Source organism: Sapajus apella, unplaced genomic scaffold (assembly GCF_009761245.1).
Source record: "Sapajus apella isolate SASKATOON/1434 unplaced genomic scaffold, GSC_monkey_1.0 scaffold2, whole genome shotgun sequence".
In the NCBI taxonomy this organism is placed as follows: domain Eukaryota; kingdom Metazoa; phylum Chordata; class Mammalia; order Primates; family Cebidae; genus Sapajus; species Sapajus apella.
Window position 1 is genome coordinate 30,538,543 of NW_022436942.1, and position 72,089 is coordinate 30,610,631.

Sequence of the window (72,089 nt, forward strand, 5' to 3'; positions counted from 1 at the left end):
ATTCTAAGAAAGTTGAGCAAAGTTGCTGAGGAGTCCCTGAGCCAAAGTCTCCCACCAGAGGAATCCTTTGTCTCACACGAATGGCCTTGCCTTAGTATTTCTACCATGTTCAGTCACAGATTTGCAGTAGTCCATGGTAAGTGTGGCTTCTGTATGAATATACTGATGGATTCAGAGTGTAGCAGGTGGAACCATCAGTTAATTATGCCCTCTGGAACAGTCTGCCGTAAAGAGGCTCTTTTTCATGGCTGCCACAGGCATTAATATTTAACTACATTCAGAACTGAGAATCTCATTTTACAATAGAGAAACGATTTCAATGTTTGCTCAAAGTAGTCACTATTATTTTGATGGAATTCTTTGTTTTCTTAAAACCTTAAGATGCATCTGTCTCTTCTCAGCAATGTAGAACACCATACAAGGTGAACATCTCATGACAATATCACAGATAATAACTAGAAAAGTTATATTTCAATTGTTTGACAGTGAAACTGAGGCATAGATAAGCTAAAGGAATTATCAAAGTTAACAATAAGTAAACGAGAGCAGAACCCAAATCACTGTTGTTTCTGTATAAGAAAGCTCCTTCTCAGAGGAGGGATCCAAGACAGCCAACTAGGAATAGCTCTGGAGTGCAGTTCCCAGTGAGAGCAACACAGAGGGTGAGTGGTAACTGCATTTCTAAATGAGGTACAAGGTGCATCTTAATGGGACTGTTTGCACAGCGGGTGTAGCCCAAGAAGGGTGAGCCAAGGCAGGGTAGGGTGCTGCCTCCCCCAGGAAGTGCAATGCCCAGAGGACCCCCTCCCTACCCAGCGGAGGCCATCAGGGGCTTTCCATCCACTCCAGCACTTGAGTTCAGATACTGAACTTCTGCAGTTTTTACTGCCCACAGACCAGGAGATTCTCAGACTGAAAAGTGCCATGAGTTTCCAGCATGGCTGTTTCAGCAGGCACCACAGGTTTCAGCACAAAAACTACACAAATCTGGGCATCTCCATTTGAACTGGCACCTGGAACACCTGGGAGACAGAGCTGCCTATTCAACTGAAAAAGAGGGGGCTGAAAGCAGGGAGCCCAGGTGATCTGGCTCGGTGGGTCTCACCCTCACAAAGACCAGCAATCTGAAATGCTCTGGATTAAGAGATTTGCAGCAAGCTCGGCTGGACCTGGGAGAGTCCAGATCCTGTAAGGGGAAGAGCATCTTCCATTACCAAGGCAGTCCATCACTACCAAGGCAGTCTGCCATTACCGAGGCAGTCCGCCATTACCAAGGAAGTCCACCATTACTGAGGCAGCCCACCATTACCGAGGCAGTTCTAACTGTACCTCTGTAAACAAAACCACAAGGAAGTTTACACAGCAGCTGGGGAGAGCCTGCAGCAGCTCAACAATACCTCTGCTGGCAGACTGTGACTAGACTACCTCTTTGGTGGGCAGGACATCTCTGAAAAAAGCCAGCAGCACATCAGGGACTTTATATAAAGCCACATCTACCAAGGATAGAGCACCTGGAAAAAGAGGTTGTTATGAGTTCCACTGCAGCAGACTAAAACGTACCTGCCCAGCAGCTCTGAATCAAACAATGGAGCTCCCAGCACAGCACTTGAGCTCTGATAAAGGACAGACTGTCTCCTCAACTCCCATATATCCAAAGAGGCACTTCAGAAAGGAGAGCTGTTGCTGACATCTGGAGGGTACTCTTCTGGGATGAAGATAATAGAAGAAGCAACTGGTAGCAACCTACACTGTTCTGCAGCCCTCGTGCATAATTCCCAGACAAGCAGGGTCTAGAATGGACTTCCAGCAGTCCTACAGCAGAGGGGCCTACAGTTAGAAGGAAAACTGAAAAACAGAAACAAATAACTTCAACATCAACAAAAAGGACATCCACTCAGAGACCCCATCCAAAAGTCACCAACTACGAAGACCACAGATTGATAAATCCATGAAGATAAATCCATGAAGATGGGAAGAAACCAGTGCAAAAAGGATGAAAACACCAAAAACCAGAACACTTCAACTCCTCCAAGGGATCGCAACTCCTTACCAGCAAGGGAACAAAGCTGGATGGAGAATGAATCTGATGAATTGATAGAAGGAGGCATCAGAAGGTGGGCAATAAACTCAGAGCTAAAAGAATATATGCTAACCCAATGCAAAGAAACTAAGAACCTTGATAAAAGGTTAGACGAAATGCTAACTAGAATAACCAGCTTAGAGAAGAACGTAAACAACTTGATGGAGCTGAAAAACACACCACGGCAACTTCGCAAAGCATACGCAAACTTCAATAGCTGAATCAATCAAGCAGTAGAAAGGATATCAGATTGAAGATCAAGTCAATGAAATAAAACAAGAAGGCAAAATTAGAGAAAACAGAGTGAAAAGAAATGAACAAAGCCTCCAAGAAATATGGGATTATGTGAAAAGCCCTAATCTATGTTTGATAGGTGTACTATAATGTGACAGGGAGAATGAATCCAATCTGGAAAACACTCTTCAGGATATTATCCAGGAGAACTTCCCCAACCTAGCAAGCCAGGCCAATATTCAAGTCCAGGAAATACAGAGAACACCACAAAGATATTCTTCAAGAAGAGCAACCCAAAGGCACATAATTGTCAGATTCACCAGGGTTGAAATGAAGGAAAAAATGTTAAGGGAGCCAGAGAGAAAGGTCAGGTTTCCACAAAGGGAAGCCCATCAGACTCACAAACTCACAGCGGATCTCTCAGCAGAACCCCAGAAGAGAGTTGGGCCAGTAGTCAATATCTTTAAAGAAAAGAACTTTCAACCCAGAATTTGATATCCAGCCAAACTAAGCTTCATAAGCAAAGGAGAAATAAAGTCCTTTACAGACAAGCAATTGCTGAGAGATTTTGTCACCACCAGGCCTGCCTTACAAGAGCTCCTTAAGCAGTAAACATGGAAAGGAACAACCAGTACCAGCTACTCCAAAAACATACCAAATAGTAAAGAACCATTGACACAATGAAGAAACTGCATCAGCTAACAAACAAAACAACCAATTAGCATCAAAATGGCAGGATCAAATTCACACATAACAATATTAACCTTAAATGTAAATAGACTAAATGCCCCAATCAAAAGACAAAGACTGGCAAATTGGATAAAAAGTCAAGACCCATTGGTATGCTGTATTCAGGAAACCTATCTCATGTGCAAGGACACACATAGGCTCAAAATAAAGGGATGGAGGAAGATTTACCAAGCAAATGGAGAGAAAAAAAAAGCAGGAGTTGCAATCCTAGTCTCTGATAAAATAGACTTTACACCAACAGAGATCAAAAGAGACAAAGAAGGGCATTACATGATGGTAAAGGGAACAATGCAACAAAAACAGCTAACAATCCTAAATATATACACACTCAATACAGAAACACTCAGATACATAAAGCAAGTTCTTAATGACCTACAAAGAGACTTAGACTCCCACACAATAATAATGGGAGTCTTTAACACTCCCCTGTCAACACAGATACACGAGACAGAAAATTTACAAGGATATCCAGGACTTGAACTTGGATCGGAACCCAGTAAACCTAGTAGACATTTACAGAACTCTCCACCCCAAATCCATAGAATATACATTTTTTTCAGCACCACACTGCACCTACTCTAAAATTGATCACATAATTGGAAGTAAATCACTCTTCAGCAAATGCAAAGAATGGAAATCATAACAAACAGTCTCTCAGATGACAGTGCAATCATATTAGAACTCAGGATCAAGAAACTAACTCAGAACCACACAACTTCATGGAAACTGAACAAGTGGCTCCTGAATGTCCCCTGGATAAGCAATGAAATGAAGGCAGAAACAAAGATGTTCTTCAAAACCAATGAGAATGAAGATACAATGTACCAGAATCTCTGGGACACATTTAAAGCAGTGTCTAGCGGGAAATTTATAGCAATAAATGCCCACATGAGAGGGAAGGAAAGATCTAAAAATTGATGCCCTATCATAAAAATTGAAAGAGCTAGAGGAACAAGATCAAAAAAACTCAAAAGCTAGCAGAAGACATGAAATAACTAAGATCAGAACAGAACTGAAGGAGAGAGAGACACAAAAAACCCTTCAAAAAATCAATAAATCCAGGAGCTGGTTTTTTGAAAAGATCAACCTAATAGAGTGCTAGCCAGATTAATATAAAAGAAAAGAGTATAATCAAATATATGCAATAAAAAATGATAAACGGGATATCACCACTGATTCCATGGAAATACAAACTACTATCAGAGATTACTACAAACAACTCTATGCACATAAACCAGTAAACTTGGAAGAAATGGGTAAATTCCTGGACACTTGCACCCTCCCAAGCCTAAACCAGGAAGATGCTGAAACCCTGAATAGACCAATAAAAACTACTGAAGTTGTGGCAACAAATTAACAGCCTACCAACCAAAAAAAGCCTAGGTCCAGATGGGTCACAGCCAAATTTTACCAGACATACAAAGAGGAGCTGGTACCACTCCTTCTGAAACTATTCCAAACAATGCAAAAGAGGGAATCCTTCCCAAATCATTTTATGAGACCAACATCATCTTGATACCAAAACCCAGCAGAGACTCGAAAAAAAAAAAAAAAAAAAAAAGGAAAAGAAAACTTCAGGCCAATATCCATGATGAACATAGATGCAAAAATCTTCAATAAAATACTGGCAAACAAATAGCAACAGCACATCAAAAGGCTTATCCATCATGATCAAGTAGTCTTCATCCTGGTTATGCAAGGCTGGTTCAACATACACAAGTCTATAAATGTAATCCACCACATCAAGAGAACCAAAGACAAAAATCACGATTATCTCAACAGATGCAGAGAAGGCCTTTGACAAAATTCAATAGCACTTTATGCTAAAAACTCTCAATAAACTAGGTATTGATGGAACGTATCTCAAAATAATAAAAGCTATTTACGACAAACCCACAGCCAATATCATACTGAATGGGCAAAAACAGGAAGCATTCCCTTTGAAATCTGGCACTAGACAAGGATGCCCTCTCTCATCACTCCTATTCAATATAGTATTGGAAGTTCTACCCAGAGCAATCAGGCAAGAAAAAGAAACAAAGGGAATTCAATTAGGAAAGGAGGAAGTCAAAATGTCTCTATCTGCAGAAGACATGATTGTATATTGAGAAGACATCATAGTCTCAGCCCAAAATCTTTTTAAACTCATAAGCAACTTTAGCAAAGTCTCAGGGTACAAAATAAATGTCCAGAAATCACAAGCATTCCTATACACCAATAACAGACTAAAAGAGAGCCAAATCAAGAGCAAACTCCCATTCACAATTGCTACAAAGAGAATAAAATACCTAGGAATACAACAAACAAATGATGTAAAGGACCTCTTTAAGGAGAACTATGAACCACTGCTCAAGGAAATAAGAGAGGACACAAACAGATGGAGAAACATTCCATGCTCATGGTTAGAAAGAATCAATATCGTGAAAATGGCCATACTGCCCAAAGTAATTTATAGATTCAATGCTATCCCATAAAGCTACCAATGACCCTTTTCACAGAACTGGAAAAAATCACCTTAAACTTCCTATGGAACCAAAAGAGAGCCCGCATAGCCAAGACAATCCTAAGCAAAAAGAACAAAACTGGAGGAACCATGCTACCCAACTTCAAACAATACTACAAGGCTACAATAATCAAAACAGCATGGTACTGATACCAAAACAGAGATATAGACCAATGAAACAGAACAGAGGCCTCAGAGGCATGCTACACATCTACAACCATCTGATCTTTGATAAACCTGAAAAAAACAAGCAATGGGGAAATTATTCCTTGTTTAATAAATGATTCTGGGAAAACTGGCTAGCCATGTGCAGAAAGCAGAAACTGGACCCTTTGTGATATCTTACACTAAAATTAACTCCAGATGGATTAAAGACTTAAACATAAGACCTAACACCATAAAAACCCTAGAAGAAAAAATAGGCAAAATCATTTAGGGCATAGGCATAGGCAAGGACTTCATGACTTAAGCGTCAAAAGCATTGTCAACAAAGGCCAAAATAGACAAATAGGATCTAATTAAACTCCAGAGATTCTGTACAGCAAAAGATACAATCATTAGAGTGAACCAGCAACCAACAGAATGGGAAAACATTTTGCAATCTGCCCAACTGACAAAGGGCTAATATCCAGAATCTACAAAGAACTAAAACAGATTTACAAGAAAAAAAAACAAACAAGCCCATTCGAAAGTGGGTGAAGGATATGAACAGGCAATTTTCAAAAGAATTCATATATAAGGCCAACAAACACATGAAAAAAATGCTCATCATCACTGGTTATTAGAGAAATGCAAATCCCAACCACATTGAGATACCATCTCATGCCAGTTAGAATGGCAATCATTAAAAATCTGGAGACAACAGATGCTGGAGAGGATGTGGAGAAATAGGAACACTTTTATACTTTTGGTGGGAGTGTAAATTAGTTCAACCATTGTGGAAGACAGTGTGGTGATTCCTCAAGGACCTAGAAATAGAAATTCCATTTGACCCAACAATCCCATTACTGGGCATATACACAAAGCATTATAAATCATTCTATTATAGACACATACACATGCATGTTCATTGCAGCACTGTTTACAATAACAAAGACCTGGAACCAACCCAAATGCCCATTGATGATAGACTGGACAAGGAAAATGTGGCAAATACATACCATGAAATACCATGTAGCCATAAAAAATGATGAGTTTGTGTCCTTTATAGGGACATGGATGAATCTGGAAACCATCATTCTCAGCAAACCGACACAAGAACAGAAAATCAAACACTGCATGTTCTTACTCATAGGCAGGTGTTGAACAATGAGAACACATGGACACAGGGAGGGGAGTGTCACACAGTGGGGTCTGTTGGGGTGTGCGAGGAGGGACAGCAGGGCTGGGGAGGTTGGGAAGGGATAACATGGGGAGAAATGGCAGATATAGGTGAAGGAGAGATGGAGGCAGCAAACTACCTTGCCATGTATGAACCTATGTAACAATCCTGCATGATCTGCACATGCAACCTACAACCTAAAGTGCAATAAAAAAAAAAGAAAGAAAGTTCCTTCTCTTTTATATTCATATATATAGAAATATTTGAGAAATTTCAGGATGTTAGCATAGAGAGCACGCAAACAGCCAAAACCAAATGGTTATCTAGATCACTGTTATACATTACAAGAAAGAAGGCTACACAGTTAAATGCATATTTCAGAATGAGATTAAAAGACACAGCTGTCTAGTCATAAATTTTTCTGTGAGACCTTGGAATTTTCATTAATTATTTCATTTTCTGCCCCAGAAAATTAGAGAGAAATATTAAAGTTTTCCTCAACAAGCCTTGAGAATATATGCTGAATTTTGCATTCAACCAAGGTATAGAAACCTAACATTCTTCTGGCCAGTAGCTACAAAGAGGTTAATTGATGCCTTTAAAAGAATTCTTAGCTTCAAATATTCTGACCCCCATAGAAAACAATTTCCTCCATGTAATTCTATACAAGGAATTGTGTGTGTGTGTTTTAAATAATTTACATCTTAAAAAAGCTTTTTCACTGGCCAACTGTCATGAGAATGGTTCCTTGAACTTTATTAAGTCAAATGTTGAAGCAAGCAAATTGATGACATTGAATTAAGTTATTAATGCAAAATTACTATAACTTTCTTCATGATGATCTATTGGCCTAAAATAACTTGTTTCTGCTCAGAGAGTAGTTGGTAGTTATAAGATGCTTATATACTTTGAAATACATCTTGTATAAAACGTTAAGAAAGAATTTTATTTTCCAAAGATCGAGCGAATGTCTATCTCAGAACCAACTGTAATTTTACTATCTCTTCTAGTGGCTGCTCTTAGTTCCAGATTTCTGGATTTGAAAATTTCTCAGGATCCTGTGAATACTATATAGCAAAATTTGAAGGATGGAGGGAAGGATGTGGATATTTAACTTAGGAAGGATGTGGATATTCTCAATGCACCCCCAGAATGATGTACAAGGTTAATTTGTCTTGGATTTTAAAAAATTATCTTGAACAATCCATGAATTTTGTTAGCCAGCTACATGTATTCAAAATGATGAGATACATTGGTCATACTCACTCAGGTAGATTATATTTCTAAAAAAAAAAAGAAAGAAAGAAAATTTATTGCCGTAGAAAGTTGCTGTTTTCTCAGACTTAGAAAAGTGAAATCCCCTGTTTATTTGTAACAACATTTATAGCAGTCCAAGTTTTAGAGACCATCATTGCCAGATTTTAAATTGAGCATGAAACAGTCTACCTCAAAGACTTCTCTTTGTGGCTTAGTAATTTTATTTTTTCTACTCAGGACATCTATATAATTAAGTAGAATAAATTCACATCTTTTTTTTTTTTTTTTTGCACATTTGACTTCACTCCTTTGGGGCAAATTTATTCCTTGAATAAAACAGAATTGCAAGTCTAAGATACTTGATCATTAAAAGGAAACAAAATGTACACCCCATGTTCAACAAGCATTAGGTCACTGGCATTTTTGTATAATGATTTCATAAAAATATAGTCATGTGCATGACTGAAAATAAATTTATTTAAGTTTCACTCAGTAAAAAATAATTCAAGGAAGTGATTCAAAGAGTTTAAAACAATGATTTTCATTTTCCAGTCAAAATTACTCAAACGTATTTTAATTCAAAATCAAGTAAGGGTAAAACAACCAGGGAATCTTGAGGTTTGAAAGAGCCTAAGAGGCTGTCTTATTTCAGATACAGTTTTAGATGTATGTAATAAGGACTCAAATTAACATTGCTTTAAGCAAGAAGAATGATAAGTTTTCTCTTGTGCAATACTGCAGAAGAAGGCAAACTTTGCTAACAAGGATATTGCCCTCCATTCAGTCATCCAGGGACCCAGGATCCTTTCATATCAATCTGCATCACTAGTCCATAAAATCCAAGATTGCTTATCATCTCATTCCCATATCAGGCACACTCTAAATATCGAACGTTATCACTTTAGCTCATATCCCACAGTTGAAGGGATATAATGCAAAGGATGCAAAGTAGGCTGTGAGTTGTATTGTTTATTACAAACAGTTATGTGGCTATGAAAGAAGGGCATAAGATGACTTAGAGGATAAGTAAAAATCTGTGCCCTAGAGATTGTTTTAGATCTTAATACATAAAACAAATAAAAAGTAAAAATAAAAAACTATCCATAGTTTCTTCATTCCCCATGAGGTTTCTCTAATGACTAGAACTCTATAAAACACATTTAGAAACACTATTCAAGACGAGGTTAGGAAAATGTCTTAAAGGGTCAGGCAGGTAAAGTGAATAAATGCAGCAAGTTGGGTGGGACCTGTGACTGGCAGCAGGACAATCTAAAGAGAACATTCCCAGGTAGGTCTAACAGGGTCTGCTGCACTCTATATTGTTACATTGCTGCTTTGCAGAATTCTGAGTTCTGAGTTACAAGATATTCCCATTTTTCAAGAGAAGTCAGAAATCTATATTTTAGTGAAATCTCCTGATTTTTCAAATTGGTAACTAGTTAAAACATCTTAAAATATTGTAAAGGACAAAAACACATATACAAACCAGATTTACTCAAGGGTCACTCAATACAATATATAATCTTCTGGACCAATCATTTTATTTTCTAGACAAGGAAACAGAGAGCTAGAGTGGTCAAATGACTAGCTCACAGTCACATAGCTAGCCACACCTGGTTAGATATTTTGTCTTTCAGTTCAATATTTCTTATATTATACAATCATGAAATGTCACTATGAAGTTCAGAATACGCAAATAAGAAAAAAAATATTTAAAAGTAATCTAATTCTACGCTGTAATTTAGTGTTCAGCTTTGAAATGAAATATTTGACAACAGATCAAGTGTGTGTTCCATGTCCAATTCCCTCTGAATCCCATAACTGAGAGTGAGATCTGTTCTATTTTCTACCCTCCTGATTTGTATTTGCCAGAGCCCCAGCTGCCTGATCAGTAACACATGAGGCCGGGAAGCGTCAAAGGATATCACTGGCTATGACCCAGAAGCCAATCTTTCCTTTCTCCAGCATGGCCCATTTAATTGCATGCTCATATCATATCAGTGGCAGATTCATTGCAAAAACACATTTTTCATTTTATGTGTATTTTTTCTGTGTGTTGTAAAGTTACATGGTTAAAATATTTTTGGCTGAAAATGGATAACATTTATCTTATAAATGCCTGAGTTGAACTAAATTGTTCTGGATGAGTTATTCATATATGGTACTTACATATGCTGTTTTGTCAGTATTTCTATTCTTTAGAGGCTTCTTGCAGAATAATCTTATGCTAAAGTTTTTTAGTCCATCATGGAAAAATACCTCATACCTCTTTTCTACCTTATGGTGGAATATTTTGAGCGTAAACATCAACAAAAAAGCTGGGCTTATTTTCTAATTGTTAAAAAATTTTTTTGCTTTGAGAAATCTTTCCAACACTTAAGTAGATTTTGTTTTGGTCTACTGAATGTTAACCTAAACATATAATAAGAGGAAAGGCTGAAAATACTAGTCTATACTCATAATTCAAAAAGATCGTTTTCAAATTTGAATTTGCATTAATTTAAAACATTTAGATCTCTCTCTCCTTTTCTCTCTCTTTTTGTCTTTAAACCAGAGGTTTTGGTGATTCCTGTGACACTAGCAGTGGCCAAAATTAATGCGTATAGGGGGTCAACCTCAAAATGAGTTAAAAAGTGGATTTGATTTGGCTGGAAAAATATAAAATGTTTCCACTCTCTATATCTGATGTCTTAAATCATTATATTTAATTAATAGAATGAATTAGATCACATGGAACAATACTAATTTTACCATTAGAAAAACACATGTACAAATGAACATGTAAAACTGCTGTTTCCTGATCACTTTCTGAAGTCTTTTTTTCTCTTCTTTCTCTATCCTTCATTCTCTTTCTCTCTTGTTTCCATCACAACTCTTTTTTTAATCTTTTAATTTCCCCTTAACATTCCCTCTAGTCCTCCTTCACTACCATTAGTGCATTCCTAAAAAGATTGGTGTAAATCATTTATAAATTATATTTTATTACAAATTTAACAAATCTGTGAATGTGTGTCCCTTTAGAAAAAAATTGACATATTGTTTAATAATTACATTGAAGACAGAAACAATACTTTGTAAGTTTAACTGAAAGCTACCTTCTAATATATTACCCCTAATACCCAATATATGAGATGTGGTATTGATAAAAAGTTTCACACTTATTAATATATTTGAGAAGATATTTTACATCCATGTTAATTCATTTACAGTTTCTTTTCTTCAGTTGTTTATCCATAAAGTGAAAAGGTCAGAGTAGAAAATATTTTTTAAAGTCCTCTAACTCTAAAATTCTGATTCTGTTTGTCTTTCTGATGACACAGTTAAGTGCTGCTTTTGAACACCACCCTCTCAAACAAAGGAAAAAGGAGATGCATTAAAATATACTAAACTTTTGCAAATGCTGATCTTTTTCCAGGTGCCTTTATCTTCTTTATATTGATACATAATATTTGTACATATTTATGGGTCATATGTGATATTTTATTATATACATAAAATATGCAATAATAAAGTAAATCAGGTTATTTGGGATATCCATCACCTTGAGTAGTTAACATTTCTATACGTTGGGAATATTTCAAATTCTCTCTTCTAGCCATTTTGAAATATACCATACTTTTTTGTTAACTATAGTCATCCTACTCTGCTATCAAACATAGCAGAATATTTTAATTTATTTCTTGTATCTAACTTATTTTAACCTATTTCTTATATCTAACTGCATGTTTGTACCCATTAATCAAATTCTCTTTATCTCCAACCCCCACCTTCACATCCCTTCTAGTCTCTGGTATCTACCATCTACTACTCTATGCCTTTATAAGATAAACCTTTTTAAGCTTCAACATATAAGTGAGAAAACTCAATATTTGTTTTTCTGCAGGTACCTTCATCTTTAACCTAAGTAAAAAGCATTCTATTTCCACTACATTTACGGTAAAGGCTTTTGTCTTCTTAAAAAAATGGACTCTTTTCCTTCCTCTGCTAAAGAGAACAGCCTGGCTTGGCTAAGGAACAGGTGGTCATTTTGCTTACATTAAACAGGGAGCAAAGATAGAAATATAATAGAAAGATAAAACCTTAAGCAACAGGAGTCAGAGAAGAAAGTTTACCTAGCATTACGGAAAGAAACAAGCTTTCATCAAGCACAGCCAAGGGCAAATGTGCCTTCAGCCTGATCCCTGTGAATCATTTCACACACACAATGTTGAATCACGGTCTGGATTTAAATAAATAATTAAACCAAATAAAGGACAGACCACCCAAATGAACAGGATCTTTACTTACACTGCCTCATTTTCACCCACCACCTTCCTCAATGACAAGATGGATGCCAAAGCCCAAGAGTAAAAGGAATAAAAAGTAGTTATCAATTCAGTGAAAACAGATTTGGTGTTATGGTTTAATTTTCTGGTTGGATCTGATTTTTCTTACTGCAGCATTCTTCCTTTTTTAAGAATTCAGTTAAACTGAGGTAGTTCAATTTACCAATTATGTGAAAAGTAAATATGTGAAGAAAGCAATAGAAAAAAAATATTGAGAGCACTGACATGTGTCACTTCACCATAGGGACACATTCTGAGAAACGTATTGTTAGGCGAGCTCCTCATCATGTGAACATGGCAGACTGCACTTTCACAAACCTAGGTGGCATAGCCTACCACACACCTAAGCTATATGGTATAGCCTATTGCTACCAAGCTACAAACATGTACAGCATGTTATTGTAGCAAATACTATAGGTTACCGTAACACATAAGTATTTGTGTATCTAAACATACCTAAACATAGAAAAAGGTACAGTGAAATACAGTATTAATGATTTTTTAGATGGCATACCTGTATAAGGCACTTATCATGAACGGAGCCTGCAGAACTGAAAGTTGCTCTGGGTGAGTTAGTGAATGAGGGGAGTGAATGTGAAGGCCTGGGACACTACTACACATTACTATAGACTTATAAACACTGTACACTGAAGTTATGCCATATTTATTTTTTAGTTGTATTTCTTCAATAACAAATTAACCTTAGCTTACTATAACTTTTTTACTTTAAAAGCTTTTTAATTTCTAAAAACTTTTTGACTCTTTAATAACACTTAGCTTAAAACACACATATTATATAGCCATGCAAAAATAGTTTCTTTCTTTATATCTGTATAAGTTGTTTTCTATTTTTAATTTTTTTTTGTTTGTTTTTTAAACTTTTCTTGTTAAAAAGTAAAATGCAAATACATACATGAGCCTAGGCCTATACTATCTTCCAGCACCACATCTTATCTCACTGGAAGGTCTGAAGGGACAGTAATGTGCGTGAAGCTGTTGTCTTCTCTGATAAAAATGCCTTCTTCTGGAATATCTCCTAACATGACTGGTGCTGTTTTACAGTTAACTTTTTAATTTTACTTATGTTTAATCCCCTGAGTTTATGAAACATTAATCTCAGCACATTTTCTTTTGAAGCATCTTCTCATATGTGTTACTCTTATTCATTTCTACCGCAACCACCCTGGTTCATGTTTTCATTATTTAAGTTTACACAGCCAGTTTATGGAGCTGTCTTAATCCAATTAGATACAAAGAGAAAAAAAATATCCTTTAGTTTTTATCTGCTACTTACTTCCTTAAACACACTCTTTTGGCTTTCCTTCCTTCGATTCTTTCTTTTTAAATTAAATTTATTTTATTTTAAGTTATGGGATACATGTGCAGGATGTGCTGGTTTGTTACATAGGAAAACATGTGACATGGTGTTTTGCTGCGCCTATCAACTGATCACCTAGGTATTAAGCCTTGCATGCATTAGCTATTTATCCTAATACTCTCTCTCCTCCCAGACCTTCAACAGGCCATTTGACCTAGCAATCCCAACACTGGGTATCTACCCAAAGGAACATAAATCATACTATTACAAATCTATAGGTATGCATATGTTCATTGCAGCACTATTCACAATAGCAAAGCCATGGAATCAACCCAAGTGCCCACCATTGATAGACTGGATAAAGAAAATGTGGTACATATATACCATGGAATACTATGCAGCCATAAAAAGTAACGAGATGATGTCTTTTGCAGGGACACGGATGGAGCTAGAAGCCATTATCCCCAGAAAACCAACACAGGAAGAGAAAATCAAATACAATATGTTCTCACTTATAAATGGGAGCTGAACAATGAGAACACATGGACACAGGGAAGGGAAGAGCTTCTTTTATAAGTATGAGAAGTACCCTCTAAAATAATGAAAATAGTATAGTAAACACATAAACCAATAACAGAGTCATTTATTATCATTATGAAGTACTATGAGGTGTACATAACTGCATCTGCTGCACTTTTATATGACTGGCAGTACAGTAAGTTTGTTTACACTAGCATCACCACAAACACATGGGTGATGTGTTGCACTATGACATTGCAATGGCCACAAGGTCATTCAATAATAGGACTTTCTCAGGTGCATTATAATTTTATGGGACCATCATTGTATATGCAGTCCATCTTTGACCAAAACATTGTTATGTGTCACATAGCTGTACTTTCAGGGGGCAGAGAGTTAAGCAAGAGAAAGAAATAAAAGAAAAAATAACACAATAATGGGCAGTAAGTGCCTTTGTTCATTTCATGCTGCTACACCAGAATACCAAAGATGGGTAATTTACAAATAACATAAATTTATTTCATACACTTCTGGAAGCTGGGAAGTCCAAGATCATGGCACCAGCAGATTTAGTATCTCTAAGGGCCCAGTCTCTGTTTCTAAGTTGGTACCTTGAACTCTATATCCTCTGGAGGGAAGGAACACTGTTTCTCACATAGCAAAAACAGAAGTGTAAAGAGAAAGAACCCACTCCTGAAATTCTTTTTTTTTTTTTTTTTTTGCCAAATATGTCCAGAACCCTCATGGACAGGTTTAATGCATTAAAAAAAAGAATTTCAGAAGTGGGTGCTTTCTCTTTATACTTCTTAAAGATCTCACCTCTTAATACTGTTATAATAGTAACTAGATTTCATCATGAGGTTTGGAAGGAACTAACATTCAACTCATAGCGATAAACAAGGAAAGGGATTCTCTCTCTCTCTCTCTTACCCCCCCATAATTCCCCATTTCCCCCTTTCTTTCACCCTCCTTCTCTCCTTTTCTATCTCCTTGACTTTGCAGCTTCCAGCCTTTCTCTCCGCTACTTAGGAACCTATTTCTTGAAGAGCCATTCTTGTTCTTCCACTCTTTACTTAGTACTCTTCGTGTTGTGTGAGTTAGGAAGGGAAGTGGGGTAGATTTGCAAAGTAGTATATTCTCCATTAAATTTCTCTAATTCTCAACTGATTTCTCTGCCACGAACTTGGCCCCTCACCAATCTGTCCTTCACATCATTGCCAGAAAAAAAAAATCATTCTAAAATGCAAAAATAATCACCCCATGACCATGCTAGAAATCTTTTGAAATTACTCCTTAAGATGTATGGATGCTGTTATCTAAATTAGCTGAGCTCGAAGATCATCACTCCAACTACCCCAAAATACTTATAATTTCCCAAATATATCATACAGGGTTCATACTTAGTGCCTTTGCACAGATTCCTCTGCAACTGACTATTTTCTGACCATCCTTAAAAACTGACTTTGAGCCATCGTCCTCTAGGAAGCTTTCTCTTACCCATATGATTTAGTTATCTCTGCTCTACATGTATCACAGCAACTCTTACATGTAATTATTAGATTTATTTGTCTGTCTTCTATTCACGTACAAGACTGTAAGCAGGACAGCAAAGTGTCAGCAATAGGGAAGGCATTAGCTGTTGGGAGATGCTAACACATAGCATTAAAATGTAGATGCTCCACCTTCATTACATACCAATTGTATATGGTATGTGCCTAACAATCACATCACTTCACATCCTACGCCTCAGTTTCCTCATCTGTCAAATTGAAAAAGCCTGGCATACAGAAAACTCTCAAGATATATTATCTAGTATCACCCACTCAGTATCTTTTTAGTATCTCTAACCTATCTATGTCTATATCTACAGCAGTATCTACATCTATATCTTTGTACTTATCTAGAGAATAATAGAACCTAGACCCTGTTGTCACTCTTAATGTAGTCATATCTAAAGGCTACTCCCTCAGTAGGGCTCTACTCTCTCAGAAATGTGCTCCAGAAGCCAGTTGTAGATAAATATACCAATACTCTTTAAATTAAATATGTTCAATAGGCACATTAGGGTGTCACAGAATCAAAAAAAGACTTCAAGCCAAATTTTTTATTTTATTCAACCAGTACACACGTTATACTCTTTCCTTGAGATGGTCTCAGTTTATGCCTTTACTTCTTGCATAATTATTAGTAATATTCCTTTTCACTTTCAAATATGTCCTGATTTGGACAATCAATTATATAACCATTCCATTTATGGTTCATGCTGATTCTGATTGGTCATAGGTCATAACATTTTCTTCTAATTGGTCAGTGTCTGTGCAATACCAGTTGTTAAATATTTTTAAATAATTTATATGCCTATGAGATAACTGAGGAATCGAAAGGTGACATGATTTTTTTGTAAAATGATTCATCCTATAAAATGAATTGAATTCAAATTCATTAAGTCCTTAGAATAAGAAAAGTGAAAAAGACAAAACAAAAGAAAACCTCTAAGGACTGACCTGAAAACAGAAGGAAGACATGGACAATTTTGACTCTCACTGGTAATAACTTCTTCAGTCCCACCATTTCCCCCTGGACTCTCTCTTCTTTCTCTTAGGTTCAGTCACTGTTGAGAATCTTTATTACCTCCATAACCTCATAGGAACTTAAGGTGCTAACCTAGACACTCAGTTTTTCCATCTGTTCAAAATGGAAACTCCAGGTATTGCCTCCTCTTTATATGAGCATTCCCATTGATTTGCAGATGATTTAGATAGAAATGTCTTCTACTTGATTAGCCAAAGAATTCCTTCAAAGAGTATATATCCTTGAAAGGCAGGGCAAGAACATCAAGTTCTGTAGTTAGGAAAGCATTAAGCTTGCCATATCCATAAGGCTATCCTTCTTAGACTGAAAGGTTAATGAGAATTGTACCATACAATCATTTAAGGAAGAGAAAATGTTTCCACCAAAGAGCCTTTAATGTGAATTAAATTTTCATGGTAAGAAAAGCTATGCAACATATTCAGGATAAAGTGCTTCCCAAGAAGAATATGATCTTGAGGAGAAAACTTTTTTACTTTCCCAGGAGGCTTAAGGAGTTAAGATCTAAGATCTAAAGCAGTAAATTATGGTGTTTATTCCATGATTTCCTACAGATAGAGACAGAGTTGTAGTGGTTCAGGTTGTAGCTTAACGAAGTAATTTTAGTCCCAATAAAGCTTTCTCTAAGGGTCTACTTATCTTCTGTCTATTTATTGCCACCCATATGAAACATCTTCCAAAAAACATAGTGAGATGCATAGGAAGTTGAATAGTGATGAATAAACCCAATTAAAAATCATAATAATAATCCTTTAGAAGCAACCACCGTTCTTGATTTCTTTTACCATCATAGTTTTTTGTTCTAGACTTTAATATTAATATAATTATGCAACATGTATTCTTTTAGGCCAAAAAGTGCCACAGAGCTCCTTATGTTTGGGGTTTTTTGAGGGGGCGGTTCCAATTAACCTATCAACTTAGACCTACCTAGAGTAGGTTTTTGCCTGTCATTTATTGACCTACTGCTACTTCAACATAAACAGACACAAAATGTTCATGAGCGAAAAGCAAGCCTTTTGCTCATGTGTACCTAACACAGCAACATATTTTTGTTATCAGAAAAGAATTTCTCAGATTATTTAGTACATCAAAGATTGATATTTCAAAAAGAAAAAATGATATAGCTTCAACAGAAACTCTAAATCATAAACTCTAAATGTAACTGCCTGGGCCTAAATCTTGGGCCCATCTCTTACTCACCTTAAGGTAAGTTACTTCTTCTCTGCCTGTTACTCATCTGTAAAGTGATGAATTTATAGAACCATCCTTATAGAGCTGCTATGAGGATTAGATCAGCTCATATATAGAAAGTATTTACCATGGTGTCTAGCACATAGCAAGCACCCAATATACTGTAGGTAATATTACAGATATATAAATAATATGTGAATTTGAACATATTTAATAAACATATTTTATTTTTGTATTACATGAAAGTTAAGGCTCCCATGTGACATAAAAATACAACAAAAACTTAAGAGAAAAGAATACAAAATTTATCTACTATGATTTATTATCTTATGCTAAGTCAGCCCTAGAAAATTGTTTTTCATTGTTAAAAATAGAAAAATTGAAATATAAGGATGCTTAAACTTTCTATGACCTGCTGGGCCAATGTACATTAGGATAGCAGATAAGAATTGACTCATGATTCTAACACCACCTTGCAGGTTTTCTAAAGCCCTTGCTCTGGGAATTCTGGCCCCAGCCAGAGTGCTTCTCCCAGGGCTTCACTCTTGTTTTCATTGTGCTTTTCTGAGCATAGTTATGGTGTCCATTTTCTTTGTTATTTCTCTTTTTTTTTTTTTTTTTTGAGACAGACTTGCTCTGTTGCCCAGGCTGAAATGCAGTGGTACAATCTCAGCGTACTATAGCCTCCACATCCCAGGTTCAAGCGATTTATCCTGCCTCAGCCTTCCAAGCAGCTGAGATTACAGGCACATGCACCATGCCCAGCCATTTTTTGTATTTTTAGTAGTGGTGGGGTTTCACCATGTTGGTCAGCCTGGTCTTAAACTCCTGACCTCAGACTCCACCCACCTCGGCCTCCCAAAGTGCTGGGATTACAGGTGACAGCTACTGGCCTGGCCTTTCTCTTCTTTTCATATTTTATCTTACTTTTATGGATTTTTGCCCTTGCTGTATAAAATTCTTAAAATCCATGTCCCAAAATAATGTCACCATCAGAATTGAGTTCTGGAAATATCCCTTTAGTTCTCCTAGTAGCTAAAAACAACATTTAAATTTAAAAGCATGTTAAAACAGGTGGTACCTTCTAGAAGGTTTGTGGTTACAAAATAAGAATCAGATTGATATCGTATACATACTTGAAAACCTTTTTTCATACCTTTTGTTCTTCAATCCTTCTGAATAATTGTTCCCTCTTTAATTAATAAAAACATTTCCTTTTTCCCTTTAAGAAACTGTTAATCTGCTTCTGCAAAACACAGGCAGGATAAAATTTGTTTATCTCTAATTTTTTATTTTCTCTTTGTTTAATGTTTTCTATTTAAATATGTAAAAAGCCTAAATAAATATGTTCTCTCTTAAATTAACATTTTTGTCCCTGAAGTAAAGCAATTTATTCTGATCATGTGAGCACAAGTTAACAAATTCCATAAGATTCACAAATTCACTTATCAGGGCAGGTTCACAGTGATTTCATTTTTCAGTATTAACTTCTATCCACTCCCAGAAAAGAATTTTTTACATCTGGTTTTTCTAGCTCTATTTTGTATGCCTCATATTCATATTTCCATTGCCATATTCTATTTTATTTAAGCAGCTTAAAACATCACAATGTTTCTTTACCCATGCAACATTGTCTTTTCATTTCTATAATATGCACTTTTTTCTTTTAATAAGATTTTGGACTGCTTAGTTGTATTCCTAGAACATCAAGCCAGAAGTTCTTGTTACTTTTTCCAGTTATTTCTTCCAAAATAGATCACGTTGCTTTACTCTTCAAGCTTACATCATTCTCTTTCATCCCTAGCAAAGAATGACTACAACTATGCCACTTGGAGTAATTCTTAGTTATTTGATAATCAAGATTCTCATCGCATATTCCCCAGGCATCCCATACTGATTTATTTTTTTAATCTTTTTCTGGCAAAAAAAGAAAATTGCTTAAAACAATTCTATGATGTCTGATTCATGGCTTCAAATAGGCTTTCCCTTTCCCATTTTGACCTTTCCTTTCTTGACTTAGATCTCAGAAAGTATGAAGAGGCACCTAAAGGAAAATAAGCCCTCATGTCCCGTTAGCAGATAAACCTTAAGTAGTTCTCTTTGACATGATTCTTTGCTCTCCTTTTTAAGCATTAATTCCCCCTTCCCTTGATTACTTTAGGTGATGTAAAATTTTTCCATACTAATGCCACCATGGGCCACCCCTGTTAAGAAGTCCTTTAGTATGTACACTTAAAATATGGAACATATTACTGTACATCTGCTATAATAATATTGCCAGATATGTGTATGCGCAGGTAATTGTTTTGACTCATCAAATAAAGGATTGTTTCTTTTGTATCTTGCTTACTACTTATACAAATGGTGAGAAGGCAACTATTACTAAATAAATACTTGAGGTATTCTATTAAATTGATCATTTATTCATTTATTCAACATTTATTGATCACCTATTCTGTGTCACTCATTGCACTAGCTGCTGTGTGTACAGAGATCAATCAAATGGTCTTATCTCCCAACAGTTCATGGTCTGGAGAAAAAAAAATGAAAAACTAAAAAATAGGTAGTTGCACTACAGAACACAAAATCTGCAAAAAGCATGGAATTAAAAAGAAGAACCCCTGAGTAAGTGTAAAATGAGGGTGGAGGAAGGAGAGAGTGGGAAAGAGGAGGACCAGCAGAACTTAATGAGGCAAAAGACATGAGGGACAAAGTGCTCCAGGCAGAAGGCAAAGCACAGAAGGAGGTACTAAGGTTGTTATGGAATGCTTGGGTGATTTGCATGTTTCCACAAAGCTACAGAGAAAAATCTTGAGAAATGGTGAAAGATGAAGCTAAGAAGATGGCCAGAGCCAGATTATAAGAGACCTTGAATGACATGTTGATCTCATACTTAGATCTCAGAAAGTATGAGACGGACCTGAAGGAAAATATGCCCTCATGTCCCACTAACAGATCAACCTTAAATAGTTCTCTTTGATATTATTATTTTCTTTGTTCTCTATTTTAAGCATTAAATTCCCCTCTCCTAGATTGTTTTAGCTAATGTGAATGAAGCCTTTCCTGACTAAGGCCACCATGGGCCATCCCTCTGTTTTGAAGTGCTTTAGCACTTACATTTAAAATATGGAACACATTGCAGTATACCTACTGTAACAGCGTTGCTAGTATGTGTGTGCCTGCACTTTGCCCTGCTCACTGCTAGTCTGTGACTAGTCATTTGACTTCTGACGAGGACCAGGAAAGTGACTTCAGGCTCTGTCTGCTTCTCAGGTTTCTGCTTTCCAATACTTGAAATTTTTTTCATTTCAGGCTGTACTCTCAGTCTCACACTCCATGCCAAATACCACTGTTCGATTATCTATATTTTTGTATTTTGTCTCTCACATGTGTTTTTAAGTCTCCAGTGTTTAATTACCTACCAAATACAGCAGAAATCCTGTACAATATGACCTCAAATGCATCTCCACTATCATTTCCCATTTCCCCCTAAACGCACTGTTTATGAATGGGAGCTATGGTTTCTCAACTCCATGTCCTGGCTCAGGCAGTTCCTTTCACAATGTCCTCTCCATTTTCTGTCTGCTAAAACCTTTTCAGTCTTCCAGTCATGTCTCCCACATTACTTTGTCTTCTTAGAATCAACAATGTATTTCATTTCTATTCTTTCAGCATTTATTGTCCTCTGCTCTGTCTTTGTATTTATTTATTTTATTCATCTGACAAAAATGACTGCTCCCTGATGGTCAGAACAAAGTCTTGGCTGAGTTTTTTATTTTCCCTAGTGCATCACACCATTTCTTGAGCAGGTTAACATCAAATTAGAACATAATAAATTCATGAATATTATTAATGAAGCTTAATCTACTCTTTTCCTCCTAAATGGTCATAGTAGTTACTTTATTACCTCAAATTACTTTACTATGTTATGTACAAGGAAGGTAGAGGCTGATGTTTTAGCTCTATTTTATAGAAGTAAACATTTGAGTAATAAGGAGTTAAGAAATTTACTTAAGAGATTTGGGATTGGCATCTAAGCTCCTGATACCAATTCAGTATTTATTTAGTCTATGCTAGATCTAAGATACTTTCCCTTGAAGGTATTAAAAGGTAAGCTTTAAGAAAACATTAAGAATTGTTTTGACCACTATTCATCACCAATACTGGAGGAAATATAATGAAAAAGTCGTTAAATGTCCATAAAAAAATAAGTTATGGTTTCTAATTTTATAACTTAGAGATGTAAAGATTTCAGTTAAAGGGATTAAAAAGTGAAGACATAGTTTAGAGTGGTCTAAGTTAATTTGAACTATTTTGGGTTTTAATGTACTGAAAAATCAATTTATTCAAAGTCATTTCACTACATGGCAAACCTACCCAAAGACCATTTGGAGGAAAATGTCAGATCAATATCCTAAGTCTGTAAGAACCTTTGTTGAAACCATTCAAAGGCAGATTCAGGTATGAATACAAGCCCACCAATATACAGAAGGCTATAAACTGTTTTTAAGTAAAATACCACCCATTCACAAATAATACATAAAGATAGGAGGACTACTGGTCATCCAAATTTTAAAACTTGCATGAGATTAGCAGCCAGCTAAATTAAATCAGTAAGAGCTTAGGAAAATGGCTGAAGTGAAAAGACTACAGTGAAATTAAAACTTGGAAAAAATCTTCTATCTATAACTCATCAATGTCAGCAAATTGACTTTTTGGAAACCAATTTTCAGTAAATTGTCTTGATTCCAGTTTGGAAAAATGTCTGGCCTCTGTTACTTACACTTACTTCTCCTATTAAGGCTCTAGGTTTGTATATAGACACTGCAGCTGATCTCCAATCCAGGGCCTTAATCTGAACCTTGACTCTATTACAACTAATATTGCTTTTCTTACTTATGTCCTTCTTTAAGATTTTAACTCCTATGAAGATCAAGACCACATACTACATCTTATGACTCTATGTGCCAATATCTTGCACACTGTTTTATATTTGGTAGCTAGTACTATTAACTATCGATTGAGAGTAGGGCATCAACCTAATTACCTTACCTTTGAGGGGGCATTTTGGGGGAATGTTTTAAAGATATTTCCACCTTATGGTGATTTAATAGTTTCATCTTTATATATGAAAAATATGGTAATTTTGTAACTAAATTGAATTTATTCTTGAGCCGAATAGAGTTTAGCTGCCCTATTATAAGCTCATTCAACTTGACTGAATATTTTTCTTGATTGGCAATTGAAAAAAGAACCATATATTATCCTTCCAAGCCCTACAATTATTGAATAATTCTTATATGAAAAACTTTGAATTACAAGATATTTCTGTCATTAATAATGATTACTTTCAATAGGAATTTGAATTACTTTAATTACTTGTCCTTTCTGTTTTGCAATAAAGCAAAGCCCAACAAAAAAGCAAATCCTCTCAAGCTGTAAGTCAGGACTTCTGACTATTTTATTATTTTAGAAATACCTCTCTCCAAGTATATTGATCCTGAGACAGCCTGCTTTATTCCTGATCACAGGGAGGAAGGCCATATCGTATCATATCTGATATCTGAGATTTCTCTCCTACATTTCAGAGGTCCTGAGCTCTTCTGTAATTACTTCCTAGAGTCTCCTTGATTCTCAGCCCTGAAAGTCTCTAATTTGATCTAGCTTGTGTTGTGTTGTTTCTGAACTATTGATTAGCTTATTAATGCCTCTTGTGAAATCTGATTAATGCTCATTATTCTAAGCTGTAGTTTGCTTATATGCTATCATATATTATCATAGTATTTTCTATCTTATATTTTAGCTATACCCACACCAGACTTTCCAATTTGATTCTGAACATTCTTTTTGCCCTTTGTCCTTAAACAGACAGTTGTCCTTCATAATATATTCTTTAATACTAGGAAGATTCCCCTTTTATACATGCGAAAGAATTAGTTGTCCAAATACCCTAAAATATAGTCTACTCAAATTTTAACACTACCAGAACATGAACTCCATAAAAGCAAGGAGCTTCCTTGTCATGTCCATCATTGAATCCTAGTTCACAGATCATGCCTGGCAATAGCGCTAGTCTCAATAATGTTTGTGGTACAAAAGAAAACAATCAGTTCTTTGTACCTATGGGTTCTGCATCCATATATCAACCAACCATAGATCGCAAATATTCCAAAAAGTTGCATTTGTCCTAACTAGAACAGACTTTCTTCTTGTTGATATTTTCTGAACAATACAGTGTAATAACTATTTACATAGCATTTGCATTATATTAGATATTATAAATAATCCAGAGATGATTTGGATTATACAAGAGAATGTATGCAGGTTATATGCAAATGATAGGGCATTTTACATCAGAGACTTGAGCATCTTCAGGTTTTGGTATCTGAGGAGAGTACTGAAACAAATCCCCCCTGGATATTGAAATATAACTGCACTTTGTTAATATGCAACATTATGAAAGGAACAGTTTTTAGTTGGTCTTTTTAGATATTTATAAATCATAAAGACTGCAACATTATTTTCAAACCTTAGAGACAGAACAGCATTTTAGTATAGCAGTTATTCTTATAATTTTCATTACTGATATATTTCATTCATAGTGGTTTCACAGGAAATACTTATATTTAAATATGCCTAGCAGCCTTTTCAATGAAAGTGTAGACTCTGTAAAAAGAAAAACAATATGTATCTGAAAGGGTTTTTTTGTTGTTGTTGTCCTTACAAGAGAAGGTGGAGGGATGCAGATAGCCTAGCCACAATTGGAAACAGAAGTCTAGTACCCCTTAAGCCATGCCAGGAAGATGTGCTTACCCTCAGTGGGGGGTATGGTGGGAGAAGAACATGCAATATTTCAGGTTATTCAGCACGAGTGTTTCAAAGAAATACCACTAAAAGGAGTTACTTATCAGTTCACTAGTACCTTGACAAGAAGTGGTGTATTTCAGTTCCGAGATTGTAGAGATGTCTGGGTCCAGAAGGCATGAGGTCTGGAGCAACAAGCACACGGGACCTGAAATAGCAACAACTGCTTACTACTTGCTGGGTATGTTCTATGTTCTTTACATCTACTTTATTTACTTATTCATTTAATCCTCAAAACAACTCTATGAGATATATATATACACACAGACACACACACACATATATGTACACACACACACAATACCTATGATATAGGGATTATTATTATACCCAATTTTATAAAGAGGGGAATTGAGGCACAGAAAGGCTGAGTAATTTATTCAAAGTCACACAGTTGTTGAGCAGCAGAGTTGAAATTCAAACCCAGATAGTCAGGCTCCCCAGTCTGTACTCCTAACCCTAGTGCTTTCATGACTCTGTGATGACACTTCTTTAGCACTTATACTGTGCCAGGTTCCCTTCCAAGCACTAGGTTAACACATTTGAGGTATGAAGTAAATATAAGGATAGTGGAAGATAAAATTTACCTAGGGCTTCTTCTTTTCTGAAGTAATTTTTAAAAATTGAGATTCTCTAATCTCCACTACTGAAGAATACAACTTGACAAGGAAATTAACTAATATAAAGAAAGGCATGGATACAATAAGAATTCTGCTTTTAAAATCATGAGGGTTTTTTTCCTTTAATTGCTATTTTTGATTCAGGAGTACATGTGCAGGCTTGTTACATAGGTAAATTCATGTCACTGGGGTTTGGTGTACAGATTATTTCATCACCCAGGTACTAAGCATAGTACCCAGTAGGTATTTTTTCTGATCCTCTCATTTTTCCTGCCCTCTACCCTCAAGTAGGCCCCAGTGTCTGTTGTTTCCCTCTGAAAATCACAGAATTCTAATGTTAAAAAAAAAAATAAGTATGCTTACATCACTAAATCATAGAATACTACAGAATAAAAGAGAATTAAAAAGAAAGAGCTAAATGTATCAACCTGAGTAGATCCTCAGAAAAGTAAAAATGTTGAGTGAAAAAAATCAAGTTGCAAAATAGTACATGCAGTGTGATACCATTTATATAAAGTTTAAGACATGCAGGATAGTTCTATATACTTTCTGGGTAGGGAAAGATATGTAGTAACATCCTAAAAACATGAATGAGAATGATAACCATCAGATTCCAAATGCCAGCTACCTCTGCACAGGAGGGAGGAAATATGAATGGGGAGAATATCTAAGGGAATCAATCTGTTTTTCATAATAGTACATGACTGTTCTATTGACAGTACATGATAGTACATGATAGTACATGACTGTTCTCTCTCTACAAACCTTCTTATATATCTGAAAACTTCTTAAAATGAAGAAATCATTAAGTAGTTTCAGGCTAGATGGTAATCTAATCGATCAATAGATAGATAGATAGATAGATAGATGATAGATAGTTCACACATATATACACACTTCCATTCAAATAAATACCCTATGTCTCTCTTCTCATGTCTGTCTTTTAGAAATTCTTTTCTCCACTAGATCAAAAGGAAATCTCTTGAAAAGAAAGTTGTAGCTGTACATAATACATGTGCTGGGTATCTTCCATTCTACTTGTCATACGGTTTCATTCCACTTGCCATGCTCTGTGCCTTAGGAGGCTAACCTGAATCAACTGCATCAACAGGACATCCATACCTTCTGAGTTCTGGTTGGATTCAGCCAATTGTAAGCCCCCCCAGGGTCAGAGGAAAAGGGGAGAGTGAGATTATGGTATTTATTCCCTTGTCCTCCTTCTGGCAGGCTGTCTTGACTTGGCAGGCTCCTTCACCAAAAACATTGCTCCTCTCAAAAAAATTCAATACAATTCTCTCTACAGTCTGGTCTCTTCTAGTTCCAGTAACTACTATTTGCGTCAGTTCTTTGTGTCTGTGAGTGGTAAACAGTTGAGGTGTTATTATTAGTACCTGGTTCCTGCACTATCCTTGAAAATAATCCATTTAAAAATAAACTCTTTCATGTGAACAGACACTTTTCAAAAGAAGACACATAAGAAACCAAAAAACATGAAAAAATGCTCATCATCACTGGTCATTAAAGAAATGCAAATCAAAACCACACGAGATATCATCTCACGCCAGTTAGAATGGTGATCATTACAAAATCTGGAGATAACAGATGCTGGAGAGGATGTGGAAAAATAGGAATACTCTTACACAGTTGATGGGAGTGTAAATTGGTTCAACCATTGTGGAAGACAGTGTGGCGATTTCTCAAGGAGCTAGACATAGAAATTCTGTTTGACCCAGCAAACCCATTACTGGGTATATATCCAGAAGAACTATAAATCGTTCTACTATAAAGACACATGCACAACTGTGTTCATTGCAGCCCTGTGTACAATAGCAAACACCTGGAACCAACCCAAATGCCCATCAATGATAGACTGGACAAAGAAAATGTGGTACATATACACATGGAAACCATCATTCTCAGCAAACTGACACAAGAACAGAAAGCCAAACACCATATGTTCTCACTCATAGGTGGGTGTTGAACAAGAAGAACACGTGGACTCAGGGAGAGGAGCATCACACACTGGGGGCAGTTGCGGAGTAGGGTAGAGGAGAGACAGCAGGGGGTGTGGAGGCAGGGGAGGGTGGGGAGGAATAACATGGGGAGAAATTCCAGATAGAGCATGTACCTAAAGTAAAATAAATAAATTAAAAAATAAAAATAAATTTTAAACAATAAACTCTTTTTGAGTTGCCACTTATATGTCACCAGTTTTATTATCTTATCTTCAGATATTTTATGTCTTAATTAGCTTTTCATTCCCTAAAAACTAAAAATATGTACATTAATGGTTCTACTTTTAATTTTTTGAGGAACCTCCATACTGCTTTCCATAGCAGCTGCACCATTTTACATTCCCACCAACAGTATTCAAAAGTTTCCATTTCTCCACATTCTTACTAACCCTTATCTCTTTCTATATAAAATAGTCATTTTGACAGGTGTGAGATAGTATTGTAGTTTTGATTTGCATTTCTATGATGATTAGTGATGTTGAGCATCTTTTCATATACCTATTGGCCATTTGTATGTAACCTTTGGAGAAATGTCTATTATTGTGTTGTATTAAATATTTTACCAATATTTGAAGGTTTAATCTAAGAATATATGGACAGGAGTGCAGCACTGTCATACATATGAGAATATAGTGAGGACATTCTGCTTCTTTTCACTCTAGTTTTAGAGTCACCTGACTTAGCTTGTCCATAAATATCCATAAATATCTCCATTACCACAAAAATGTGATGCCTTGACTAGTGTCTATCATTATCTTAAAGAAAATAGGCTTTAGTTCATGGACCAGAGAAGAAATTCCATAATACATCAGTCAGCATTCAGTCAGGATAACAGAAACAACTCTAGGCACTTCAAACGCTGGGAATTTAAAATAAGAAACTCTTTTAAAGGATGTTAGAAGAGCTACATGAGCCAAAGAAATGATAAGTTCATCCAGAGATCAATATCCACAGAGAGTCTTTGCCATGTCTAAGGCAAGAGGAAAGAAAAGGAAAATAGGAGTACCCAGAACTGTGGGGCTACTGAGCTCCCTCTTACTGCAAGCACTACTGTTAGAGCCTCTGCCACCAGGGCCTACTCAAACATCTACAGCCACTGTTCTGGGGCCACACTGAGTGAGCAACAATACAGAAGTCCAACAAGCCAGCGGACTCAGATGCCAGAAGCACCTGCCAGAATGCAGGAGAAAACTCACGGCTCTGCCCTCTCTCCAAATCACAATTACCTACCGTGACTCCTGTTGGCAAACCCGTCAGAAAGGCAACTGATGAGAGAGTTCAGGGAAAATCGTTCACAAAGATAGAGAGACTGATAGTTCCATGATTGGGTAGAAAATAGAAGAAAGAATAACATCTAGTTATCAAACAAACAATATGTTAAATGCCGATCAGAAAACAAATATAGTTTTTGAACAATTTTTTCTTTGTTTCAAAGAAGGTAAATGAACTCCTTCTGAAATTGCAAAATATCCCTTAATTAGTTGCTGGGGGTGTATTAGTCTGTTCCCACACTGCTATAAAGAAATACTTGAGAATGAGTAATTTATAAAGAAAAGAGGTTTAATTGGCTCATGGTTCCATAGGCTGTACAGAAAGTATGATGCTGGCATCTCCTCAGCTTCTGGGAAGGCCTCAGGAAACTTACAATAACAGATGAAGGTAAAGAGGAAGCTCACACTTCACAAGGACACAGCAGGAAGAAAGGAGAGCGAGGCAGGAGGTGCTGCATTTTTAAAAGCCAGATCTCAGATGAATTCACTCACTTGCTACCATAAGAACAGCACCAGGAAATAGTGCTAACCCATTCATGAAGAACCATCTCCATGATCCAACCTCCTCCACTAGGCCCCACCTCTAACACTGGGGATTACAATTAGATGTGAGATTTGGATGGGAATACAAATCCAAACGGTATCAGGTTTCAGCACCAAAAGTGCTGAAATATAGAAAAAGGCAGGGGTAGAACTGAGACATCATTCACCCCCAGCAATTAGTTAAGGGATATTGTGCACTTTCAGAAGGAGTTCATTTGCCTTCTTCGAAACGAAGAAAAAAAAACATTTGTTTAAAAACTATAGTTATTTTTTAATTAGGATTTAACATACTGTTTGTTTGATAACTAGATGTTATTCTTTCCCCTATCTTCCACCCAATCATGGAACTATCAGTCTCTATATTTACCAATATAATTTAATGGTACAAATAAGATAAGTATCAATAAATGCTATGTTTATTCACAAATTCATTTTTATCTGTTGAAATTAAATTAGAGTCAGTGATAGTGATTTATTATCCTACCTGTTACTTTGAATTCTCAAGGCCAGAACAAAAAGTTTACTGTTACAAAGAATTATTTCTTAGTTAATCATATAAACAACAAAGTATACATATTTAAGAATGTGCTAGAATATTTCCTTTAATTAAATAAATCAGATAAATGGTATATTTTCAAATTTTTCAACCCTTAACTTTAGTAGGGACTTAAAATTTTTCTATTATTATTAAATGGTAGAACATTTTATAAGATTTCTTGATGACTCTTTAATCTTTCATTCGAGGGTCTTTTTATCAACTCTAAACTAATACGTATTACATGACAATTTTCTTTCTAAATGATTTGTGAAATGACATGTTTCTTTTCTTGTCTTTCACTTTTATTGAAGACCTAAAAAAATAGCCATAATGAGGGGCAATTTAGAAATGGTTCTTCAAAGATACTTTTTGAACTGAATGTAGCTAGGAGGTTAAAAAAGATGAAGACAAGACTTGAAAGTGTTTGGATTTGGAAACAAAGAGGACATCTGTGACCTGCCTAGCTTCAGTGGAACATCAGACTGTGACAGCAAAAAATGCAGGGTTTGAAATCAGTCTCTCAGAGTTTGAATCATTGCAATTTTTTGATATCTTTCAAGTTATTTATTTTTCTGTGTCTCATTTTTCTAATGTTTATAGTAGAAATAATAGGACCATATCTTAGGACCCATATCATAGGACCAACAAAATGCAATGAGGCATTTCAAACTCTTAGAACAATGTTTGCCAAACAGTAAGCCCTCATTAAATGTTTATTCTTCTCATCAATATAAAGCAAAGGGTTAAAGAATAGTCATACGCTGCCATTAGAAGTCCAAAAATGTAACACACAATGGAGGTCAGCTTGGTATTCACTTGTAACTCAGTAATCCTGTGTCTGGGAATTTGTCCCACAAATAAATCTGTTTATGCACAACATAGTACGGATCATATTGATAATTGCACCATTGTATGAAATAGATGAAGATTGGAAACAACACAGAGGACAAATATATACTCTAGTGTTGTATTAGTTCTCATGCTATTAATAAAAACATACCTGATACTGGATAATTTATAAAGGAAGAAGCTTAAATGGACTCACAGTTCCATGTAGCTGGGAGGCCTCACAATTACGGAGGAAAGTGAAGGAAGAGCAAAGGCACATCTTGCATGGAGGCAGGGAAGGGGCATGTGCAAGTTAATTCCTCTTTATAAAACCATCAGATCTTGTGAGACTTATTTACTATCAAGAGAACAGCATGGGAAAAACCTGCCCCGATGATTCAATTACCTCCCACTGGGTCTCTCCCACAACACACGGGGATTCTCACAATCCAAGGTAATATTTGAGCTGGAAGACAGAGCCAAATCATATCACTCTGCCCCTGGCCCCTCCCAAATCTCATGTCCTCACATTTCAAAACCAATCATTCCTTCCCAACAGTCCCCCAATGTGTTAACTCTTTTCAGCATTAACTCAAAAGTCCACAGTCGAAAGTCTTATCTGAGACAAGGCAAGTGCCCTCTCCCTATGAGACTGTAAAATCAAAAGCAAGTTAGTTATTTCCTAGATAAAATGGAGGGGTACAGGTATTGGGTGAATACCCCTGTTCCAAAAGAGAGAAATTGGCCAAAACGAAGGGACTACAGGCTCCATGCAAGTCTGAAATCCAGTGGGCGCCCAAATCTTAAACTCCAAAATGATCTCCTTTGACTCCATGTCTCATATCTAGGTCACACTAATGTAACAGGTGGGTTCCCATGGTCCTGGGTAGCTCCATTCCTGTGGCTTTTCAGGGTATAATCTCCCTCCTGTCAGCTTTCATGGGCTGGCATTGAGTTTCTGTGGCTTTTTCAGGTGCATGATAAAAACTGCTGGTGGATCTACCATTCTGGGGTCTGTATTGGTCCTCTTCTCACTGCTCCATTAGGCAGTGCCCCAATTGGGACTGTATGTGGGGGCTCCAACCTTACATTTCCCTTCTGCACTGCCCTAGCAGAGGTTCTCAATGGGATCCCTTCCCCTTCAGCAAACTTCTATCTGGACATAAAGGAGTTTCCATGCATCCTCTGAAATCTAGGTGGAACTTCCCAAACCTCAGTTCTTGACTTCTGTGCACCCACAGGCTTAGCATCATGTGGAAGCTACCAAGGCTTGGGGCTTGCACCCTTTGAAGGCACAGCCTGAGGTGTATGTACATTGGCCCCTCTTAGCCACAGCTGAAGCAGGTTGTAGGGCACCAAGTCCCTAGGCTGCACCAAGCAGGGGGACCCTGGGCCTGGCCTACTAAACCATTTTTTCCTCCTAGGCTTCTGGGCTTGTAATGGGAGGGGATGCTGCAAAGGTCTCTGACATGCTCTGAAGATATTTTCCTTATTATCTTGGCAATTAACATTTGGATCCTTATTACTACTTAAGTAAATTTCTGCAGCTAGCTTGATTTTTTTTCTCAGATAGAAAATGAGTTTTTCTTTTCTATCACATCATCAGGCTTCAAATTTTCCAAACTTTTATGTTTTCTTTCCCTTTAAACATAAGTTCCAATTCCAAACCATATCTTTGTGAATACATAAAACTGAATATATTTAACAGCACCCAAGTCACATCTGGAAAGCTTTGCTGCTCAGAAATTTCTTCTACCAGTTATCCTAAATCATCTCTGTCAAGTTCAAAGTTCACAGTTCTCTAGGGCAGGGGTAAAATGCCACCAGTCTCTTTGCTAAAACATAATAGTCACCCTTGCTCCAGTTCTTAACAAGTTCCTCATCTCCATCTGATACTGCCTCAAACTGAACTTCATTGTCCACATCACTATCAGCATTTTGGTCAAAACATTCAACAAGTTTCTAGGAAGTTTCAACCTTTCCCACTTCTTTCTGTGTTCTGAGCTCTCCAAGTATCTAGGAAATTCCAAACTTTCCCACATTTCCCTATCATCTTCTGAGCTCTCCAAATTGTTCCAACCTCCGCCTGTTACCCAGTTCCAAAGTTACTTCCACATTTTTGGGTATCTCTACAGCAGCAGCCCATTCTATTGGCACCAATTTATTGTACTAGGCTGTTCTCATGCTGCTAATAAAGACATACCCAAAACTTGGTAATTTATAAAGGAAAGAGGTTTAATGGACTCACTATCATGAGAACAGCATAGGGAAAACCTGCCTCCATGATTCAACTACCACCCACCAAGGCCCTCCCATGACACATGGGGATTATTACAATTCAAGGTGAGATTTGAGTGGGGACACAGAGCCAAATCATATCAAGTGTATATCACCAAAGGAATAGTATGCCACTATATAAAAAAACTAAGAAAGCCTCAGTGTTCTAATATAGAAGATCTCCAAGATGATAGATGATGATGTGTAAAAAGCAGGGCACAGATTTTCCATTTGGTGTGTAAGAAGTTGTAAGTCAGCCCTCTGTCCTAACAACTAAAAAGCTAAACAAACTGAAATATCAATGAATCTTCAGAGATCCATCAGAGATGTGGGAGTCATAGGGCAAATTACTGCTCTCAAAATTGTAGACACTGACAGTTAAACACAAAGCTGGAGGTCATTATTCTAAGTGAAGGAACTAAGGAAGGGAATATCACATACTGTATGTTCTCACTGACAAGTGGGAGCTAAGCTATAAGTATGCAAAGGCATAGAGTGGTATAATGGACATTGGAGGCTCAGAAGAGGAGACGGTGGGAGGGGGGTGACAGACAAACAACTATACATTGGGTAAAATGTACACTACTCAGGTGATGGATGCAGTAAAATCTCAGACTTTGCCATTACACAATGCATCCACATAACCAGAAATCACTTGTACCCCAGAAGCTATTGAAATAAAATATATACAAATATATCAGTATTTATCTATATATCAATTGTTGATATCAATATATCAACATATACATATCATATATATAAATTAAAGCACTGGAGGGAACTAGCTTAGGCCCTTTTGGCTCTTCTACTCTTCTGCCATTTGAGGACATATCATTTTTCCCCTTCTGCGCTTGCATTGCTTCTGCTATGTGAGGACAAAATGTTCCTCTCCTCCAGAGGAGCAGCAGCATGGCACCATTTGAAAGCAGAAAGAAGTCTTCACCAGACACCAATACTGTTAGCATCTTTATCTTGGACTTTCTATCTTGCAGAATCATGAGAAATAAATTTCTATTGTTTGTAAATTACGCAGTGAGTGATTATTTTGTTACAGCAGCACAAATGGACTGAGACATTATTCATTAATGATCATATACATTCTACTACATTAGTGTTTAGAGAAATTAAACTATGGCATTCACGTTTGCCTGAGACAACAGTTAGTTATTCCCACGGTAACTGGAGGACTGGAGGCGCTAACTGTTCCCTGATTGGATGTGTAATTTTTCCAGGTCCTTGGGCTCTTACTGACCCAAAAATGCCTAGAAGACCCTGGTGGCAGTGATATTGTTTAAGTAAATGTCAGACCCAAAGAGTTTTGCAGAAAAGTGATTTATTAGACAGAGAGAGAGGGAGAGAAAGAGAAGTAGGGAGGGAGAGAAAGCCAGCTCCCACACTATCACGGGAGGGGATCCCAGAGAGGGAATTCCGCACAGGTAAGGGGCAGGGGGACTTTCAATCTGTGAGTTATTCCCGCCCCATTAAAGTCCTTGTTCCATGAGAGGAGTTCCCTTAAACTTCCACTGGAGTGATTGATTTTTGATTTTTACATCGGATTGGTTGTTCAGCCCACAGTCCTCCCATAGCTTTTCTGGGGCTTTCTAAACAAAGGGAACTCACCTGGGCAGTCTACCTTTCCCAAGCTAAAGTTAGACAAAGAACTGTAGAATCCCTGATAGAGGCATGAAAGAAGGCAGATCAGGCGTTTCGCTGGGAAGTTCTGGCCTTTAAAGCCACGCCCCTTGTGGACCAAGGAAGAGAAGTTAACGCATTCCCTCACCACCATGAAGATGGCTTTCTACAATGATCTCCTTTTATTTAATCAGCCTTACTTCCTTCCACGCCTTCATTCCTTGTTCCATCTTCTCCTTTTCTGCTCTCTTCGCTTAATACTTTTTCTGCTCTCTTGCTTTCTCTTTGCAACCACCTGTCCCTCATATAGGCATTACTGAGCCACACAGGCAGTATTCAAGACTAGATTCCTCGTTATCTGTACCAAAGATTCTCATCATGTAAATCTCACCACTTGACTGCCCCCAAAAAAAACCCTAATTTTACTTTATTTATGACTTTCATGTCAAGTCTGTATTCAGCCATAAAACATTTTTATCTTAAAAGTCAAAACCTGAAGAATCTTTTGGCCAAAGCAACACCATCTAATTCACCATTTGAGGTTCATTAACTGTGTTCTCTTCGTAGCTCCATTACTTATTTATCACTTCCCATTAGCTGAAAACCCATTCTCAAGACTAAAGGCCATAGGGAAATGTATTATTTGCATGTAAGCTCATCTCTGTGCCAAACAGAATTTCTATTTCCAAAAGTGGTATAAAAATAGTTTGAAAGTAGAAGTTTAACAGATAAAATGGAACAAAACTTGAAAAAGTCATATTGACCCATTATGATTTACTACAGCCTGTTAGTATACCCATGGAGTAATATGAGGCATAGAAAATAACAGTACTCAACAAGATTTTTCTTAGCCAAAGTAGACAGTTACCAGAGACAATGTTTGTTCATATTTACCTTATTTAATATAATTTTCATCCTCTTTTTATAGAGGATTATAAAAAGATATTCAAATTAATGGAAAGACAAAATATGGTGGTTTATAGTCTTTGGAATCAGGATTACTATCTGTTTGATTGTATGAAAACACTTAGTTTCATCTCAAAATGGTGATGAAAATTTTCATCTTAGTAAGACTGTTGTGAAGATTATATGAAAAACATGTCAAGTACTTAGCATAGAACATGACACATAATAGACAATTAAAAGTAGCTATTAATATTACTATTTTTAGAGCCCAAGTTGATATATCCTTACCTCGGGCGACATGCAAAATCTAAACTGCACGGTCCCCTGCAACTCATCTCTGTGGTCAAATTGTTTGCCCATGACCACTTGCAAGCATCCATTTCACTATAGCTTTCACCTTAATCTGTGTGCTCATCTGAATTGCAGGCTACCACTAGAACTTATGCAGAAAATAAAGCAACACTCCTCTCAATTTTTTTAATCAAGTTTGTAATACCCATTCACTAAAAGAAAATTATCATCTGATGTCATTATTAAACCTTGTTTCTTCCAGTCTGAAAGATATCAGACTAGGCCTTAGGTAAATAGTTGAATGATAAAATTGTAACAACAATAAAATCATCATCATCATCATCATTGGGACAAAACAAAGAAGAAGGAGAAAAAAACCCACACCAGAAAAAAGGAAGAGAATGAGCATAAGAACAAGAGAGTAAATCAATTTAAAATTCAAAATTGGGAAATAAAAGGAGAAGCAGCTCTGCTGAATATAATCCAGAACTGAAAGTGCATTATAGGAAGGAAGAAAAAGATAAACCTCTCAATCAAGCTCAAATCATGTTCTAGCCCTGGCCAGATCCCTATGGTCGGCTGATATGTTTACAAGAAATGTACAAGTCTGCATTAGTTCCTAATTAGGTTAGGATGGCTGCCAAAGAAAGTAGTCGTATTTTTAAATGTATGGTTATGGTTACAAATGGATATCAAAAGCCCTGACGCTTAAGTGGCCGTGACAATAGCCCCCAACTGAATCTCCATAATTGGTCCCCAAAGGTTGAACCAGAAACATGCTTCATTCCCACAGAAGCCTGCCCTCAAAGAATCACAGCATTTAGAAAATGGTACAATGTCAACTCATTAAATTCAGTGACACAATTAACTTGGGTTGGGATGAAAGCAAAAAGTAATTGATTTTAAATAATTGTGGATTTTATTATTCTATTTACCCCTAGCACTCACCTGTTAAGAATGTCCTTTGATAGTGGTTGGTTTACAAATCTTGGATGTTTATTCAGGAAGAAAAAAAAAATGAACTGCCTCCATACAAAATGTGGACCCCATTTTGTAACACATACACTATTCCAAGAAATAAAATAATTGACTGAATTATTGAAATCAGATTAGATTATCCTTTCAGTTTGTTCTTATGAAGCAGGTAAACAAATAATAAGATTAGACCATTTGGAATCATCATCAGTGGCATCGCCTCCAATGAGTGATGCAGATGGAATTCTTGCAGATCACAAATCTAAACACAATATGCCTTATAGCCCAACAAAATGTCATCAAAAGGCTCAAGGAATCCATTTTTACACTGCATTGCCAAGGAAAAAAGTGGGAAAAGTTTCAAGTGTCTGGAGAGCAGAGAAATCCTCTTGAACCATTCTTGCCAATTAGCACATTTATTTTATGTGGATATAATTTTTCTGCCATTTATTTTCTCTAGTTAAATGTTTGCCTTTAATGAACCCTAAGAATATTGAAAATGGCATTTATTGTTAATGAAAATTCTTTCCTTTCTCCTGCAAAATTCAGTGCTGAATCAAAAGTAGTAAGTGGAATATCACGCAAATGCAATGAACAATTATTCCTCACTCCAGAGTTATATTAGGAGCCCACTGGAATATTGCATTTGTTTAAGATGGGCACATTGTCCATAATACAAAAACATTAATGTCATTTCTACTTAAATGTTATAAGGAACCAGCTCAACAAAGCCATGGAAATCCCTTTAAATTCAATTTCACAGCTCTCGGGAAAGATAAGGGAAACTATGTGACCCTAGGGCTAAAGAAAGTGCGTTATGTTCATTATTTGCTTAAAATTATGGCTCTCACTTAGGGGCCATTTGTGTCCCAAGAAACATTTGGCAATTTTTGCACATATTTTTGGTTGTCACAGCTAGGAAGAGAAGAGGTGCTACTGGCATTTAGTAGGTAGAGACCAGGAACACTGCTAAACATTGTATAATACACAGCACAGCAACACCACCACCCAGAAACACCATAAAAATCATGTGGTCCAATATGTCAATAGCTCAGACAACAACATCCCTGAATCATTATAAGAAACATTCTACAAATGTAATGAGAACACAATGGTTTCTTTGGTCAGCATCTTCATCCAAATCCTCAAATCATTATCTTAATATTAACGACAAAATAGATTATATATATTGAGCTGTTTATTTATATGGTGTGCTACCCATAGTTTTTTTCATACATTGTTTAATCCTCCCAGTGGCCCACTAATTAAAAAGCTGTTGATTCTTACCATTTTACAGCCCAGATAACTGAGGCAAAGGGAAGTTGTGGCCCACTCAGTTCACATAACTACAAAGAAGTGGAATGCAAATCCGGGTCCACCTAACTTCAGAAACAAACCCTTAATGTACACTGGCCTTCATCCCCAGATTGCCAACATAAATAGAAACCTGAGGAGAAAACTTAGAGGCAAAAACCGAAAGGCAAGATTTTTTTTAAATGAGCTGCTAGATGAGGTTAAATTATAATTGATGTTGACATCCCAGTACTGGTATTCAGTCTCTTTTCTTTCAATACATGGAATGACTAGAAACATCCCAAGTTGCATATAATGAATTAACCCAATTTCCATCTGGGTAGTTCTCCAAGCCTCATTTTATGGTTAAAAAAAAAAAATCCATGTCTAAAATAATTCAGAACTGACTTGTGTGCATAAAAATAACTAATATTTTCCATGAAATCTTGAAGCAAGTTTCCGGGCCTGATTGTATTGTATGGGATGCAGCAGACTACCTAGTCCTCTAACTATTTCGCTTTTTGTGGGAAGCCCGATTAGAACTGCTCTTATACTGGCTTTGGCATCGTAACCCAAACAAGACAATAGGGTGGGCCCCTGCAGGCACTAGCATTTTAAGAACACACACACAGACACAACTGTAATTTGAAATGGAAACAGCTAATTGTTGCCATCTGTGACTGAGTAAAGTGTCCTTCATCATTGGTATGGGGGCAGAATTGAAGAGCTAGGGGAAGCATAGATAAGTTATGTAAAAGGAAAAGGGTCAAAAATATTTTTCACAGGAGGGCATTAAGTGATTGTTTTTAACTAGCTGGTAAGAGCATCCAGGTACAATAAAAAGTAGAGTTGACAGCACCATACCATAGCTCCTGGGCCTTCAACTTAATGGTTAATAAAAACATAGTAGTGGTAATTTTTAAAATATTGCATAAGAGCAATTTTTTAAAAAGGCTCATAAGATTGGAAGTACAAGAGACAAGTGTTTCCAAATTATGTAGGTCTGCTTCACTCCAAATGGATTTTCATCATTCTATGATTATTCTACCAAAGTCCTGATTTTACCATTAGCCCATGCAACAAAAAATATTTGCATAAATTGCCAAATGTCTCTTGGGATGCAAATGGCCTCTAATTGAGAGCCACAGTTTTAGGAAAATAAGGAACACAGGACACTTTCTTCGGCCCTAGGGTCACAAGGTTATTATTCCTTGTACATCCCTCTATTACAGCCCTCATCACACAGTATTGCATTTGTCTACTAATGTGTTGTCTTCCTCATTGGGCTGTGAAACTCTTAAGAGCAGGAAATAGTTCATGTTCATACTGTCATCCCCAGAACATATTACGGCATTGGCATACAATAGGTGCAATAGGCGCCTAAAACAATATTGACAAATACAGTAATAGCATCTTGAGGAAGATCCTAGGAACATGAAGCAAGCCTATTTCTGTTAAATATTTCTTATTAGTGACTTGGATGATGATATAGAAGTCTTGGTAATACTTTTAAATGGCACAAGAATGGAAGGGTTAGGTAAATATGTTAGATGACAGAAATAGAGTTAAAATGGATCTCTATTGGTTTGACTATTGGGCCCAAACTAAGAGGATACAATTTAGCAGAGACAAATGTAAATCCTGCACTTAGGTTCAAACACTCAGTCACAAAAATACAAGCCAAACTTGTCTCTGTTTAGTGCTACTTTATATGACAAAGTTTTAGGGATTTTACCAACAGCAGTTTTGGTACAAGTCAAGTGCACGATTTGATGCTAGAAAAGCTAATGTGATCTTAGGCTGCCTTAGCTGAAATGTGTTATTTATAATTCACAGCTTGCCTAATTAGAAAGTGGTTTGAAGTGGCTGTCAGTTTTGGTGTAACACATAGAACAAGAAAGATAGAGGGCCTGCTTAGCATTGTTATGCCGTATCAGTGCCTTGTGATCGGCTCTGGGTAACACATGTAAGAGGGATATTGAAAAACTGCAGCACCTGATGATGATGACTCCTGCCAATTGGAAGAATCTCCAGAAACCAAATGCTATGCTTCTATGCTGGACAGGTGAAAAAACTTGAAATGTTTAGGCTGGAGAAGGAAAGGCTTTCCTTGAACATTTTAATAGCTGGATGGAGAAAATGTGCCCCATTTCGTACCTTGAGATTTACATGACTAGGACCACCTGGCCACCATTTTTATTGTCTTTAATTATCTCCAATGCATGCTACCTGAAGAGACGAATCCTGTTCCTACTAAAGGAAAACCCAAAGAACCCTGATTTAGTTGCAACAACTCAGTTAAGTCAGGGCCAAGTGAAATTGTTGGTGATCTCATATTAATTTTATAGACTCGCCCCTGTGGCCAATCGCCCCATTTCCCATTTCAGCATCTGAGCTCTTGTTGTTCTCCATGCTTTGATCATCTTCCTGTTGATGTTGCCACCTCCCTGCCTCCGGCCCGGTTGATCCTTTCTAAGGCTTCCAGCTTCCTGTCACTGTGCTGGGACAGACATCACCTTGAGGACCTCCTTCTTAGGTCACCTTTGACCCTGGAGGCTGTGTTCCACATGCCAGGCTCATGAACATATCTCATCTCCAAGTCCCATACGCTCCCACAGTGACTTTCCCATTGCCTTCCTAGGCTGATAATCTATGTGACTCGAAGGCTTAATTGATCATGTGAAAAGAAATTAAGGTGGAGAAGGGGTTTTTTCTATTATTCAGTTATAAGGAAGATGTTTCCAGTAGTCCAGACTTTTTTAAAAACAGGATTAGCTGCCTCGTGACAGGGGAAGTTCACCGTCACCAGGGACTTTTATAAAGCCTGGGAATAATTGGTCTCCAATGCCATGAAAGCATTTCTGCATTGTTAGCAAACTGAACTGGAGTGATTCTAAGGTAGAATCTCTTTAGATTTAGTGTACAAAAAGTCAGCCAGAAATTTTTTTTTTAAATGTAGAATTCCCAGAATTCAGTAAGTCCAGATTGAAGTCCAAGAATCAGCATTTCAGACAAATCCACTCCTCTTCCCTCTTCACCCTAGGTGATTCCAATGCATGTGAATGTGAGTCATACTTTTTAAAACATTCTTCACAGAAGGGCAACCAGAGTCTCCACCTCCTCTGTATTAAGGGCTTTATTTATTTTTCTTAATTAAAATGTAACAGAGTTCTGCGGCTCAAAAACCAGGCTGACAATTGTTCAAATCCTGACTCTTCTACTTCATAAACCTCTCTCTGTCTTAATTTCCCCTTCTGCAAAATGAGATTTATATTAGTAATGACCTCATAGGGTTATTTGGATTTAATCAGTCAATTCAAGTAAAGTGCTTAGAACAATGCGCAACACACAGTAAATATTCAATATTATGATTACTATGAAGTAGTACTATAGTTTCTTCATTGTACATTTAAGGAAATTGAGGCTCAAGGAAATGAAGTCAGTTTGCCTCAGATCTTTCACCTAGTAACAACCTCAGTCTATTTATCCCAAAGGTTATCCATTATCTGGTCCTCCCAATTCTGTGATTCTATAATCGTATCAAAGGATCACTATTGATAGTTTTGGGTGGAAACTGATTCCAAAGATGGTCATATGCAAATGGGGAATAGAGAGATACCTATCTAAAGTTCCAACACAAATGAGTTTATAAATAAGAAAACCAAGGCCTAGAGAGTAAAGTGATTTTGACAAGGATCCATATCAAGAAAGTGACAGACTCAAAATTTAGACCTGTTTTTTCTGCCACCAAATTGGAGCTCTCTTCACTATTTCACAATACCTACCCTGTGGTTATAACCTAGAGCAAGTTACTGACCACCTGAAAAATTCTCCACATTCTAGTAAACACAAATATTTTAGAAACAAAGGAAAGAACAAAAGGGGAATACAGGCTGGAACTAGTTCTTGCATAAAGACACTGCCATCCACAAACATAGAAACAGTATACTTCCTGGCAATTACTTTTTTGCTGTCACATATCCACAGCCTGAAAGACTTATCTAACAATCAACATCTTAACAGTAACCAAAGACAGCATTACGGTGGAGGAAAGGAAGAGTTTGACTCTTGAAAAATAAAGGCAAATGTCATAAATTGTATAGAAAAGATTTACGTTTGAGGCCCTTCCTCTGCCACTTTTTAGAAGTTGACTTTCTTTTTCTGAAATTAAGTTTCCTCACTTACAGAAATAGGGCTGATGCTGTTTACCTCACAGAGTATGAGGAGTGAAATGACATCAATGCAGACAAAGCTCCTAGCACCATACTTGTCACACAAAAAGTGCTCAGTGATGGTCGCTGCCAATTGGAACCTCAAGACTGTCATGATTGAGACACATAGTGTTTATCTCAAGATACTAGGGAACCCACATAAACACATGAGCAGGAAAATGGAAATTCAGGACACTGTTTAAGAGTGTACAGAGAAAAGATCACAATCTGCAAGCATTGCCGCAAATGTTGTTATAGATCTCTTCTCAAGAAAGAATTTGTAGGACCTAAAATTACTATGGTTCTCTGTCCACTAAGACATTTCTTTATAAAAATTCCTAGTATGACTGCCTTAATGACATGTCATCATTTCATATAATCTCCACTTCGACAAAGAGTTTGTCTTACATATCTTTTTATCCTTAATGCTGTTTCAGTGTCAATACTCAAAAAAGGCTTTTTTGAATTTATGAATAAAAGGTTTAATTAGTTAATTAATCAATTAATGTCATTAGGCCTACCACAAAAGGAACATAATATATACAAGTCCTCCCAGTAAATACATTTAGAAACATTCTAATCTAGGGATCAGCAAACTTTCTCTTTAAAGGAGTAGTAAATATTTTTGGTTTTGGGGGAATATAGCCTCCATCATGTATACTCGGCTTTGCCATTGTAACAAGGAAATGGCCACAGACACTGCAAAATTGAATAATGTGTCTATGAGATTTATGAACACTAAAATTTAAATTTCATATAACTTTCATGTGCCATAAAATATTCTTTTGATGTTTTTCAACCATTTAAAAATGTAAAAATCAGTTCCTACAAAAATAAGTAGGCTGTAGTTTGTCGACCCCTAGGCTCCAGTCCATGCTACAAGCATCTGACAATGTTTCCATACAGAGCCACTTTCAATTATTTCTGATAAGATTGAATCTAAGTCATTTCTCCAAAGCTACCAAATTGTTTTTTCCATAGAAACAAATTCAAAATACATGCAAATGGTAACTATATTCTTATTTTCAACTTCCTGTGGTTAACCTGATATGCTTGCATCATAATACAAGCATGAGGGTCTTTATTGCAGATACGATTTAGGGAAGTACACTCTGTTAATAGATCTAGTCCCTTAGAGTTAAGCATTTCTTCCTCTAAATGATAGTTTATTGAAAAATAAATGGTGATTCCATAAATATAAGGTTCATAAAGTATGCATCAGGATCTTTCTTAAAGAAACTAAGTTTCATGAGATATATTTTATTTAATTTAAACTCATACATCTAATCTAAATGAATTAACATATATTTTTACAAAGCTCAACTATCATCCACATTATTTATACTGCATTTTTGTTATCTCTGGCTCTGTTTCCTACAAAATGTCAATGCAAGAAAAACAGGAACATGATATCTGTGAGATTTAAATCTCTCCTAATCTAGTAAGTTTATACATCACCTATTGAAAGCAAAGTGAAAAACAAAACTGTAAATAATGAGACAATTTTTAGCTATATTAAAAATAAAACAAGTACAGTTTTATCACATGTGTTCATTTTGACTTTAAATTTGCCAGGCATGGTGGCACACTCCTGTAATCTCGACTACTCAGAAGGCTGAGGCAGGAGAATCACTTGAACCATGATGCAGAGGTTGCAGTGAGCCGAGATCACGCCACTGCACTCCAACCGGAGTGACAGAGGGAGACTTTGTCTTGAAAAAAAAAAAAAAAAAAAAAAAAAGAATTATTTATGGTTTGCTGGGGGAAAAGGCATAATCTTACAAGAGCTAATCTTAGTACCTAAAATGTAGAAGGAAAGGGAAAATTCTACTTAAAATGATTGTTTGGGGCCCATCTCAACATCATCACTAACTCACCTGAACTTTGGCAAATTAAAATCTCCCCATGTCACAGTTTCCCCTGTGTTAACTTTGCACAAAAATTATTTTGTTCATGTGCTGGTGATTCAGATAATAATGTCACATCTGTATAAGGGCAGCAAAGCTGGGTGAAAGTCACGATGAAAAAAAAGAGGCTCAATGACCAGAGGTTACATTTCTGACCCAAGAGTCAGGACGAATAATGCCAGATCTCTGAAATAAGTCACCAGAGACAGTCTGCATGGCTGTTGCTGCCTTTGCTTGCTCATTTTTAAATACTAATTCAAGTTGACCGTGGATATATGTGTATATATACATATATATGTATGTGACACAACGGATACCTAAAATAACCCTGGTTATCTAGTGTTAAAATATTTTTAGAATCATGTCTTCCAAGACCTCCAAAAGTTCATAGAATGTTTATCTCTTCCTTCTGTTGGTTCTTGTGACACTTTTAGTGTATCTTCTGTGTTTGTAGCATTTATTCTTTTCCCTAGAGTTTCTGGCTTTCTAAGAGATCTAAAATCTTAATGTTTTAGAATATCTGTTTGCCTTATGAATATCAATTTTATTTTTTCTACTATTGTAATTATTTGAAGTAGTATGTGCTCAATGTAAAGAGTTAAACAATTAAAAAATAGAAAAACAAAAATTATAATCATCTCCTCCAGCCCCCAACAATTTCTGGAGAGATTAATATTCATATTGATTGTCTACTGCATATTCCACAAATAAATCTAAAGTATTTCCAACCATTCTCTAAATTGATGAACATTCATATTTTTCTCATGTTTTCCATCTCTTCTAAACCCCAAACAATCCCATCCAAAGATTACCAGTGTTGCCTTATTGCAATCCCATCCAAAGATTACCAGTGTTACCTTATTGCAATCCCATCCAAAGATTACCAGTGTTACCTTATTGCAATCCCATCCAAAGATTACCAGTGTTATCTTTTGATATGTATCCTCTTTCATCTGGCTGTGTATTCATTGAGGTGTACACCAAACTATATACCCACGTATCAATTTTTGTTTACTTGATTTTTGAAAAATTTTAAGTAAAACATATTATTTCACTACCCTGTAACTTGCTTCATTTCATTTAAAAATGTATCATGGACATGCTTGTATATAAATTGATCTTATTCTATTTTGATGGCTGCACAATATTCTGCAAAGTGATTGTATTATTTCCAATCATTCTCTAACTTGGTGAACATTCAGATTTTTTCAATGTTTTCCACTGCATGTTTCTTCCTTCACTTGTGCAAATATTCTCTAGGACATAGTTCCAAAGAGGAATTGGCTGTCAAGTAACTTTCCTGACAGGTTAAATGTGTTCACTCCAAGTGTATGTGAATATTGATGCTATCAAATTATTTAATGTTTCTCCATAACATGAGGGGAAAATTATATTTTTTGATTGCCTCAGTAAGCACTTTTTGACTACTAGTGAGATTAATCATATTTTCAAATATTTATTGGCCACTTGACTATCACCATTTTTCAATTAGGTTATCTTTTTAAATCAACGTAGGGTAATGCTTTACATGTTTGAAGTAGTAACCCCTTTATGTCATTAAGTATCAAATACATTTTCTCTGAATCTCTCATTTGACTTTTTATGATGTCATTCAATGTATAGAAAAATATTTTCTTTCATAGCCATCCATCTATCTCTTCCTTTAAGGTCTCAATTGTTCTTTCTTTCCTAAAAATAACTTTTCATTTTTACTTTTTTTTGTAGCTAGCCCTTTAATGTATTTGCAGGTTTTTTGTATAAGACATCATGTAAGAGCATAATTTTGTGTTTTTCAACTAGATTGGAAAATCAATTCTGCCACCGCTATTTACTAGATATATCATTCTTTCCCTACTGAATCGAAATGGCATCTTCATAATATATTAGGCTCCACTATATGCATGAAATCTCTAGTTAGTTCTATGATCTGCTTATCTACTTCTGTACCAATATCATATAGATTAGATGATAATAGCTTTGAAACAAGTTTCAATATCTGGTTATGCAAAGACCCCATTATTAATGTCACTGTAAAAATTGTTGGCAATTCTGCAACATTTATTCTAAGTGAACTTTTGTTTTGTCTTATTTTTAACAACATGTGAAAATCCTGATTGTATAAAAGCTTTACATGTTTATTTTTGAATGACTGATTTTTTTATAATAAATACTAATTTTTAAAATTCTGGAACAGGACATTTCTCTTAATTTATTTAAAACTTTCAATAATATTTTATAATTTTGCCTGCACATATCCTGAAGCTTTCTTTTAAGTACATTCCTTTCTTTCTGATTACTAATATGAAGAAAAGAAACTTACTTGCTTTTCCAAAAATCTTATATCTTCCACTTTATTAAATTCTAATACCTTTAGTAATATCACTTGGATTATATGCAAATAATGTTTTATGGTTGTCATGGTTCTATAGTGTCTTTTAGCCCCTACTTATAATACTTAAACTTGCTCATGTCACAGTTATTCAATATTTGTTGGTTATTGTCTTGAATGCTTCTGCATAGCTGCTGTCCAAACAGATGATCCAACAAATGATTCACAAACAAAAACAGGGTGAAATTATGCAAATAAAGATGTTTTTCTCTTTTAATATTTATGCTGTTTTCACATCTCATCACTTTATCTAGAACCTCCCAAATGTCACTTAATAATGAAGATAACTGAGTATCTTAGTCTTAGTCTCACTTATTTTTTAAATTTACTTTAAATTCCGGGGGATACATATGCAGAATGCCCAGGTTTGCTGCATAGGTATACATGTGCCATGGTGGTTTGCTGCATCTATTGAGCCATCCTCTGTTTCCCTCCCTTTACCCCTTACCCCCAACTTGCCCCTATGTGTGTTGTTCCCCTCCCTGTGTCCATGTGTTTTCATTGTTCAACTCCCACTTAGGAGTGTTTTCTGTTCCTGTGTTAGTTTGCTGAGGATATTGGCTTCCAGCTTCATCCATGTCCCTGCAAAGGACATGATCTCATTCTTCTTTATGGCTGCATGGTATTCCATGGTGTATATGTACCAGATTTTCTTTATCCAGTCTATCATTGATGGGCATTTGGGTTGGTTCCATGTCATTGCTACTGTAAATAGTGCTGCAATAAACAAACGTATGCACTGTCTTTAAAGAAGAATGATTTATATTCCTTCAGCTATACTCAGTAATGGGATTGCTGTGTCAAATGATATTTCTGGTTCTAGATCCTTGAGTAATCACCATACTGTCTTCCACAACGGTTGAACTAATTTACATTCCCACTAATAGTATAAAAGCGTTCCTATTTCTCCACAGCCTCACCAGCATCTATTGATTCTGACTTTTCTGTTAGTCCCAGTTTTAATGATAATAACTCTAGTATTTTATTGTTTATTATGAGGCATGCTATTGAGATTTTTAATAAATAGTTTTATTATGTGGAGGTCACTTTCTCTGTCTCCATTTTACTTATCGTTTTATTAGGAATGCAGCTAAATTTAAGTGATTTTTAAGACTCAATAAAATGATATGTTTTTCTTCTTTCATTTGAAAACAAGATGAATTATGTTGCTTTTGTTTTATTATTGAAACTTCCTTGCATTCCTGGAATTCAACTTGCTTTTTTTATTGCTTTAAAAAAAAGTCTGAATTTGATTTACTTACATAGATCTAGGTCTAAAATTTTTATACTGTCAGTATTATTTCCATATTAAGGTTATGCTAGCTAAGTAAAATGATGTGTGTGCTTTTTCTGTGATCTTGACTTATTGCTTTATGCATGACTCTCATCTCTTTTTGAATGTTACCTAGGACACAGATATAAAACCATCTGGACCTAATACATTTTAAAATATGAAGAGTTCTATAACAAGCTTTTATAGCAACATTTCTAATTTCTTCTGCAGCAATTGGTCTGTGTAGGTTTTCTCTTTTATATGGCAAAATCTAGCATTTATATTTTGCTTGATAAACCTTATTTCTTTCTAATTTATAACCAGACAGTTCCACATAATTTTTTAAAATTCTGTTAATCCCAATGACATCTATAATTGTTTTTTATTATATCTAATATTATATGTTTTCCTTTCTTTGTTCTTAAATCAGAAATCCAGGAAGATACCTGTTGTATTTTTAATAATAAAATATATCAAATAAACTGGGGAGATAATAACTTAAAGATTCCATTCACTTGAGATACATAACTTGTTACAGTCATCAAAAATATTTTTTTCTTCCCTGACATAGTAAGAAATCAACCCAGTCAAGAATGGCACAATAGACTAGTTTAATTTCTTAACCCAATCAGGCAAACTTGGATTTTATTTCCTTATTTTGGCCAACTGGGGGTTGGTACACCACTGTTTCCACTTCATGTTATTACTATAGGTGAGGTGGAATAATTGAAGCTAAAAGAAAAGGCATCCTGTCTTTCTAAAACAGACTTTGGGAAGTATTACCTTCTTGACCAGGCCTGAAAATCTTTTGTCACAGTTCTATAGCATCTTCTAAGCCTTACTTATGATACTTAAACCTGTTCATGTCACAGTTATTTGATATTTGTTGTTCATTTTCTTGAATGCTTCTGCATAGTTGCTGTCCAAACAAATGGTCCAATTCACAAACAAAAACAGAATGAAGTCATGCTGATTAAAAATGAAACCTCATCTTCTTGAAGATAAACAACAGAAGTGAATATTTTTGCAATCTTCCTGCCGATTCATCCGAATAAGGAGTTAGAATACAAAGATTGATACTATCTTTGGAAAAAGAGTGATTGTTCTTTAGCCATGATAGCAAGTAGTTCTAAGGGCAACTTTTAAATCCATCCAATTGATTAATGGCAATTTTGCCTCAATTAACATGCTTTTGAAAGACAATCAATCCATAGCCATCCCTCACTTCTGAAAGACAACCAATGAGGAACAGACTCACTCTAAAAAACATGCCTCTGAATGCCAACCAATCAACAAGAATCTAAACTGTGTAATCATGCTTGAACAGATGATGTCAATCTACTTATGCCTCTTAAAATATGCTAATCCTTGAGCCCCATGCTGTCCAAAAACCCTATATATAATCAGTAGTCTACTTTACTCCAGGAGACTGTGCCTGATTGCCCTAGTTCTCCCTTGCTGTAAGCAATCAGCTCAGCTTTGTCTTTTAATTTCAGATATTAAGTAGTAATCTCACTACTTTTGACAATCAATCAAGATTTATTTAATGCTAACCATTGGAATTAAAAAACAAACAAAGATGGCAAGATGAGTTGGCTGTTGTTATGTAAATTTAAAGAGTAAAATGCACAATATTTCAAAATGTATTTAATGACCGTGAATATCCTAAAATAAGGACATGAGAAATATATAGAAATATGTAGATGAGAAATTATTGACTTGATTCATAGCTGATTAAAGTAATTCTAATTTGACATAAGTACAAATTACTTATTTTTCATGTTACCTATACTTCTTATAATGCTGACTTCTAGTGCAAACTTCAATCTATTTTGAGATTATACAGATGGGAAAGAAGGAAGAAGGAAAGATCTGAAAGGGGAAAGACAATAAAGGAGAAAGAGTAAAAGGAAGGGAAAAAATAAGTCCCGCATATTATTAAGAGAAAGACAAAGCTTCGACGAATCAATACACTAAACAGCGGTTGTTTGATCCTTTCTTCCATTTGCCATACCCTCCCTCCCAGCCTCTGTGATACTCTCTGTATGCTCGCTTTGTCTTAACTGAGGACCTAAGGTAACCTCACTTGACTGTCAACTGACCCCCATAAGAAGGTAATAAAGCCTCCATTCAAAAACATTTATTGGGCACTCACAATGTGTCACATCCTATGCTACATGTTATCCCTCACAGACAGATTCTCAATGACCCAAGGCACATAAAACTCAAAGTAATAAATTTATTGGTGAAATTTTAAGCTCTTGTGTACCTAGCAAGGAATGTATCTGGGAGCAGAGAACCACACAAATAGCCATAACAGTGTTCGTGAACTTTGGTAAATCCTATAAGCTTTATTAAATTTCAATCTACTTCTAACTTTTCCAAGAGCAAGTTCAGGGGGAAGCAAATTATTCCTTTCATATTTCTCTACATCTGCATGTAGAGGAGAAGTGAAGGGTAAGGGGGACTTTTATTTCAAAGTTTATCATAGGCATTGCAGAAAACAACAAATTTGGCTGATATATCCTTTGGTGTTATTATCAGAAACAGCATAAGCTGAATGGGTCTCTATGGTCTCTTATTATTTTGCATTTTATGACTGTCATGATTCTCTGTGCATAAGAAGGGTTATAGCTGTTGTATCCCTTTTGATCTCAAGTTTCTTTACTATAAAGACTTAACAATCTATGTTTATATTAATACAGACACAGCTTCCTAATTCTATTTGCTAAGTTACTGATGAACACAATACCCATTTCATGGGTGAAGCTTTCTTCACCACGAAAATGCCAGTTTCTATTACCTTTACTGAAAATTAGCCCTAAAAATTATTTTTTAAACTGGAAAGGAAAGCAATTCAAAATTTCATGAGATATAATTAATTGTTGGATACATTTAATGTGTCTTTAATTGTTAAATTCATCTCCTTAATGAAAATAGTTGCTATCTAAAACTATATTTATTGAATAAATAAATTTTTTAATGTTTCCCTAATTTTTTCACAAAATAGACTGTGTAATTCCTTTAAATGGAAAGTCACTGTCCGAATCTCAAATCTTCCAGCAGTTCTGTTTCTATGTCTGACATTTTCATAAGCAAGAAGTTAAGATTCACAAAAGAATCTCAGGCATTGCCTGGCATTCTGCTCTCCTTTAATTTCCTCCCTTCCTTCCTTTCTGAGGCATTGGCAGAACTGGTTTAATTTGGCCTCTTAAAAAACTAGACCACAGAAAACACTTTTGTATTTGCATGTGTGCATATGTGTGTGTGTGTGTTATTGGTTTATTAACATCTTTTTATTAGTTTTAAATGGAGATCACTTCATTAAATGAACATACCTCCTATAAAATTGTAAGAGTAATTTAAGCCAGAAGTTGTCAGCCCACCAAGTAAACAAGCTGTTTACATAAAAATATTATTTCAGAGAAAACCAGATCGTAGTATCTTTTTGACAATCTATTGTTTTGTACTGTCCCTCACTATATGACTCTAGGCGATTCCTGAAGTCATCTCTTTCCCAGTCTTTCCATCTATAAAAGGAGATAGCAATTACTCTATGACATATCTAATCATTAGAACTACATGAAATCAAACACAGCTATTATGCAAAAGCCCTTTGTAAAGTTTTATGTGATAATTTCAGAAGCAAATACTGTTTTCCAGCTTATATATGGCAAGCTTGGGGACAGGATATGCAGACGAGGGGGATTAAAATGAAAAAATTGAATAAGACTAATAAAATGCACAGTAGCTTCTCTCCTAAGCAGCCTAGAAAATAAGTTACACAGCAACTATTTTTGTTAACACTATTAGTGAAGAAGAATCCAGATCATGGATCTAAGAATTCAAAAACAATTTGCTTTAAGTCAATTTGTTACACCAGACATATGTACAATAAGAATTTCAAGAGATATATTCTGTGTATTCCTGGGTTTCTGACTAAGAAACACTTTATTTTATACAACCCTCCCACCAGTAGTAATTTTTTTCTTATGTTTACTTAATTTTGTTATTAAGCTTCAATTTTATTATTAAACCAAATGTTCTGTTATGACATTCTTCCTGCAAAATTCCATGATATCTATATCAGCTTCCACTGCATCTTTTTAGAGTCAAGTCTGTGTCTACATCAGCATTTCTATTATACATTTGTTTTCTAGGAGTTTAAAGATCATCCATAAAAGTTAACTAAAGCTGAAATGGCAGACAGCTTACAAGCACATTTTGTTTTTACCAATTTTCAAGAAATTCATATGGCTGTTTCTAAATTCTTATATATCAGGCTAAAGTAAAAGAAATCCTGGCCAACAAGTGACACTTATTTAGGCTAATTCACTTCAAAAACAATGGAATATTTTTTGTTTTTGTTTTTTTATTTTATTCTGTGACTGGCTCTCATCTCTCCTCCAAGTCCCTCAGCCTCCTCCTGGCTAGATGACTGGCCACACTGGTAGCTGGCCTGGCTGGTACCTGCAGCCCAGCGCTTCTGGCCATGAGTGCATAGCTAATGTTTCATGCTGTCATAGGACTGTGAAGTTTTCTGGGTGCTGCCAACAGAATCATCACACAGGAAATTTCTTTGGCTCTGCCCTGCTCCTCCTCTGTCCCAACTGAAGACGTGCCCTTTTGGGTATTGTAGTCACAACCGTAAGTCCCAGAAGGCAGCACGTGAATAACTACTACTTGCCCATATAAGCAGAGCTGTCTTTACTCTGACAAATCAGGCCATCGTTTTGAACTGTTGGAAAAGAATTCTCCATGGATCTTTTGTGTTTCTGCATGTCTTGCAAATGAGTCACTGACTGTTCTTTATTCCAAACTACCTTTTCAAGGACTTTGTATGGTGAATAGCCTTGGAAGATACAGATAATGCCTCCCTTTGGTGAAAAGGGCAGGCATGCCCACTGCCCAGCATAATAAAGATAATGTTTCCCATCAAATCAAAGGAAAGGCAGGCTTACTACCCATTATTAAGGATTTAAGCTCCTAAACTTCAAGTTCCTCTCCAGCTTTTGCAAGTATCCTCTGGCCCTCTTCACAGTCACTCTGTGGAACTGTAGTTAAAGAAACCTGGAAATAAATGCTGACTCTCTGGCAACTGCTACTGCTGTTAGTAATAACTGTCCTTTATTTCTGACGCAGAAATCTCATCTATTGTAACAGCATTCATGAAACTACGGGAGGCTTTGCAAGTAGGGTGAAACAGCCTCTTCACAGTTCTCTTCATGAACATACAGGCTGTCTCTTTTACTAAAAATGTAAGAACCTTGGAAGCTAAACTTGTTTACTTATCACTGTTTCTCCAAAACTTACATTAATACCTGCTAAATAAATGATACTCCCTGAGGATAAAAGGCTTAATGAAGGAAGTGAGACTTGATCTGAACTCTGATTTTTTCCCCTGCATCCTCTACTCTGCTGTGAGATATTGAAAATACCATTCAGAAACAGAATCAAAGCCTCTCAAAAGCACTTTTGTCTTTTAGATTGCAGGTAGAAATGCACTCTATACCCTCACTTCTTAGCTTCTGATAGATGACAGAATATAGCCTTAGATGTTCTGTGTCCTCTAAGTTACAATGAGTGTGAGGTTTTTCGTGTTCTGACAATCTCTGCTTCTTAAATGTTTCTGCTCTCTCTCCCCAGATAGCAGAACTGGAGCAGCCATCAAGTGAACAGTGGATCATTTACACTTCACCTAAAAACTTGTCTGTCATGGGATAATCAACTCCTGTTACTTTAAAATACTGAAAATATTTTTTGAATATTTTCCCCAAAATTTAGAAGATTCCTTCCGACTGTTCTTTGGTCTGAATTCATGACAATGTCTAACTTATTACACTGTTTTCAGAGGAGTTTTTTTTATTTTTTTTTAATTTTACTTTACGTTTAGGGATACATGTGCAGAGGGAGAGCATTAGAACAAATACTTTATGCATGTGGGGCTTAAAACCTAGATGACAGGTGTTGGTGCAGCAAACCACCATGGCACATGTGTACCTACGTAAAGAGGAGATTTTTAAATTTTTATAAACAGCTTAGGAAGATTGAAGCTAGTTTGCAGTTTCTTTTAAAACTAAAGGGCCAGTGTGCTATGCTCCAGAGCAGCAGCCACACTGGGCAAAGGCAAGAGAGGATGGTACAGTTGATGACAGTCAAAAGAAAGAAAACCCTGCTTTGGCTCGAGCAGGTTCTCCGGTGTGGAGCAGCAGAAAAGCCCATGCAGGAACTTTCTATCTCAACTCTCAAATCTGCTGGATTTACAGTGTTATTGGAACAAGAAGTGCCTTAAAATTAATGATGCAGAAAGAGTAAAACTTGTCAATATTTCTCAAGCCTTCCATTTTTACCTCTGCCATTATTTCCAAAGGTCTCAGGTGGAAAACCTTAAATGTTCACACCTCACTTCCAACTTACAAAAAAGGTGACAGTTACGCTAACAGCTGGAGAGGCCAAGAATACCTTGATGCGATGAAGACAAAATGTTTTCAAAAATAGAACCCCATCCCAGTCCAACAGTTGTACTTACCAGTCAGTCTCATATTTTAAATCTTTACAGATTCCAACTTCAGAAGAGCAAATACCTCATGAATTAGTTCCAAATTAAAACAGAAAAATTTTAATATGGATTTAGTGTTCATGACAGAGAAGGATTAATAGTGCTTGGCCTAAAGAAAGCTCAAGCCCAGGCAGGTGGTGGGCAGAATTCCACTTAGCAGGGCCAACACACCTCAGCCAGGCCCTGTTTACCCAACCTCTGGCCTCCTCTTCAACAGATGCTGCCAATTGAGCAAACCAAGCTAAATGGAGTGGTAGTTTTCTAATGAGCCTCTGTAGGAACAAAAATGAAAGAAGTAAACTTTTTCTTGTGGCCAAAGCAAGTCTGATTATGAACTCAGACCTCTCGAGGCAAGAGGCTTATGTACTTACCAGCTGCCATTTCACTACCCTTCACATGAAGGCTATAGTGTGGCCATTCACGAAGTGCTCTTAAAAGTGGTGCCAGGAGTTCCCTTGAAAATGGTTTTTCATTCTGGGCAGTGGAGCAATCTCTGGGTGTGAAATCACATCTGAGGTTTACAAGCTATTGCTGACATCAATGAAATGCAGCATTTGTTTTCCTTGTTTTAGTGTCCCGTAGGCATACTGGCACTCATTAAATGCTTCCTAAAAATGTCATTTGGCAAACTTTCATGTTTTCTTCATAAAGACATGTATATCATGGGAGGGGTCATGTTGAAAGACTACTATAAAAATGTAAGCACATGCATTCATCAAATCAAATTGTTTCACTTTATTTAATATGCAGGGTTTTTTCTCTCTGTCCAGAATCACAGATTATATTCCAAAGAACTCCTTTTGGAGCTTCCATGAGCCTTCAGGTGAGTTCACACCTCTCTCAACTTTAGCCACAGTTACAGGTCTATGGGTCAGGTTTCCTAAGATAATATTTGAAACATAAACAGGAGGCCACTTAAGAATACTTCAGCAGGATGTTTCACCAATTAATTGGTCAGTTAAACAATTAAACAAGCTTGCCTACATGACATTCCCATTGTCATGAGACTCAAATGCTGTCTTCGCAGGGTATAAGTAAAGCACAAGAATTGGCCACACCTGTTATTTGAACCAGGCTTAAGAATAAACTAAACAATGCCTTTTTTTTTTTTTTGAGACAGTCTCATTCTGTTGCCCAGGCTGGAGTGCAATGGCACAGTCTTGGCTCACTGGAACCTCTGCATCCTGGTTCAAGCAATTGTCCTGCCTCAGCCTTCTGAGTAGCTGTGATTACAGGCGCCACCTCCCACACCCAGCTACCCAGCTAATTTTTTGTATTTTTACTAGAGATGGGGTTTCAACATGTTGGCCAGAATGGTCTTGATCTCCTGACCTCATGATTCACCTGCCTTGGCCTCCCAAAGTGTTGAGATTACAGGTGTGAGACACCACGCCCAGCCCTGAATGCCTTCTTTAACTTAATCCAATATTTACTGAAGAACACTTGTCATTACAACCCTTAGATCCATAAGAGAAGACATCAGTAAAAGAAAAAGTAGTTTCTCATTGCTCTCGTTGCAGCCTCATCCCAACCCCAGGCAGCAGTTAAAGAGATAACAGGACTAAGGATTAACTGGAAATGTAAATAAGAATAACAAAGAGAGAAAAATGGTAAGCGGTTGAAGAATTGTTTGCAGAAAACCTGCACTGGTTGACATTTCCATTCTCTCATGTGCACCCAAGTTTAAAGTAGAAGAATTTTGGGAAGTGATTGAGCTATCTGCCTGCTATGGTTTGAGTGGTTGTCACCTCCAAAACTCATGTTGAAATTTAATTTCATTTTAACAATATTAAGAAGTGAAACTTTTGAGAAGTGATTAGGCCATAAGTGTTCTTACCTCATGGGTAAGATTACTACCATTATAAAAATACATGTTTAGTCCCCTTTTGTCTCTTGGCCCTTCTACCTTCTGCCAATGCAAAGACAAAGCCTTCCTCTGCTCTGAAAGATGCATCCTCCTGACGTCAGAATCACCAACCTGCTGGTGCCTTGCTAGTGGACTTTCCAGACCCTACAGCTGTGAGCAAATAAATTTCTGTTCATTGTAAATTACCAAATCTCAGGTATCCTGTCATAGTAGCCCAAAACAGACTGACACATTGCGTTAAAGAAACTCTGGCCTTCAAGTAGGGCATTAAAGCCACATAATAGAGTCCTCATTGTTTTGGCAAGTCTTGTGGAGGTGAGAATAGAGGATTCTGCCTCTCTGTCCCAACCCTGCAGTAAGGTCAAATGGCTAGCAAGCTGTCTACACTACGCAGAGCTCAGTAAACACTCTCATTCAGGACGTAGGCTGGTAATGTCAGGTAAACAACAAAGCAGTTATCTATATGAATGAATCTAATTCTTCATTCACAAATATGAATATAAAACCTAGAACTATCAGACATTTGAGAAAACTCATCAACACCAAGGAGAAAGACAAAGACAACCAAGTAGAACTGAACGCAGAGGAAACAAAAATAATTTCATTTCAATCAAGAGAATTTTAAATCTATATTACTAAAGATATTGGAAGACCCTATCATCAAAACTGAAAGAGCTAGAGGAGCAAGATCAGAAAAACTCAAAACCTAGCAGAAGACAAGAAATAACTAAGATCAGAGCAGAACTGCAGGAGATAGAGACACAAAAATCCCTTCAAAAAATCAATAAATCTGGGAGCTGTTTTTTCAAAAAGATCAACAAAATAGACAGACTGCTAGCAAGATTAATAAAAAAGAAAAGAGAGAAGAATCAAATAGATGCAATAAAAAATAATAAAGGGGATATATAACCACAGATTCCACAGAAATTCAAACCATCATCAGAGATTATTACAAACAACTCTATGCACATAAACTAGTAAACCTAGAAGAAATGGATAAATTCCTGGACACATGCATCCTCCCAAGCCTAAACCAGGAAGAAGTCGAAACCCTGAATAGACCAATAACAAGGTCTGAAGTTGAGGCAGCAATTAAGAGCCTACCACCCAAAAAAAGCCCAGGACCAGATGGGTTCACAGCCAAATTCTACCAGACATAAAAAGAGGAGCTGGTACCATTCCTTCTGAAACTATTCCAAATAATTCAAAAAGAGGGAATTCTTCCCAAATCATTTTATGAGACCAATATCATCCTGATACCAAAACCCAGCAGAGACTCAGCAAGAAAAGAAAACTTCAGGCCAATATCCATGATGAACATACATGCAAAAATCTTCAATAAAACACTGGCAAGCCGACTGCAATAGCACATCAAAAAGCTTATCCACCATGATCAAGCAGGATTTATCCCAGGGATGCAAGTTTGGTTCAACATACGCAAGTCTATAAATATAATTCACCACATAAACAGAACCAAAGACAAAAACCACATGATTATCTCAATTGATACAGAGAAGGCCTTTAACAAAATTCAACAGCCCTTTATGCTAAAAACCCTCAATAAACTAGGTATTGACGGAACGTATCTCAAAATAATAAAAGCTATTTATGACAAACCAACAGCCAATATCATACTGAATGGGCAAAAACTGGAAGCATTCCCTTTGAAATCTGGCAATAGACAAGGATGCCTCTCTCACCACTCCTATTCAATATAGTACTAGAAGTTCTAGCCAGAGCAATCAGGCAAGAAAAAAGAAATAAAGGGTATTCAAATAGGAAAGAAGGAAGTCAAATTGTCTCTATTTGCAGACAACATGATTGTATATCTAGAAGACCCCATCGTCTCAGCCCCAAATCTCCTGAAACTGATAAGCAACGTCAGCAAAGTCTCAGGATACAAAATCAATGTGTAAAAATCACAGCATTCCTATACACCAATAACAGACTTAAAGAGAGCCAAATCAAGAACAAACTTCCATTCACAATTGCCACAAAGAGAATAAAATACCTAGGGATACAACTAACAAGGAACGTAAAGGACCTTTTGAAGGAGAACTACAAACCACTGCTCAACGAAATAAGAGAGGACACAAACAGATGGAGAAACATTCCATGCTGATGGTTAGGAAGAATCAATATCCTGAAAATGGCCATACTGCCCAAAGTAATTTACAGATTCAATGCTATCCCCATCAAGCTACCAATGGAAACAGAACTGGAAACAACCACCTTAAACTTCATATGGAAGCAAAAGAGAGCCCGCATAGCCAGGTCAATTCTAAGTAAAAAGAACAAAGCGGGAGGCATCACACTACCGGACTTCAAGCTATGCTACAAGGCTACAGTAATCAAAACAGCATGGTACTGGTACCAAAACAGAGATATAGACCAATGGAACAGAACAGAGGCCTCGGAGGCAACACAACATATCTACAATCATCCGATCTTTGACAAACCTGACAAAAACAAGCAATTGGGAAAGGATTCCCTGTTTAATAAATGGTGTTGGGAAAACTGGCTAGCCATGTGCAGAAAGCGGAAACTGGACCCTTTCCTGAAACCTTACACTAAAATTAACTCCAGATGGATTAAAGACTTAAACATTAGGCCTAACACCATAAGACCTAACCCTGGAAGAAAATCTAGGCAAAACCATTCAGGACATAGGCATAGGCAAGGACTTCATGACCTAAATACCAAAAGCATTGGCAACAAAAGCCAAAATAGACAAAGGAGACCTAATCAAACTCCACAGATTCTGCATGGCAAAACAAACAGTCATTAGAGTGAATCGGCAACCAACAGAATGGGAAAAAATTTTTGCAGTCTACCCATCTGACAAAGGGCTGATATCCAGAATTTACCAAGAACTAAAACAGATTTACAAGAAAAAAACAAACAAGCCAGTTCAAAAGTGGGCAAAGGATATGAACAGACACTTTACAAAAGAAGACATACATGAGGCCAACAAACATATGAAATAATGCTCATCATCACTAGTCATTAGAGAAATGCAAATCAAAACTACACTGAGATATCACCTCACGCCAGTTAGAATGGCTATCATTACAAAATCTAGAGACAACAGATGCTGGAGAGGATGTGGAGAAATAGGAACACTTTTACACTGTTGGTCGGAGTGTCAATTAGTTCCACCACTGTGGAAGACAGTGTGGTGATTCCTCAAGGATCTACAAATAGAAATTCCATTTGACCCAGCAATCCCATTACTAGGTATATATCCAAAGGATTATAAATCGTTCTACTATAAGGACACATGCACACGAATGTTCATTGCAGCACTGTTTACAATAGCAAAGACCTGGAACCAACCCAAATGCCCATCGATGATAGACTGGACAGGGAAAATGTGGCACACATACACCATGGAATATTATGCAGCCATCAAAAACGATGAGTTCGTGTCCTCTTAGGGACATGGGTGAACCTGGAAACCATCATTCTCAGAAAACTGACTCAAGAACAGAAAATCAAACACTGCATGTTCTCACTCATAGGCGGGGGATGTTGAACAATGAGAACACATGGACACAGAGAGGGGAGCATCACACACTGGGGTCTGTTGAGGGGAAATAGAGGAGGGACAGTTGGGGGTTGGGAGTTAGGGAGAGATAATATGGGGAGAAATGCCAGATATAGGTGAAGGGGAGGAAGGCAGCAAATCACACTGCCATGTGTGTACCTAGGCAACAATCTTGCATGCTCTTCACATGTACCCCAAAACCTAAAATGCAATTTAAAAAAAGATATTGGAAGAGATTTTTAAAATACCTTTTTAGAAATCTAATAAAGGAAGAATGAGAAAGAAAAAAAATTTCTTGGAAAATAATAATGTGACAGCCAAAATAAAACTTGCAAAGGAAAGCTGGAATAAAGCATTTAAGGCCATCTCTCAGTAAATATAAAAGGCATACTTACTTTTAAAAAGAGAGAAAAATAGAAAGACATAAAGAAAAAAATCAAGGATGTCCAATATCTACTTAATAAGAGTTTCCGAAAAAAAAGAGAAAAAGTAAAATAAAGAAAAAAATAATAAGTTAATAGAATAAACTTTGTGAAAATAAACAAAAAAACAGGTATTTAAATTGAAAGGTCTCACTATTTGAAGAGCAGAATAAATAAAATAACATCCACATCGTGACTCATATTTACAAAATTCGGAATACCAAGAAAATAAAATGGCCAAAAAGTAACCACAAAGAAGTTCCCCACAAGGAAGCAAAAATCAGATTCGTATATTTCTCATTATCCACAATGAATATTATATACTACTAAAACAATGTCTTTATGAATATTACATAAAATTCTTTTCAACTTAGAAATCTGAATCTAGCCATAGTTTCAGTCAAAATACTTTAAAAATTATAGACATTACTGTACATACAGATAATCAGCAAATTCATATTCCTTTCTATAAAAAAAGAAAAGAAAATTCAAACCCAGAAATTCATATTCTTACTTGGGCCGGTCACAGTGGCTCTCACCTGTAATCCCAGCACTTTGGGAGGCCGAGGTGGGCAGATCACCTGAGGGCAGGAGTTCGAGATCACCCTGACCAACATGGTGGAAATCCATCTCTACTAAAAGTACAAAATTAGCCAGGCATGGTGATGCACACCTGTAATCCCAACTACTCAGAAGGCTGAGGCAGGAGAATCACTTGTACCCACAAGGTGGAGGTTGCAGTGAGCTGAGATCGTGCCATTACACTCCAGCCTGGGAAACAAGAGTGAAACTCCAACTAAAAAAAAAAGTTACTTGAAGATGCACTACAGCTAAACTAAAGTGGAAACCGAAAAGTAGAAGACATAAAGTCCAAGAGAATCTATAATAATGCTTCTGCAACAGGCCTAGAACACATATCTGTGTATCCAACAAACAGTATAATTAAGAACTTGAAGTATCTTAGGCATATAGTTATTTTTAAGACCCAAGTTCCTCCTGTAAACACACACACATGCATACACTCATACCAACACACAAATTTTAAGAAGAATAAAAATTACACAAGAAAATTAGGATACAAGTAAGAAAATACTAAAATGTCATTGTTTAGAGCAACAGGCATCTGAGAATAGAGAATTTATTTGACTTTCATGTTTGGAATGTATTCCTCCAAACAGTACAGACTTAAAGATGTAAAATTTTATTTATTTTTCTGAATTTTTACATGTAAAAATATTTACATAACCATCACAATTTAAGTACTTCTTCTTCTTTTCCATTTTAAGTTCAATTTACAGGCAAAGCATGGAAGCCCTAATTTTAATAAAAGGAAAGAATGTAACTGCTGAAAAATCTGGCCATGTAAATTAAGGGTACCGTTGGCAGATTTTGAAAGAGAAGAGGGGAAAGAGAAATGGAGATGAACATGTAAGCAAACTAAAGTCTAATAAAGTTTTTATTTTATATAATTGGAAGGAAAGAAAATGTTCTGACATTCATCGGGAGACAATGTAAAGGTATTATTTAAAGTTACAAAGATAACCAATAAAAGTACCAAAAATAAAAAATTAGGAAAAAATAAATGAACAAAAAATACAGAAGGAAGTGATTAGATAAAAATTTAACTAGAAGGCAAATAACTAGAGGTGTAAGTATACTATTGAAACATGTGAAAGAAAATTCAAATCCAGAAATGCTGAAAAATAATTTTGTTTGAGGCAGCAATTCTCTAAGTACAGACTAGGACCCCAGACAAAGTCAAAACTATTTTTATAATAATATCATTTTTATTATATTTGCCTATTTAACTCTCACTTTGACATTGTACAGTGGAGGATTCTAGAGGCTATAGATTGAAGACTATCTTTTATTAATCAGGCATTAAAGAGATTTGTAAAAATACAAAGAATAGCACTCTTCTAATTAAGACTGATATTTTAAAACATATTTTATTAAATTACAGTTTTCAATATTAATCAGTAGTTTATTATTATGGTTTTTTTATTCATATTTTATAACTTTTAGTTTAAATCTCTCATATGATGAACATTGATAAATTAGCAAAAGCTTTTTGGGGTCTTCAATAATTTCTTAGATTCTAAGAGTCCTGATGCGAGTGACATCAGCAAGATGCTGGATAAGAGGTTCCAGACCACCTCTCCTCAGAAACACTGATGTTGGCAACCACCTATGAAGAGCATTTTTACTTTACCCTTATTATTCTACCTCAAAGGCAACACGACTTGGTACTGAGAGAGGACCTCTTTGCCCGCAATATTCCCCATGGGAAAAAGTAAGAGTGCAGTGTACACTCACCTTTCTTGGCCTATGGAATGTAGCTGACCAAGAGGCCCACTTCTATGCTTCCCACCAGAACAGTGAGGGCATCAGTACAGCTGAATCATCTAGGAACAGCTAGGAGCCCAGAGAAGAGACACAAGCACACAGCAACCGGTACACAGATTTCAACATCCAGTTACACATCTTGTTAACTTGCTAACTGACTCAACTAAGAGGCATGCCCATGAACCCTGCAGGTAACCTCACTTGAAGACATCTCCCACTAACTGATATATGACCACCCATGGGTGGCACCTTGTGCATCTTCATCACAACCTATGCAAAGTCCCACAGAGAGCACACAAATATCAACAGCAGGAGCAGATCTTAGCCACCAACTTGGCTCTGCTGGTTTTGGAGAAAGCATACAACCTCAGGTTCTGACCTAAGGAATGCCCCAGGGCACTGCCCTAGGGAAAACAAGAAGCTCTCAGCCCTAAGTCTAGCCTCACAGGATCAAGAGAAGGCATACAATCCTAAGACATATCCCTTAAGATAGAACAAGAGAAATGGAGTGAGCACTTCAATAGAAGTCTGAGAGATTACTGGAATCTCAGGTCAAGATCTTCTGGGGAAGATCTTTCTCGCCAGAATTCAGCCAATAAAGACAGGAGAAGGTGATTGCCGCTTCAAATGTTAGGACACCAAGGCAAGGCTTCAAGGAACACAAAGAATTAAGGAAATACATCACCATCAAAGAAACAAAGTAACACTCCAGGGGCTTTTGTCAAAGAGCTAAAGACTCAGAACTAACTGAAAAATAATTTTTAAAAAATGTGTTAAAGAAGCTCAGTGAGCTACAAAGAACACAGATACACAGTGAAACAATGTCATGGAAACAGTACATTAACAAAATGGAAAGTTAAACAAAGAGATAAAAATAATTTTTAAAAAATTCTGCAGCTGAAGTATATGTCTGAAATAAAAAATTCAATAGAAAGCTTCAACAGCAGACTCAATTCAACAGAAGAAAGAATCAGGAAACTCAACAGCAAATTATTTGAAATTATGCAGTTGGGGAAACAAAAAGAAAAAAGAATGGAAAAGAATGAAGAAAGCTTATGGGACATATGAGACACCATTGAGCAAACCAACCTACACATTATAGAATTCCAACAAAAGCAGAGAAAGGAAAAGAAGCAGAAATCTTATTTGAAGAAATAATGACAGAAAATTCCTAAGTCTGAAGAGGGAAATGAACTTCTAGATCCAAGGAGCCTAAAGAATTCTAAATAGATTGAGCATAAAAAGGTCTTCACAGAGACACATTATAATCAAATTGTCAAAAGTTAAAGAGAAAGAGAGAATTTGGAAAGCATCAAGAAAAGTGACTTGTCACATATAATGGAACCCTTGTAAGACTGTCAGCAAATTTTTCAACAGAAACCTTGCAGGCCAGGAGAAAGTGGGTAGATATCTTCAAAGTGAAACAAAAACAAAAACAAAACCCTGCTAACTAAGAATAATAAACCCAGCAAATCTATCCTTTTGTAATGGAAAAATACAGTTTCCCAGACAAACAAAAGCTGGCAAAGTTCATCCCCACAGATCTGCCTTACAGAAAATGCTAAAGGGATCCCTTCAAGTTGAAACAAAAGAATGCTAACATAAAAATATATAAAGGTATGCAAATCGCCAGCATAGGTAAATATATAGCTAAATTCAGAATACTCTAATACTGAAATGGTGGTGTGAAAATCACTGTTAACTCTAGTGTAAAGGTTTAAAGTCATAAATACTAAAAAAAGAAAACTATAGGTAGAATAATTTGTTCATGAGTGCATAATATAAAAAGATGTAAGTTATGACAGCAGTAATATAGCATGTGAAGGAGGGAATAAACATGTAGAGTTTTTGTATGTAATCAAAATTAAGTTTATATCAGCTTCAAATAGATTACTGTAACTACAGGAGGTTTTATGTAAGCCTTGGGGTACTTACAAAGAAACAAAAACCTGTAATAGATATATGAAAGATTAAAAGAAGGGAATAAAAGTTACCACTGCAAAAAAATCAAATTACAAAGATAGCAAGAGAAGAAGAAAAGAACAAAGGAACTACAGAACTATCAGAAAACAATTTTTTCAAATAACAATAGTAAGTCCTCTCTAGCAATAATTATTTTAAGGTTAAATTGACCAATCTAAAGAAATAGAGTAACTGAATAGGTTAATTTTTTTTTAAATATCAAACTATATGTTGCCTTAAAAAAAAAAGGCTCACGTTAGTTTTAAGGACACCACATGCCAAAATTAAGAGATTAAAATATATATTGCTTGCAAATGGTAACCAAAAGAGAGCAGAGGTAGCTATATTTATATTAGGCAAAATAGATCTGAAGTCAAAAACTGTCACAAGAGACAAAAAATAGTCATTATATAACGATTAAAGAAACCAGTTCACCAGTAGGTATAGCATTGTAAAGATATATATATCACAAACATCAGGGCACATAACTATATAAAGCAAACACTGGCAGATCTGAAGAGAGAAACAGCAATACAATAAATGTATACAGGACTTTAATACCCCACTTTCAATAACAGATACATCATCCAGGTAGAAAATCAATAGGGAAACATTGGACTTAAACTACACTTCAGACCAAAAGGATCTGACATATACATAAGAACATTCTATCCAATGGCAGCAGAATACACATTTAAGTACACATGAAATATTTTCCAGAATAGGTCATATATTAGGTCAAAAAATAAGTCTTAACAAATTTAAGAAGATTGAAATAATAACAATCATATCAAGTATCTTTACTGACAACATAGGTATGAAACTAGAAATCAATAACAGGAGAAAATGTGGGAAAATTACAAGTACATGGAAACTAAGCAACACATTCCTGAACAACAAATGGGTCAAAGAAGAAATAAAAAGAGAAACAAAAAAGATATATTGAAACAAATGAAAATGGAAATGCAACCTACCAAAATGTATGTGAGGTAGCAAAAGCAGTTCTAAGAGGAAAGTTTATAGTGAAAAACTTCTCACTTAAGAAAAAATAAATATCTTAAATAAAAAGACTTTACTCCTCAAGGGCATAGAAAACAAAATAAGACCAAAGCTAGCAGAAAGAAACAAATAAAGCCAAAAAGAAATAAAACACAAACTAGAAACACAATAGAAGAAAAAATCAGAGAAAGTAGGAGTTAACTGTTAGAAAAGATAAAATTGACATACCTTTAGCCAAATTAACAGAAAAGAGAGAAGAATCAGATAAACAAAATTGCAAATGAAACAGAAGACATTACAATTGATACCACAGAAATAAAAAGATTTGTAAAAGACTACTATGAACAATTAAATGCCAATAAGGTAGATAATGAGAAGAAATGGACAAAAATCCTAGATATATAGAACCTACCAAGACTAAAATGTGAAAAAATAGAAAATGTGAATAAACCAATAATGAGTAAAGAGATTAAATCAATAATTAAACATCTTCCAACAGAGAAAAACCTAGTACCAAATAAGTTCACTAGTGACTTCTTCCAAACATTTTTTTTAATTAATGCTAATCCCTCTCAAATTATTCTAAAATACTGAAGAGGAGAAAATACTTCCAAATTCATTTTATGAGGCCAGCATTACCCTGATACCAATGCCAAATAAGAACTCTAGAAAAGAAAATTAGGCCCAATACTCTTGATGAATATAGATGCAAAAATCCTCACTAAATACTAGCAACTAATTTCAACTGCATATTAAAGGGATAATACATTATGATCAAGTGGGGCTTACTGATTGGATTAAAGGATGGGCTAAACATTTGAAAATCAATTTATGTAGCATTAACATTAACAGAACAAAGGATTTTAACAATCACAATTGTCTTAAGAGATGCAGAAAAAGTGTTTGACAAGATTTTTTAAATGTTCATGACAAAAACTCTCCAACAGAAGAAAATTCACCAGGAATAGAAGGAATAGAAAGGAAATTAGCAAAGCAAAATCCAGGAATAGAAGGAAATTAGCAAAACAAAATCACAGCTATACATGAAAATCCCTGATCAAATGTCATACTCAATAGTAAAAACTGAAAAGTGTTTCCTCCAAGATCAGGCACACAGCCAGGCTGCCCACTCTTGTCACTTCTTTTCAAGATAGTACTGGAAATTCTAGCCAGGGCAACTAGGCAAAAACAAGTGAATAAAAAGGCACTCAAATCAAAAAGGAAGAAGTAAAATTGTCCCTTTTGGCAGTTGACACAATCTTATATATGGCAAATGTAAGGGTCCATTAAAAAAACTGTTAGAACTAAAATGAATTCAGTAAAGCTACAGGATACAAACTCAACATACAAAAATCTGTTGCGTTTCTATGCCTGCCAATAAACTATCCAAAAAATAAATTGACAAAAATATTCTATTTACATAAGCATCAAAAAAATAAAAATTTTAGGAATAAATTTAACCAAAGAGATGAAAAACTGATACATTAAAATCTATAAAACATTGATAGAAGTATACACAAATAAATAGAAAGGTATTTCATATTCATGGATTAGAAGAATTAATATTTTCAAAATGTCTATACTACCCAAAGTGATCCTACAGATTTAATGCAATCTCTATCAAAATTCCAATCTACAGATTCAATGCATTTCACAGAACTAGAAAAAACAATCTTAAAATTTATATGGAATGCCAAAAGACATCAAATGGCCAAAGAAATCATAAGCAAAAAGAATAAAGCTAGAGGCATCACACTTCCTCATTTCAAATTATATTACAAAGCCATAGTAGTCAAAACAGTTTGATATTGGCATAAAAACAGGCACATTGACCAATGGAACAAAATAGAAAGTGCACAAATAAACCTATACATATATGGTTAAGTAATTTTTCATAAGGAGACAAAGAATACACCATAGGGAAAGGATAGTCTCTTCTACAAATAGCATAGGGAAAACTGGATAACCACATAGAAAAAAAATAAAATTGAACCCTTATGCCATACACAAAACACTGTTATATACTTAAATATAAGACCTGAAAGCACAAAACTTCTAACAGAAAACATAGGGATAAAGCTCCTACACACCAGTATTAGCAATGATTTTTTAAGATGTGTCCCCAAAAGCATAGTCAATGAAAGCAAAGTTAAACAAATGAGATTACGTCAAACTAAAAAGATTCTGCACAGCAAAGAAAATGCCAAAAGGAAAAGGCAACCTATGCAGTGTGAGATATTTGCAAGCCATACATCTGAGAAGAAGCTAATATCCAAAGTATATAAGGAACTCCTTCAACCTCACAGCAAAAAACCAAACAATCCAATTTTTTAAATTGACAAAGGACCTCAATAAACATTTCTCAGAAAAAGTCATACAAATGGCCAATAGGCATATGAAAAGATACTCAACATCACTAAGCATCAAGGAGATGCAAATCAAAACCACAGTAAGATATCACCTCACATATTTTAGGATGGCTATTATCAAAAACATAAAACATAACAAGTGTTAGGAAAGATATGGGAAAAAGGAAATCCTTGCACACTGTTGGTGAGAATGTAAATTGGTACAGACATGATGGAAAATAGAATGGATGTTACTCAGAAAACTAAAATATAACTACTATATGATTTAGCAACCCGTTTTGAATGTTATATCTAGAGAAATTGAAATCAGGATCCCAAAGAGATATGTGCACTCCAATGTTCATTACAGCATTATTCACTATAGCCAAGAAATGGAAATATATTTTAGATTCCATATGTATGTGAAATAATACAGTATTTATCTTTTTGGTCTGGCTTATTTCACTTCATATAATGCCCTACAGATCCATCCATGTTGTCACAAAGGCAGGATTTCCTTCTTTGCTAAGGTTAAATAATACTCTGTTGTATGTATATTCCATATTCCACCACTATTCTGAAATTGAATCATAGAAGCAGAGTGTAGAATGGCCATTGTGTGGGACTGAAGGGTGAGGAAAATAGGAACAAAATGGTTGAAATGTACAAAATTTCGGTTATGTAAGATTAGTTGTAGAAATCTACTATACAACACAGTGCCTATATATCTAACAATATTGTATTGTATACTTAAAATTTGCTAAGAGAATAAATCTTATGGTTAGCGTTTTTACCAAAATGAAGAACAAAAACATTAGCAATAATAAAGGGAGTGAAGAAACTTTGGGAGATAATATTAATATACATGCTTATGGCCTCGATGATAGTGATGCTGTCACAAGCGTATACTCATTCCCAAACAAATGAATTATACATTAAACATATATAGCAGCTTTTTATATGTCAATCATTGCTCAAAAAATAAATTCAAAATTTTATAAAAAAATAAAAAACAAAAAAAATAGAGTAAAATACAGTGTCCTGATACCAAAACATTTTATCTGAGGGGCTAGATCAGGATGTTTACTTTCATATGAAAGTAAAGGAATATATAGATATTATATAGTTAAATCTATATATATTTATATAGCTTTATCTATTTTCATGTGCATACATTACTTTTAGAATAGCAAATTTCAGATGCACATACAAACAGAAACAGTAGACCATGTTGCTTAAATAAGTGAGGTACAAAAATAGCAACTACATACCAATGATGACCAGAAAAGAGCTAAAATTTTCAGAAAGCAGAAGCTACTTTCCCAGAAAAGATAATCGAGATCAAGTAACAGGTTCTACCTATGGAAAGACTTTAAATGAAACCAAGTAAGCAGTCTTTCGGTACTTTAGGTATATATCTAGGCAAAGGAGAGACTGTGGCTAGACAATTTTGCTATTTCCTTAGAAAATCCAGGATACAGCATTCTTCCAAGTGTTAACCTGACACCCCTCATGTTTAATAATTTCTATCTAATATCTGTTTCTAAGTTTTTCTAGCATATTGATGGATGTCACATAAACGCACATGCAGATAATAATGCTGTATTTGTGATGCCAGTTTTCTTTCATGAAGCTTAAATTACCTCACGAACATCACTTTAGTCCAATTTCTTATTCAAAAATGATACTTGGCCAGGCTATATTCATTTTTATGATTTTTCTCTTTCTCTCTCTTCTCTCCCCAGCCCCTTTTGAGGTTTAAATACCCTTAGAAGTTGTAAAACAACAAATCTTGATTCTTTTGAAAAGGTCAAAATTTCCTACGTAAAATCAATTATACCATTTATTGCCAAAATCATAGAAGCCAATTAAACTGCAATTTTGCTCTTGGCTTTAAGATGACAAAAACCATAGCCAAGATTATATTTCAGCAATCTAAGTTAATTTAGCTTTCAACGGTTGTTCAAAAGGAAAGCAGAGAGGACAATATTGATGACGTTACTGTATTATCTTTGTAATTCACATCAGGTTATAATTGTTTTGTTTTTATATCACTAACAAATTTTTTGTAGCATAATTAATGTTTATACTTATTTGTCTTGCTTTCTTAAAGCACTATAGACAAAAGGCAAGACTGATAATAGGCATACGGGGAAATTACATAACGAAAAATTTTGTGTCATGAGACATATCTACTTTATCTCCAAAGGCATAAAAGAGTTACATGGAAAGCTTGCTCTCCACCTAATATTTGTTATGAAGATATCTTAGGATCACACTTGACTACATAGAGGTTCAGAATAACAATGACAAGAATACTAATAGATAGCTTTAACTGAGAACCTACTATATATTAGGCACTATGCTAAGCACTTTACTTTCATAACTCATCAGTCCTCACAATCACCCTACATTAGACAAGAAGTATTATTATTACCCAATTCATATACAAATAAATTGAAGCTTAGAGAAGTTTTATAACTCACCCAAAGTTTCATAACTAGTATATGGCAAAGACAGAACTTAAACCTGTATCTGCTTCACATCAAATTCCATGTCTTAACCACTCTTCTAAATGTAAATAGCACATGAATAGCATCCTATGAATGTTCACTATTTGGGTGACAAGTTTAATAGAATCCTAAACCTTGGTATATAAAGACTTCCTCATTTCCATTGCCTTTCCTCTTAAAAAAGTAAAATATTATCAATAAATAAATGAGTAAAATGGCAAATGGGATTTCTTAATGGGAATAATTGAGAAAAGGCACACAGACTTAGAGCAGAGCATGATTAAAGGCACAGAGAAAAGAGATCTAGGGAGTGTCCAATGGGAACAAATAGTCTAACAGGGCTGGCTGTGTCAAGACTGTAGAGGCAAATGAAGCTAGAAGAATAATCTGGGAGCCAGATTTCAGCAGAACTTCTAGGTCTTTATTAAAATAATTGGAAATTTTTTCTGGAAATAAATGATTACATTTCTTCTGGAAGTAAGTGATCACAGAAATGATGATTATGTTGAGGAGGAGTTTGCCAAAGAGGGAAATAAATTGATGACACCAGAGACACAAGGCAAGAAGCCATTTCAGTTATTAAAATAGCCAACATGGAAAACAATGGGAGTCTGAACAGAGCCGTGACAGAGAAATGCTGGGGAGGAGAATAACAAGAAGATATCTAGTGAGATGTGAGCTAAGAAGTGGAAGATAGCTTCTTAGATCAATTAAAACTAAAATAATAAAAGCAGGAGAAGAAATGCTAGGAGAGATTGACTTTGTGGCATAATATTTTTTAGGTACCTAGGGGAAAACCTATGCAAAGATATCCAGGAACTGTTGGAAATTCAGGCCTGGGAAATGGGATAAAGGGCAGTGTTAGAGGCATATGTTAAAGCATCATCATAAGCATAAAGATGATAAGGCAGGCTAGCAGGTAGAGTGTGAGTAAGAAAAGAACAAATGGCAGCATTCTAATGAACATTCATTTTTAAGGAGAATATCAAGGAAAAAGAGCTGCTAAAGAAAACAGTGCAGTAGACAAACACTGGACTGTTTTCAAAAGAGAGAAGAATATTTTTCAGTAGTGAGTGATCAACACCATATGCTCTTGGGAGATTAACAAAAATGGGACTGAGATGAGGCACAGAGCCAAGCTATCCCTGTATTCTTTATGCAGTTTTTTGTGCTGGTTTTCATGTGCAGGCATCACCTGCTTCTTCCTTGTTGCCTGTAGGTATCCTCAGAAGAGAGGTACAGTTTTGCTGTGCAATAGATGTGTGTTCATATGGTGATGACAATTATGTTGACTGACTACATAAGAAGCATTAAATCCAGGACCTGCTTCTGGTTTATATGTTGGGAGTTTGGGAACAGATTAAATTTTTTTCCCAGCTGGGTCTTTGTTCCTACTCAAGTCACCATTAGGTGTTATTTAGCAATTTCAATTTCTCACCTGATCTTGGTATATATTATATTGAAGCAGATTATTTGTGCTTCTAGCTTGGAAAAGAAATGATTCCTTCTTATAGTAAAACAACTATGAACCATTTTGGCTTTACTCTAAATCAATCATTCATTTGCTAACAGGCATTTATCAAGCTCATGCTGTGGACAAGATTGT

The 72,089-nt window shown here is 35.8% G+C and overlaps 1 long non-coding RNA gene across 1 annotated transcript; it reads right to left on the minus strand.

Moving 5' to 3' along the window:
- Nucleotides 1-13,815: 13,815 nt before the first annotated feature.
- Nucleotides 13,816-27,217, minus strand: LOC116563139. Its single transcript, XR_004274241.1, has 4 exons — nucleotides 27,206-27,217; nucleotides 25,113-25,117; nucleotides 15,742-15,747; nucleotides 13,816-13,915 (listed from the first exon to the last, which is right to left on the minus strand). It is a non-coding gene; the product is annotated as an uncharacterized LOC116563139 (long non-coding RNA).
- Between the last annotated feature and the right edge of the window lie 44,872 nt (nucleotides 27,218-72,089).